This window comes from Parasteatoda tepidariorum, chromosome 2 (assembly GCF_982258835.1).
Source record: "Parasteatoda tepidariorum strain Cologne lab strain chromosome 2, Ptep-v5.0, whole genome shotgun sequence".
NCBI lineage: Eukaryota > Metazoa > Arthropoda > Arachnida > Araneae > Theridiidae > Parasteatoda > Parasteatoda tepidariorum.
Genome location: NC_141756.1, coordinates 28,930,276 through 29,002,364, shown reverse-complemented (window position 1 = coordinate 29,002,364; position 72,089 = coordinate 28,930,276). Strand labels below are relative to the sequence as shown.

The 72,089-nt window shown below is 30.1% G+C and overlaps 4 protein-coding genes across 12 annotated transcripts in view; 2 read left to right on the top strand and 2 right to left on the bottom strand.

Moving 5' to 3' along the window:
• The window catches only part of LOC107455183 (uncharacterized), an 18,547-nt gene extending 10,053 nt beyond the window's left edge, over positions 1 to 8,494 (bottom strand). Inside the window, exons 1-4 of one of the 3 annotated variants that reach the window (XM_016072702.5) lie at positions 8,267 to 8,494; positions 5,526 to 5,627; positions 4,753 to 4,854; positions 285 to 386 (exon numbers count right to left, since the gene is read on the bottom strand). In XM_016072702.5, coding sequence (XP_015928188.1) covers positions 285 to 386; positions 4,753 to 4,854; positions 5,526 to 5,627; positions 8,267 to 8,390 — 430 coding nt within the window. In that variant the 5' untranslated portion in view covers positions 8,391 to 8,494. The remainder of the gene's footprint in view (positions 1 to 284; positions 387 to 4,752; positions 4,855 to 5,525; positions 5,628 to 8,266) is intronic. The other 2 variants (XM_016072773.5, XM_071177333.2) reach the window with 2 other exon arrangements.
• A 3,247-nt stretch (positions 8,495 to 11,741) lies between these two features.
• LOC107454911 (uncharacterized) lies at positions 11,742 to 45,064 on the bottom strand. Of its 6 annotated transcripts, none has more exons than XM_087157092.1 (11): positions 44,736 to 45,042; positions 43,056 to 43,157; positions 37,316 to 37,390; positions 31,869 to 31,973; positions 30,184 to 30,285; positions 23,673 to 23,774; positions 20,758 to 20,868; positions 17,545 to 17,652; positions 16,702 to 16,824; positions 16,134 to 16,230; positions 11,742 to 11,836 (listed from the first exon to the last, which is right to left on the bottom strand). In XM_087157092.1, exons 1-11 carry the CDS (start codon positions 44,899 to 44,901, stop codon positions 11,770 to 11,772), a joined length of 1,158 nt encoding a protein of 385 aa, XP_087013218.1. In that variant the 5' UTR covers positions 44,902 to 45,042; the 3' UTR covers positions 11,742 to 11,769. The 6 variants fall into 6 exon arrangements, with proteins under 6 accessions (XP_087013218.1, XP_087013217.1, XP_087013220.1 ...); XM_087157091.1 differs by having other exon boundaries at positions 37,316 to 37,417; positions 44,736 to 45,041; XM_087157094.1 differs by lacking the exon at positions 11,742 to 11,836 and adding an exon at positions 15,069 to 15,202 and having other exon boundaries at positions 44,736 to 45,064.
• A 4,842-nt stretch (positions 45,065 to 49,906) lies between these two features.
• LOC107456201 (uncharacterized) lies at positions 49,907 to 54,896 on the top strand. The gene is made up of 3 exons (XM_087157099.1): positions 49,907 to 50,170; positions 51,815 to 51,853; positions 53,229 to 54,896. The coding sequence occupies exons 1-3, from the start codon at positions 50,159 to 50,161 to the stop codon at positions 53,712 to 53,714; spliced, it is 537 nt and encodes a 178-aa protein (XP_087013225.1). The 5' UTR covers positions 49,907 to 50,158; the 3' UTR covers positions 53,715 to 54,896.
• Positions 54,897 to 61,966: 7,070 nt separating this feature from the next.
• Positions 61,967 to 64,928, top strand: LOC107455683 (uncharacterized). 2 transcript variants are annotated; one of them, XM_087157090.1, is made up of 4 exons: positions 61,967 to 62,041; positions 63,697 to 63,747; positions 64,244 to 64,586; positions 64,635 to 64,928. In XM_087157090.1, exons 1-4 carry the CDS (start codon positions 62,030 to 62,032, stop codon positions 64,793 to 64,795), a joined length of 567 nt encoding a protein of 188 aa, XP_087013216.1. In that variant the 5' UTR covers positions 61,967 to 62,029; the 3' UTR covers positions 64,796 to 64,928. The 2 variants fall into 2 exon arrangements, with proteins under 2 accessions (XP_087013216.1, XP_015928849.1); XM_016073363.4 differs by having other exon boundaries at positions 61,968 to 62,041; positions 64,244 to 64,911.
• Positions 64,929 to 72,089: the final 7,161 nt, after the last annotated feature.

Below are 72,089 nucleotides of genomic sequence, written 5' to 3'. Positions count from 1 at the left end.
TGAAAGTACTACAGTGCTATCTTCAAATTCAATAATCTTAGCATATCTGGTGAATCTTGGAGAATCTAATATGGGATAGTCAAGGTAGTACCAAAACATATTTAATAAATAAGTTTTAATGATTATAATCTTTGACCATAGCTATTTACAGACTATTTTATGACAAAAATGAGTATAGTTTTGCTGAAAGCATTGGCACGAAAATAGTAAATTGTACCATACTTAGAAGAGTATTTGTCTTCACAAAGCCTGATTTCACTAAAACAATAAAGTAAAGCTTTTACCTTCACAGGTGTCCTTGTGCAGAGCGTAACCTGATCTGCATGTACAATGTTTTTTGCCATTTATATAAGAGCATTCTAAAGATCCTTGTCCACAATTGCACTCTGAAAGAAATATACGTAATTAATCTAATTACTTAAGGCTGGAAGTGCCGATGGGGTCACTTTGATAATTTTTTTGTCTTTTCTTATGTTGTTTTTGAAGATACATGAGACCTGCGAAGCTCATAATTTTGAACTTTTCAATAAATGTTTCAAAGTATCCTGTAACAAAATTTTAAGCTGTTATGTTGATTATTAAAATAAATACAGTGGGTGATCGGTTAACGAACAGATCGGTTAACGAACAAATCGGTTAACGAACACTTTTACGAAAGATTTTTGTGTTCGGATAACGAACGCATATTCGGATAACGAACACTTTCAAGAAGGAATTTTTTGTGTTCGGACAACGAACACATATTCGGATAATGAACAAAACGAATTCTAACGAACACTTCTCGGCCTGAAAAAAAATTTATATTAAACATTTGTTATCATTTTGCATACAAAATAAGATCACTGAAAGGAGAAATGTTTAAAGCATGCTTAGTATTGATAATTACTAAATGAAACTTGAATTGACAATGAATTTAAAGGTCATTCAATAATTATTATTACGACTAAAATCAATACACACTTGAATACTTCAATATGAATATAAAAAACTGAAAATCTGACAATATTATGGGTCCCAAAAAGCATGGAGTGTCAAGGACTGTGCTCACTATAAACACCAAGCGAGAAATGATAGCCAAAGTTGAGAGTGGACAAGAGAAAATGGCTGATGTTGCGAGACAGTATGGCTTGAACAGGTGTACAGTATGCACAATATTAGCTAAGAAAGATATCATCAGGAAGACTCAAGCAGCTGAAGGAGTAACGAAAATCACATCTGCGAAGCAAAGAAGTGCCGTCCATGATAAAATGGAGAGGTTGCTATTAGTTTGGATAAATGAACGGGAAATGAAACGAGATGTAACTAGTATGCCTATCATTCAAGAGAAGACTAGAGAAATTTTTGAGAAATTGAAAGAAAAAACTCCAGGTTCGTCATCCGAGGAGTTAGAATTCAAGGCTACCACTGGCTGGTTTACAAAGTTTAAAAGAAAGTCAGGAATTAAACATGTATCAATGCATGGTGAGTCTGCTAGTGCAGATAAAGAAGCAGCTGAGAAGTACTGTCTCAAATTTCAAGAATTCATTGAAATAGAAGGGTATCGTCCACAACAAATATTTAATTGTAATGAAACTGGTTTGTTTTGGAAGCACATGCCGAACCGTACCTACATCACGAAAGATGAGAAAAGTGTTCCTGGGCATAAATCTATGAAAGACCGATTAACGTTACTTTTGGGAGCTATCGCTAGTAGTGATATGAAACTTAAACCACTTCTCGTTTACCACTCTGAGAATCCCAGAGCATTAAAAAAAATTCCATAATTAAGAGCAAACTGCCAGTAATGTGGAGATCGAATCAGAAGGCATGGGTCACGCAGTATCTTTTCAAAGAATGGCTATTTAAAGTTTGTGCCCCAATGCCGACATCTGCTATTAAAGATCTTTTGAAAAAGTGGGAGGATGTCAGAGCAATGGTCTTAGAATGGCACCCAAACCAAGCTGATGGCAGTAGGGTTGGGGATCTTTACAACGACAATGATATTAATTACTTCCGGAAAATCCTGAAAAAGAGAGAAAAGCAATCGACATTGGACATGTTCTTCACCGCCCCATAAGCAAAAAATTAAAAGGACTGATTAATATGCAAGACTACATGCATGTATTATTTTTTAAAATTTACTGAAAAATCATACATTTTTTAAAACTTAATTTTTAGGGTCTCCAGAACGAATTAATCGATTTCACATAGAAGTTTATGGTGAATCGATGATCGGTTAACGAACAATTCGGAGAGCGAACGTAGTCTTGGAACGGATTATGTTCGTTAACCGATCACCCACTGTAATCATAGAAATACCTAAAACAGTCACAAGAAAAAACACCTAAATTTTAACCCCCGTAAGAAATATGTTAAATTTTAGAAGCTTCGTAATCGTCTTTGATTTTGAAAGACTGCAGTGTGAAAATGAGCCAAAAAATAAAATAAAATAAAATGGACCAACCTGAATAATTTTTTATTCAATAACCGAGACCTCAAATATGCTAATTAATAAGTGCAGACGATATTTTTGGTTACGAAATCAGACGCAAAAACGTACTCTCTTCGACTAAACATACCTCTTATTTGACGGATTCGTATTTCTGACCCCCAAAATATGGGAGGTAGCCGCAGTCTAGGAAATATGGTCCTAATAGTTTGATCGTGAGACCAAATAGTTTGATCCTAATAGTTTGGCCTTAAAGTTAATTTTACTTATTGCGTATTTTTCTACATCTAGAGAACTTTTTAAGCAAATTGAAAAAAATTATGCACTCAATCATAAATTTCGTTCATCCAATTCATTCAAATTTCGTTCATCTTGTAGATAATTTCTTTTCTTTAAAAGAAATGCCGACAGAATCCGGATTTTACGTCTGACTAAGAGAACACTCTTATTTTCTATGTCACCCTTTAAGATTGACATACATATTTTGCACTGAAAAATCAAAACAAAAGACTCAATGTTTTTGTGAAGTAAAATTGTCCCAATTCTGCATATTATTCATGTGATTGAATTTGCAAGCGACAACATAGATTAGACATAATCGAATAAAACGTTAGCACACTAGATGCTAAAAATTATTCTATATTCTAAAACTTGGAGGTGGCTTGCACGCTTTTTTACAACGTTTATGATATTAATGACCTCAATGCTTGAATAGTTTTCAAAGAATCTTTTGACACCTTAATTACGCATTGCGAGTTCATTCTTGAGCTGGTTGAAGAACAACTAAAAAATGTTTTGCGAGTTCATTCTTGAGCTGGTTGAAGAACAACTAAAAAATGTTTTGCGAGTTCATTCTTGAGCTGGTTGAAGAACAACTAAAAATGTTTTGCACATCAGATAAGCCCTAAATCATGAAATTCCTTCTCTAAAATTAAAGAAATACCCTTATAACTTAGTAAAAGACATAATAAAACTTCTGATAGCAATGTGAGATTCTAGAAACAAATTTATCGATATTTTACTACTACTTTATGTCACATTGATATGCTACGATTGGTCTACGCTATTATTTAACCAATGTTGGAGCGACATTTTTAAACATGCATGTTATTGTATTTTGTCTATATTTGTATGTCACGTTCATTTTCGTATGACTTGCTCTCCAGCCAAAGAATAATCTGTTATTCAATAATATACTGTATTATTATATTAACATTGCGAGAATAAAATTAAGTTTTGAATCATCAAAAACTTTATATATTATATTTTTAACAATATCCATTAAGTAAAAAATTTGACACCAAATGGCGTTTTAGGTAAGTTCGTCTGTTCTAGTGTTATATTTATGTTGCAACTGAATGATTGTCAAATTTAGTAAACGAAGCTAAAAAGTTTTATCTGTTGAATAAATTTTCTGGAGGGTATTTTCAATTTTAAATTCATTTGCCGAAACAAAAATCAACGTTACTATTATTTTATGAATGAGACCATGCAGGAGACTTAAGCCTTCTAATCAAAGATCTTTTTCATGTTTGGTTCGAGAATGCTTTGAGTTGCTGTTTTGATAGTAATTGAGCATAGCTTTTCAACTCTTAATTTGATTTTATTCCCACCTGTAGTATTAAAGCCATAATTGATTATTTCGAATCTGTAGCATATAGAATTTCAGTTTAATGTGTAACTTTGTTTTTACGAAATAATGAGTCATACAAAGACAATAAATTATTCCTCTCATAGAATATTTTCTTTCACAAAGAATGGTTTCACTGAAACAACTAAGTTAAGCTCTTAACTTCACAAACGTCCCTGTTTAGAGCATAACCAGATTCGCATATGCAGTTTATTGTGCCATTTACAAAGGAATCTGTGAAGATTAAATCTCTTAAAATTATTATTTGAAAATTATTAATTAATTAAAAAGAAAGAAACTAAATTCCAGCGGAAAATAGAATGGAATAAAATTTTCAGCTGATGTTTACAATTTCGAATTCAGATACCGCAAGCCGTACCGACTTTGTTGTTATTTTACAAGCGAGACCATACGGGACGCTTTTAAATCAAGGGATTCACTAATATTTGTCTCAAGAATGTCTTCCGTTTTGATTGCAATTAAGCTCGGAGTAAGAGCTTTTAGTCTGTACTTTTTCGCAACTGTATAGCATTTTAATTATTACAGTTTTTCTCATAGCTACGGCGCACAAAATTACACCTTATTCGATAGATATGCTAAAATTATGGGTGCAAAAATAGTAAATAATCCCTTTCCTAGAATATTTGTCTTCACAAAGACTGATTTCACTAAATCAATTAAGTAAAGTTCTTACCTTGACAAACGTCCTTGCTTAGAACGTAACCTGATTTGCATGTGCAGAATTTTGCGCCATTTGCAAAAGTACATTCTAAAGTTCCGTGTCCACAATTGCATTCTGGAATGTAAATACATATTTACAAATTTCTTGAAATTATAATATGAATGAAATTATAATATTGTTGATTGCAAAAGCAGAGCTATTTTTGCAACAAGTTTACGAATTGATCAGTAAAAAAGACTACTACATTCTAATTGAGAACATCTCCGGCTTAAAACCCGTAAATCTTAGGGTTTTCTTTCTGACTGCAGTTGAACTACTCTACTGAACTCTAATCTGCTTTCATCCACTGCAATTGCTGTTACATATTGCTTCCAGCCATAACGTTAAAATTATTGATAGTTACTTGCAGCTATAGACAACTACTTTTCGCAGTTTAGTTCTAAGTTACGAGTTAGGATCGTAGTTACAAGCTATAATTTTTCCTGTTAGTGAAATACCATATTTTTGTGATTTTACTACAAAACATTTACGCAATAAACGAAGATATCTTTGATGTTTACCAGTAGAATGTCTAAACATGTTTGTAAATAATAATTGAGCTATTCTTATTGAACTTTTATATTCACTGCCCATTATTTACCTGCAGCTGAAGCATGCAAATTTTCAGGTAATTAGTAGTTTTGCAAAAAATCTTTTGTCCAACCAAAATCAGCAAATCGCACTCTGCATAAGATATTTGTCTTCACAATTCGCCGTTGTAAACAGAAATTTAAGAAAGCTCTTACCTTCACAAATGTCTTTATTTTGAGCATATCCTTCTATGCACTCACAATGCTTTGTACCATTAACATAACAGCATTCTAAACTTCCAGGTCCACAGTCACACTCTGGAATATAAATTCTTGAATGAACATATAAATTTTTTTTAAATAAATTATTAATGGCAAAACTTTATAAAATAAAACAAATTAAGAACAGTCGGATAAAATTTTTTCAGTGTTATCTGCAATTATATACAGTAATAAAATATATAGAATCGCAAACAGTAATTTTATTACTGAGTCCTAACCACTTTAGATATGATGCTTATTTTTCGTAAATGATACATGATAGATATTAAATAATTTCCACCAATTCATAAAATTGAAAGTACCGTATCCATTAAACGCACAAAATTGCTAAATTATATGAAATTGCGAACATTAACTTCCATTACAGAGGCTTAATTAGTACAGATATAATGCATATTTATTATAAATGATACCTGATAGATGTTAAATAATTGCCACCAATTCATAAAATTGAAAGTACCGTATCCGTTAAACGTACAAAATTGCTAAATTATATGAAATTACAAACATTAACTTCCATTACAGAGGCTTAATTAGTGCAGATATAATGCATATTTATTGTAAATGATACATGATAGATGTTAAATAATTGCCACCAATTCATAAAATTGAAAGTACCGTATCCATTAAACAAACAAAATTGCTAAATTATATGAAATTTCAATCATTAACTTCCATTACAGAGACTTAATTAGTACAGATATAATGCATATTTACTGTAAATGATACATGATAGATGTTAAATAATCGACATTGATTCGTGTAACTGAAAGTACCGTATCCATTAAGCATTACAAAATATTAAAATATTTAGAACTGCAAACAATAATTTCTATCAGAGGTTTAAATATTTTAGATATAGTGCGCATTAATTGCAAATGATATACGATAGATATTAAATAATCGCTATCGATCCGTGGAACTGAAAGTTCCCTCATCTTTTGTGCAATGAAATGGGTTTATCTTTGCTATTGGTCAAAAAGTTTTTCACATTAACAATTTTTCGTTCAATATTTTATTCAATAGTTTGATCTATATTTTGAAGAAAATATTGCATTAAGACCTCTACAATAATGATAAAAATTCAATCCAGTTCTTCTCTGACGTTCACATACATCTCCGAGCCTTCATTATATTATCAGAGATCAGTTAAACCTCTTTAAATTGCAACAGGGGTGATTCACAAGGTGTTTCACTTGTGAAGATATCTGAATTATTTTAAATAGTTAGAATTTTTAGTTTGAACATAATATTGATAAAAAAATGGAATGCGGATAATTAAATTATTGATAATGTAAATTTAAGCAAAACAAATTGCAAAAAATAGCAAAACACAATTGTAAATTGTAAAATTGTCGATTTTATTATCGCTTGCGAAAAAATCGCACGCGATAACGAATTCGCTTTTACAGAGCATGAGAGAATCACTTTTTGGTTCTTAAAAATAAATCCTAAATTTCAAACAATTTGTCGTTAGATTTCTAGAGGAAGAAAAAATGTTGCCATAAAAAATACTTGAAATACATTAGTTTAAATCAAATTAAGTTAAAAACATATCATTTTAATAATTGATGTTGATGAAATACAGCATGAAGCACCGGTGTGTTTTTCTGCGTTAAAGGTAAAATCTTCCAGTCATGGCCTTCTTCCAAACAGTAATTTTTAACAATTTGCACTTATCTGCAGTCATTAAATATCTAAGAGAAAGAGATATTCATGATTGAAATTTTTTTAATTTGCAAAATGAAAAATTGAAGATCAATGAAAAATATTTTTTCAAACTACTTTTTTTGGATTTTATATTTTAGGGCAAATATAATTCAGATAATTTAATAGATTTCTTTAGTAACAATTAGAATGCTTTTTTTTATAATTTGAAATTACCAAAATGTATTTTTACTTGTTACACGGATTATTAGTCGTAAAAAACAACTTCAAACAAATCGCCAAGAGTCAAATGCATTCAAATTAATATGCCACTTCAAATTAATATACAAAAGAATCAAATGCATTCAGTAAATAAATGATATCACAAAAAGTTTTTTACTCAAATTTTGTTTTGAAGGGCGGAATTTACCGTCTCCACAAGGCACAGAGTGATTAAATATAACGAATTATGTTTAAACAGTGGCCAACTAGTTTCCACCCAATCACCACTTTTTTGCCACAAGGCACGCAACAACCAAATGTAACGAATAGTGATTAAACAATTGCTGCTAGTTTCCACCCAATCGCCACTTTTTCGCCACAAGCCGCAGAGTGACTAAATATAACGAACGACGATAAGACAGTTACCTGTTAGTTTCCACTCGATCGCCACTTTTTTAGTCAAAAATGCACCCCTTGTGCATTTTAGAATAATTATTTTGGAATTATTAGTAATATTTTATAGAATTTTTATGGAATCAGGAATTCTTATGAACATTTTATAATATTCTGAAAATTACTGTTTGCTTGCTTCTTAAATTTTTCTACATTTTATAAATGAATATTACAGCGTCTGCCAAGAAATGCTTCAAAAGTCATAGCTAATATCAATTGTTTTTTTAATCGTAAATTTTTTTTAAAATTTCTTATTAAGTGGCCAATGTTTAAAATGCTACTACTGACCACAGTAACAAAAATTACTAATTTTGCTTCATGTTTTTTTATGTCACCTGCATAAACTTACTTACCAACTTCACGAGAGCTTTCGGTTACGATTTCTTCGCTGCTGTCACAACCACAATCATTTCCAAACACGGAATTAAGCAGACCTACGCACAAAAATAATATGACGATTCGACACTGGCCTGCCATATTTGAATTTTAGCGAGCTGAACTTGATTTATCTCGCAACTAATAAAATGGAAATATATATTTATAAGGAAATTAATTTTATCTCAATATATATGTGTGGAAAATCAATCTTGATTTTAGGAAATATCCATTAGTTATTTGATAAGAGTATTTTTTTATCAGAGTTATCGTACACGCGAACAATAGTTACATATTTAGAACATTATTTCATTTGCGTTTTTAAAATCATTTTAATATTTTTTGTAAATCAACAAAATGATCGCGCATTCGGAGAAAAAAATAAAACCGTCAGTTTTACAAAGAAAAATTATATCAGTTCATCGTTTGATGTAAGTTGTATTTATATCCCTTCACGCAGCTGTTAAGCAAATTAATACGCATTAATTTAAATTCTAAAACTGTTTGCGTTACTCTGAATTGCAAAAATATACAAAATTTTACGGCTGGCAAGTGACTATTTGCTTTAAAAAAGATTGATAGTTTTAAATCTTTAAGAAAACTGTTGATATAATTATCGTAATTGATTGTTATCATGTATAATTATTCTAAATAGCTGTTGATATAATTATCTTAAGGTGTTTTAAAGAACACCTTACGACATTATTCGGTATTATATATACGATAGCATTTCAGTAAGTATGTTAAACATTACAAGGCTCATATCTAACATGAAGAAACATTTTTAGAAGATTTCTATAAAATAAATTGTAACTGAATTTATTTCAAAATTAATTCAAAAAAGATTCACGCTAATTCCACATTTATTAATTTATTAGAAAAAAATTTGTAACAAAATACACAACGGGTACATTTTCGATGAAAAAAGTGGCGACTGGCAGACAATATTTAAATCAACAATTGTTCCATATTCACTCTCTGGCAGGTGGCGACCGTTTATTTTGTCTAGTACTGCGGACTTAGGGTAAATATACAATTCTTTTCTTCTAAGGGAAAGTACTGAACATGGGGACACTTTCCGCGACTTATATTTTTCATTCAAAAGTTATGGTCACATTTAAAATTTAAAGACACAAACTTCCTCTGTAATTATATTTATTTCAATTCAAATAATTTTGAAGTAAGAAAATAAAATAATTAAAGTAGAAAGTGCAAACTACTGAAACCTGCGCAAAATAAAAATAAAAAACACAACACTCTGAATAACTTTTGTCCCAATGGTCCTAAGGCAAAATACAAAATTTTAGCGAAATCGATCGAGTTGTTACTGAAAAATCAAAATTTGAAAAAGTGGTCCATTTAAAATTTTATTCAAAAAGACAGTCTTAACTTTTAAAATCTCAACTATTCAACCAATTTTGATTAAATTTCTTCATATTTTGCCACTTAAAATAAAACGAAATTTTTTAAATGATGTAAAAATACAAGTCAAAATTTTTCAGACTATTTATATAAAAAAATAATAAATAATTCCTAAAAATTATTTTTGTTTGTTCTCTTTATTATCTTTGTATGTTTATTATCTTTGGGTAAATCAATTTTCTAATCGTGTGCCCCCAAAAGTTTCAATTCGTTTAAAAAGTTCTCACGGCAAAAAGTAATATTAAAATTAAGGGGTTTAGACTTTCTACAGCTCCCATGACCAAACTATTGGGAGACCATACTTCCCAGATTGCGGCAAGTCCCCATATTCTGAGGGTTAGAAAACCGAATCCTTCGGGGAAAAAAGAAGAAAGAAAGAACTTATTCAAAGAAAGGGCGTTTTTGTGTCTGATTTCATAACTTTATATAGTGTCTGCACTAATAACATATCATATTTGAGGTCATTCTCGTAAATCATTAAGATTGAGTCCTAGTACGTAAATAATCCGATTTTAGATCATAAATTATTCAGTCTGTATCATTTCGCACATTGCATGTGAAAAGAGTCAATGAAAAATAACGATAAATGCAGGCGGCATGAACATCTAGATAAGTAGAATTGATAACAGAATTGATAACAACAGTAATGATTCAACAGTGAAATGTTTTTGATTAATGATCAATTTTTACATTATTACTTGTTATTTAATTAACTTGTTTTTTAATGTTTATTACTTGTTATAATTTGATTACGCATTTCAATGTAACAAGGTTATATTTAGAAATACACAATTATAGACAATTATTTAATTCACCATCATTTAAAATACAACAAGATAACCGCCGGTCTTCGACATGTAAGTTTAAACTATTTAAATGTAATTGTTACGTCAAGCGCTCAAGTTGCACTTTTTGATCTAGCTGCGCTTGTATGATCTAGTTGCCCTTTTGATTTATGCTAAGTTATTTTTCAAAAATTTTTATGACTGGCAACAGCATTTTTTATTTTTGTTTCTTTTTAGAATTCGTTCTTTTTTTTTGCCAAAATGTTTTTTAACTTGTAATGTTGTTTAGCAGAATTCTTTGCCAGCTGTTTCTCTGTATATACGAATTAAATAAATTAGATATTTTTAAAATGTTGTGAAAAGAATTTTTAGTTGTACAAAGTACTTCAGTAATGATAGTCAAAAATATCTTAAATAATTTTTTTTATACTGGAATCAAGCATGAATCCACAAATTGTTTTACCACATTAAATATAAAAATAAAATGCTCTGGAAAATCCGGAAGAGTTAGCAGGTATGTAATAGTTGTAATTAAAAAGAATTCTATATTTAAAAAAAATCCTGTCGTTTAACTTTTTATTCTAGACAGAGCTCAAAATGCGTGTTTAAGAAAATGGACACAGCTCAAAATGTACGCTTATGAAACTAAGTAGAACTTAAAATGAGCATTTACGTGAGTGGACAAAGCTGAAAATGCGTGTTTTCAGAAATAGACATATCAAAATACACCTTTTTAAGCATGAACAGAACTCAAAATGCGTATTTACAAGAGTGTGCTCTGCTCAAAATATGTGTTTACAGAAATAGACGCATGAAAATACTCGTTAAAATGAGTCTTTACAACAGTGGACACAGCTGAAAATGCGTGTTTACGAAAATGAAAACAGTTCTAAGTGCGTGTTTAAAGAATATAACATTCCTGTTAACAAAAATGGAAACCACTTAAAATGCGTGTCTAAAAACTTCGGTTTTTTTATTTTTTTTCAAGAATAATAAATCCGTAATGTGATGTTGATCATTTTCATAAATCACTTGGTAATTTTTTTATATTAGTCATCTCTTGAAAAGATTTTTGTGCCTATAATTGGCTAAATTATTATCCTAATCCGGTCTTTATGGTTGACAGAAACAGGTAGGAAAAATCCCTTTAAAGACAATTATCCCGATGAAAAACGGGAGAATCTCTTTTCACGACGGCATCCACTGATAACGCAATGCGAAGATAATTTCAAAAGGCAAAACTTACCTTACAGATATTAATATTCAAGAGTGGATTAAAGAACTGTAGAGGAATCTTGAAGGGGGAAGTAATCCTGATATCCTTTTAGAAAGTGATCGCATCTACAATGCAAATGAAACAGGAGTTGAATACTGCCCTTAAATAGGAAAAATCCTAGGCCCTAAAAATTATAAGGGTTTTTGCTGCCCTTCATAGACGAATCTCTGAGAAAACACTAATGTGGTTTTAGGCCTAGTACAGGGATGGTGAACCAATGGCACGCGTGCCATTTATGGCACGTGACACAATATTCTGGGCACGCCACAGATCACGAAGTTCACTATGAAGCATATTAACAAATAAAATTATAATTCACAAAAAAAAACCAATTACTTACAAAAAATTAATAACTAATATCAAATGAACAATAACCATAAAAAACAAGCTAACAATAAATAACTAGCAAAAAAAATTAACAGTCCCTGCTTAAACTAACATCTTACAACCTAAAGTTGTTTGTCATCTAAGCTGCAACAACAGGAGTCATGTTGCTTTAAGTTGAATTGCGCGTATAACTGAGACATTGCAAAATATAGTCTTTTTTCATAGTGAATAAAGAGTTTGGAGCTGATAGTATCTAAACTGCTGTTTGTAGAAAATGCAACACCATGAAGGAATCATCAGAATCAAATGAAATTCGCAGCAAATGTCAATTATAGGATATTATGCAAATTAATAAAGTTTCAGAGCCATCGCGCGTGCGTGGCGCGCGCAGCGCCCTCTGAATTGATGCTGAAAGCGTATAAATAAAGTGCTGTAGCGGGACGTTGAAAATAGTCTATGATTATTTGTTAGTGGCAAACGTTTAGTGAGACCTGAGTATGCCTCCACGACGGAAGAATAAGAAATTCAAGCAACTTACGGAGTTTGAACGAGGGAGGATAATCGGCCTTCGAGAAGGAGGATTTTCCTATCGCGCAATAGCAGCTCGTATGCAGCGGAACAGTTCCACAGTGATGCGAGTTTGGAAGCAGTGGACCGACGAGCACCGAACAACTCGAAAAACAGGCACTGGACGACAGAAGGTGACGTCAGAGCGCGATGATCGACACCTGCTCCGCATGGCGGTGAATGATCGCACAGCTTCCTCCAGGCAGCTGGCAGCACATTGGTCTACTGCTACAGGTGTACAATTGTCGGCTTCGTCAATTCGTCGTCGTCTGCTGCGCCGTGGATTGCGTGCAAGGGTGCCATTATACAGGATTCCCCTCACGGCGGATCATCGACGGCTGCGTCGGCAGTGGGCTCTTGAGCACAGAGACTGGCGAGCTGATTGGCACCAAGTTGTCTTTTCAGATGAATCACGCTTCAATTTGTAGACCCATGATGGCCGTGTTCGTGTTAGACGTTATGCCAGTCAACGCTGCCTTCCTGAGTGTATTATTGAACGACATAGTGGTCGAACACCCGGAGTTATGGTCTGGGGTGCGATTTCGTATCATGGACGATCCAATTTGATACGAATTGAGGGTAATCTCAATAGCAACAGATACGTCCGTGAAGTGCTACAGCCCGAAGTCGTTCCTTTCCTTCAAGGCATCCCTGGAGCTATCTTTCAGCAGGATAATGCACGCCCACATGTTGCGCGGACTGTTAGAGACTTCTGTTCAGCACAACGCATGCAACTTCTTCCTTGGCCAGCTTATTCGCCGGATATGTCGCCTATTGAGCACGTGTGGGATATGGTTGGTCGGCGTCTCACTCGTGATCCGCGTCCTGCAGTTTCCAAAGACGAACTTTGGTTGCGCATACAAGCGATATGGAATTCTCTTCCTCAAGCAGATATTCAACATCTGTTTGACTCCATGCCACGTCGTATAGCAGCACTTATTGCAGCGCGTGGTGGCTGCACCAAATACTGATTTCGGACGCTTAATTTGTTTCTTTTGTTTTGAAAATTTCATCATTTATTTGTATCAGTACAAGTCGTTTCTGCATTAAATTTCATTTGATTCTGATGATTCTTTCATGGTGTTGCATTTTCTACAAACAGCAGTTTAGTAATACGTATTATTTTCCCAATAATCACGAAGTCAAAATTTTTTTACGGCACGTCTATGACTTCATTAAACAATTTTTTTAAAAAATTGCACGTTGGTGCATAAAGGTTCGCCACCCCTGGCCTAGTAGGTCAAATATTTATCAGATTTCCCTCCCCCCATTAATAAGGAACTGCTGTGAAGTCAACACCAATCTGTGTCATTTGTTTTTAGAGCTAAAACAGGCATTTCCCTCTGCACTAGTGTTTCTTATCATTTATTTTATTTTTTTAACGTCAAGGACCGTTTTCTGAAATTCTCTTTCCCTGTATACTAAACATTGTATTATTGTATTCAATATAGATTTATTCTGTATTTGAAAGGTTTTACCTTTCCCATCCTAATCAGCTGTTATTAATAATAACCGAGGATTATTGATAATAACTAAATAAGCGGACTGAATGTAAAAATTGTTTACTTAAAAAATTTTGATTCATTGAATATCTAAGTTTTCTTTGTTCGTTACTCTTTTCTCCTTCTTTTTCTTTTTATAAAAAAAGAGTTTTTCAGTGATTTACAACAGCAAGACTAAAAAGTTATATTTAGTTACACTCCTTAAATCGTTCAAATCTGGAGGGAATTTTACTTTTCATATCTGCTTTTGTAGGAGTTCACTCTGGAATCGAAATTTTGATTGACTATACACCTAGGTGACACAAATTTTCAAAGGTAAGTACCATTAAATAAGTGATAAATGAATATTTAACGTGCTAAAATTAACTTTTAACTTATATTAATTTTATGCTTATGACAACCAAAGAAATTTAGATCATCTTTGTTAATTATGGAACTTGTCACATGATTAATAACAAGGCCTCGACAACAATGACTGTTTTCGACCATTACCTTTTATGATGTTATTTTTACTTATGTCGGTTGTCAATATCAACAAGTCTTTCTTGAAATCAAGTGACGGATGTGTTTCCTGTTTTTTTTTTTCAAGAATACGAATTCAGCCACACACACGTCACAGCCCGTTTTACAGAGAGGACCCTATCATACTCCATTCCTTCATCTACGGATAATAATTTTGCCCTGTATCAGGGAACAATCAATCTCCAATTCAGCGTCCACAAAGGTATTAATATGTTAGAGGAACTTGGAGTACTTTGTGACCCCAACAGATTCACGGGCACCAGTCATTATTTAATACACTGAGATTTTTCACGGCCTTTCTTACTTCCATTCTCGCAAATACGAGTCCAACGTTTTTATTTTACACACAGAAACAAAATTACAAAAAATTAAAACCATCTTCTATTAAAAACGATTTATTAAATGATAGATACAAAAAGTGAACTCGTTTTATTTTTCACAGAGAGCAAAAAAAAATGATAATAATAATCAAATCAAGATGTCCTTTTCTTCTAAATTGTAACTACTAACGTCCTGAAAAAGATAAGTATAATTTAACTTTGGATCTTTTTATATATATATATATATATATATATATATATATATATATATATATATATATATATATATATATATATATATATATATATATATATATATATATATATATATATATATATATATATATATATATATATATATATATATATATATATATATATATATATATATATATATATATATATATATATATATATATATATTATATATATATGTATATATATATATATTATATATATATGTATATATATATATATTATATATATATGTATATATATTATATATATATATATATATATATATATATATATATATATATATATATATATATATATATATATATATATATATATATATATATATATATATATATATATATATATATATATATATATATATATATATATATATATATATATATATATATATATATATATATATATATATATATATATATATATATATATATATATATATGAGAAGTGTCACACATCTGTAGCAATTCATAGGAAATTATTATAGCTGGGTTGAAAGGTGATGCTGCAATCGACATTTAGCTTCGATATCATATCTTTCGAATTATCATTTATTTAAAAATTTTAAATTATTTCGGTTATTACTTTTACCGCAATTAATTGATTTTTTTGCTAACAATGGTCCATTTTGCTGAAATCAATGGTGAATCATAAAGTAACTAATAAAAATGACTTAATATATAAATGAACAGTATATATTTATTATTAAAATCGGAGATATTTGACTAATTAAAGTTCATTTCTTGTATGAAACAATTTAAACTCTATTTCACGAATTGCTATCATACCAACCCAATATATAGCACCAATTTTAATACCAAAGATATTTTCTCAATATTCCACTATTGAATCATAGATCTTTTGAATACCTTTTTCTGCAAATGAGTACAGCACAGAAGAGAATGATGATTCCAAAAAGTATAGATTCAATGTAGGTGGCTAATCTCCAACCAGAGGGCAGAGGAACTGAAAAATGAAAGTATTACAATTATGTGTTATAATGCTATAAGAGTCTAAAGGAAAATTATTTTGAACTGAGTACGTTTTGCTGAAATGTGTCTGGATTACATACATTACTGTTAGCAGATTGCCCGCTTGTCGTACTGCTTAAAGAATGTTCTAGAATTTTAAATAGATGTCTCAAGGTTAAAAAGGATTTCCCCACCCTCCACACCAATTGCTTTGGAAAACCTTGTTATTTTTCAATGGTAGTACGCTTCTTTAATATATTATAATATATATTATAATATATATATATATATATATATATATATATATATATATATATATATATATATATATATATATATATATATATATATATATATATAAATATATATATATATATATATATATATATATATATATATATATATATATATATATAATTATGCTGCACTTTAAATGTTAACCCAATAAGGCACAAATAACATTTACTTTTGCAATATTCATTCATTTCCCATTTGTTTCTCTCAGCAACATAACCAGAATAACATTTGCATCTAGTATACTTGTCAGGGGTGAGTTCACAAAAAGTTGCCATCATCCCGCAATCACATTCTAGAAAAAAATATTTAATTACTTAATTAAAATTAATTACTACACATTTTGACAAATTTTACAAATTTGACAATTGACAAATTTTACGAAAACATTCTTTGCTTTCTAAATATATTTTTTAAAAATATTTTTCGCTTAATCAAATAATTTTTTCCTTTAAAATTAGTTAGAAATAATAATAATTCGAACAATTATGTAGTCTTAAAAACATTAATAAATGAGAAGCAAGCATTGAAATTAGTGAGCAATATCACATATTCACAAATGTAAAATATTTACTATACTAAATATAAGTTGGAATTAGAACTACATTATTAAATTTTTTTTCCGAAAAAATCCTTTGCTTTCTAAATATATATTTTTAAATTATTTTCTTGCTTGACCAAATAATTATTTTTAATTATCAAAAATTTATTTGTCTTCTTTAAAAATTAGTTAGAAACAATAATATTTTGAACAATAATATAGTCTTAAAAACATTAATAAAAGCAAAGCAAGCACTGAAATTAGAGAGCAGAGCCTTTATGCTGTTTCAAAAATGTTGCACTATTTTTTCTTTTTCAAACCTATTGAAAGATTTAAAAGAGAATTAAGGCATGTAAAAAAATTACAGTTTATGTTGTTCTTGGGACCATAAATTTACAACAAAAAAAATCCTTAGATTTTACTAAAAGAATAACTTATGGATTATTTACATTCAATCCAGCTTTTTCAACTTACTTTCGCATTTGCCGCTTGAAGCGAAATATATGTATTTATCTTCACAAATGCACTTCTTTACAGAACCTTCAAACTCACAACTTTTGGAATTATATCCACAATCACACTCTGAAAGAAAAATTAAGTTTATAACAAAAAATTTTGGCAAAGAAATAAAGTAAATTTCAACAGTAATATTTCTTGAATGTAAACATTGAAAAACAAATTCATTAAAATTTATTAGTTCATTGTAAATTTAATTTCATGAATAAAATGTAAATGTGTGCAAAAAAGAATGTGCGGAATACCATGAGAATCTTTTGATCTAATGATCAGATTTTCATGTACTAGAACTTAATCTTAAAGGTTCACGAGGAGACCTCAATTATGCTAATTAGTTGCGAAGGATTTATTTTAAGTTCAGAAATCAGATAGAAAAATATTCTTTTCTGAAAAAAATTTTTTTTTATGGACTGATTTGAATTCGAAGTAAAGCACAGAGGTAAAAACTACGCGGGAGCCACCAATAAAAACAGATAAAAAGTTCAAGTGTTCAACTCTAAAAGTTTGAAAAATCATAATAAATAATTTATAAATAGATTCAAATTTTCTGTTCGAAAGAGATTAAAAAGTAAACAATATTTGCCTTTTGGTGAGAAATCAGCTCAAAGTAAGCATATTGCCTAGAAACTTCGAGACATTTTTCTATAAACCATTAATAAACAAACCTTATCGGACAATCACATTACTTTATTTCATTTTTTTAAATTGTCTGAGCCTGGTTGCTTAGCAAGGGAATAAAATTTGGTATTTCACTCCTGAATAATCTATGATTATCTTAAATTACTCGTTTGCAAAGGAGATATAGCTTGGGCGTCTTTTGAGCTTGTTGCCAAATATATATGGCTTTCTAGATATAACCTTCCCAATAAGATATAACCAATGTTTCCAAAATTGTGTCTACTCCCCCTAATTTGAGGGCCAAGAATCGAAATTTAGAAAAATATATATGTCTATTTAAAGAGAGTGCATTTTTTATCTGATTTCATAACTTAATTAATAGTTAGGACAAATAAATTATCATAGTTAAAGTCAACCCAGGAATCATTTGGATTGACATTTAGTACGTGAAAATCCAATCATTAGAACGAAAGTGATTCAGGGTGTTTTTATTTGTGCACTCTACATTCATAATTTACATTTATTTGTGCATTCTACATACATTCAGGGTGATAACGTTTTTAATTTGCCTCGGTAGATATAGCATACTAGATAAATACAATTTATTAAGTTAATAGCAAAGCTAGGATGTTGATGATAAATGAATTATTTTGTATTTTTTCTGCATATTTGGTTAGTTTTTCTTTCATATGGCATTATTGATATTTATGTGTCTTAGGTAATTTTTTTATAATCTATATTTTTTCACTTTTATGTTAAAAAACATTTTTATGAAGTTTGAAATATACATATATTTTTAATGGCATTTTGCTCGTGAGAAAAACCTCTTTTTTTCCTTATAATTTAATGTAAATTTTGCATTGAATCTTGTTACTTTAAATTTTCTTCAATTACAAATTATGAAAGTTGATCGGTGTTTTTTATAGCAAGAATTTCCTTTCGGGCTATAGGCGAGCTTTTAATTTCTTAGAAAATATTCGATGAAACAATGCAATTCGTATGTTTTCTGTATCGGAAATTTGAAAAATTCTAATTTATTTTTATCTATTATTTATTTAAATTTTATTTTATTCATAAATCACACATTTATTTTTATTATTATCTTATTTCTCTAAATTTATAATTGCAAGTTAAGATTGATAATTTTATTTATAAGAAAAAATTAAAGATAACACATGTTTTTGAATTATGTTAAGACGTTATTTTTCATTATAAAATCCTTTTTAATGGCTTTTTTTGCATTCTTATAAGCCTTTTTCTGATTTTTAATGCAGTAACGTTCAACCTCTAGTCACAACAGAAAACTTAGTTGAAAGTTAGCAATTGACACCTATGAAGCTATGATAGCTGAACAAGGTCACACTCACGAAGAGTTTAATTGTTAGGACCTCACACCAAGTTTTCTTCTGAATCAGTTAAGTGGGATAATCTAATTATTGTATGTTTCCAAGTGGACATGGTTACATATACGTAGGTTATTATCGGAAATCATTGCCTGTTGAATGTTAGAAGGTGGAAACTTAGTAGTCATGAGCCATGTGGTCATTTGCCACTTACATGACAAAATGAAAAGATGGTTGAAGGGAGGACTTAGCATAGCAAAAGAGTCTTCCACGGGATTTATTGCAGATTGAGTTGGCTCGAAAACTTTGTACCCATTTATATATACTTCATTCACTGACCCCTGTCAAAACTTATACAAATAGAAACTCCTCATCAAAAATTCCTTTACGAAGGTTAGCTCTAGCTCGTCTTCTGGCTTGCTTGTCCACATGCTTGATCCAATAATTCCTTTGCCTTCTTCGTTAGGTTAAAAATTACAAGACTACGGAGTTGAACATTGAGAGTTGTAAACTTAAAAATGGGTAGGATGTTTAACGCTGGTAAGAAAGGGAAATGAAACATTTATGATGCATCCTGTCCATGAACTCTACTTCCCAAAGTTAGAAAACTTTATTTTGCTATTTAGAAAACTATTTTATGCTATTTCGGAAACAGTCGTTTTAGAACAATTTTCCTTTTGCGTTGAAATCAGTAGTTTTGACGGTAAAAAAGAATGAAATAAGCAAGCCAAAAGTTACATCGCAATGGTGCAACACAAAAAGCTATTGGCTATGGTATTAGAAACATCCATAAATGTGACCAAAAGACATGCCACCACAACTTTGATCCTCTGCACTCGTCTTCAAAAGGTGTATATAGAGCAATGCAAAAAGAAATGGCAGAAAAGGTTTAATAATGAGCACATAAAATGTCTTTTATTCAGCTTGAAAAAAAGTAATGAATATTGCAGATTTATCAGAATTTTAAAACTAAGAGTTTCGATTAAAAAGAAAAGGAAAGAATTAGAGCGTTCGCTGTTATCCTCATCTTTACTAAATGGAGCTATCATCTGGTAAACTAAATAACTTTAAGTTGCCAAAAAAAGAATAGTAAAGTTAATATAAATGATTTTGAGGGTCAGTCTCAAAAACACACCAAATAAAGCTGGAAATAAGACTTCGACATTGTTTTTGGTTTGAATAAATTTGTTACAGTAATATCTTGACTTACCTTCACATTCACCATAATGGTTTTGCTTATAATTCTCAGAACAAGAACATACTTTTTTGTTTGTTTGAGAATCAAAATAGCAATTTTTGCCATTCCGTCCACAGTTGCATTCTGCAATAAAAGATTTATTTGTATTGAAATAACTACTTACAATAGTTTTAAATTTTAATAACCCAAAATAAGCTTTTTGAAATCAACAAAAATTTTCAGTAAGAATTTTTTAAAAAATTGGTGAAACTTTTGATACTAAAGCAACCACTGAAAGCCAGTTAAAAATATCTACGATTCCCGCTTTTTTGTACTAATTAAAGAATTAAATTCATAAAAATCTTATTCTTTTTCTATTTTACTGCAAATAAGAAAATTTTTCACATTTGTAATGGAATAATAATTGGAATTATGAATAAACAAATTTGAAAAAAGTATTATACCTCTGCAACAGCCTGTCGTAGGCTAGGAGAGGTCCCGACGGTTAAGGCTCCACAATATTCTGATCAATGGCATGATGGATCTTAAGACTCTTAGATTTCTTAGACTCTTTAGACTCTTAGATAGCATGATCTTAAGACTCTTAGATTTCTTAGACTCTTTAGACTCTTAGATAGCATGATCTTAAGACTCTTAGATTTCTTAGACTCTTCACACTCTTAGATAGCATGATCTTAAGACTCTTAGATTTCTTAGACTCTTTAGACTCTTAGATAGCATGATCTTAAGACACTTAGATTTCTTATTTGTATAATTTAATCTTAAATACATTACAGTGAAGTGTAACTTGTTACATATTAAACATTTAACCACTATAATTCAATATTTCTGGATGAATGACCTTTCCTCCCCCCGTAATGTTTTAAAATGTATGTCTAACTTTTTATCTACATCAAATTGTTTTATCTGATAAAAATTTTGTGAATTGTGATTGCTTTTATAACACCAAATACAGCTCTTAGTTTCTTTTCTGTCTTTCATGCATGAAAGCTGCAGTTCTTAGTTTTCCCTCTCTCAAAATATTCATAACTTCTACTTATCACTTTCAAAATAGGTACGTGAGATATACAAACGCTCTTACCCCGCAATTAATTTAAAAAAGAAAACTGAGAAGAGGTGTTAAATTATCGTTATTGGGAAATAGTTCTCCTTCTGAATGTCTTAACGCATTTTGGCTAAAAGGGCGTGAATACACCATTCCAATTATATATTTTTTATTAACATTGACGTTATTTTTTCTTGCTATTGTCAAAGGGTTTGAAGAAATTTATGAAATATCAAAAATTTCAATTGAAGTAAACACTTAATGTTGAGAATTTTTTTAACTACGCTAGTTTTTCTTTTTAACTTGAAACTGTTATTGGATTCTTTGATTTTTTGAAAATATATAATTATTACATTTCAGATTAAACATATGCTTTTATGATGGATTAATGATGGATAAAAACTTACGTTAAACTAAATGATTTGTCCATTGAGTTGGCCGATAGTTCATGTACGCAACATTTTATCTCTTAAATAAAATATTATTTTTTATACACTTTTATATTTTAATGGATGTAATTTAAGCATAATTCAATGAAGATAACTACACTTTATAAAATTTCTATGTCCGGCATAAAATTGGTTAATCTCAACCATGCTTGCAAAATTTCATCAGGAAGAGCAAATTCTACCACAGGGCGGCATATTTATCACTGGTTACTCTTAACGTTTCAAGTAAAAATGTAAATTTACAGTCTCAATGCAAAAAATAACAGTCACAATTTCAAAATAACAGTTAAAATGTAAATTTGTTATTTTCAGTTTTGGATAATACTAAATTCAAAAGTTCTCTTAAAACTTATATGCTGTACACCCCTACCTTTTTTTAAATATTTTTTTAAATTTAAATAGTCAAAAAAATGTGCAATTAGTTTAATTTTTTTCCTCAAACTCTTTTGTTCTGTTTCCCCTTTCCCCACAGTTTGGCGTCACATCACCGAAAGCCATCAAAGTAACAATAGAAATTTGTTTCTGGCTAGTTTAATAACTTTAATAAGTACCTGTATTGATTGGTATATTTATAAATTAGTTTTCAAAACTTTTTCCTTCTAGTTTCGCATGATCAAAATTTCGATTGAAAATAAAAATTGTAAAAATTTGTTTCCTCGCAATTCTTAAGAAACAATTGTAACTTATATTAGCATAGAGCTTAAATTGAAATTTAAGATATTTATTTTAAAATTGACCGATACTATAGATTTGCGACTATAGCTTATGTTTGGTAATGAATTCTCACTCTCATGAACAGAAAACCATTGAAATTTGCATCGTCATCGGATACAGAGTATCTGTAAAATTTTAATCACTCTAGCTGGTCGAAATTTTTAGTGGCGATAAGGTGGATTTGGCGATATGACAATTCGGCTTTCAGTGATCAGGAAACGAACTCATCGAAGTAGTTGACTCATGGGAGCAGTTGGAATTTTTGATAACAATAATTTTTTTCGAGTGGTAATATTTGGAAAAATTCTGTTCCTAGGGATTAGAAAATATTGGTGACGAATATTGAGATCTAGAAGGAAACTTTTTTTAAATTTTAAGTGCTCTAGCTAGTTTTTAGGTGCTTGAAATTATATAACGATATTATTATAGATAAACTCGAAGTATAAAAACAAGAAGTATTTTGCTTGTCGTTATTAAGCTTGTCGTTATTTTAGTTACTAAGCACGGAGCTTCAGTTGAAATTTTAGTATACTAACTAGTTGCTAAATAGGCCTGCCATTTGTATTGTAAAACACAAACAACGAAAAACGAAAGCGGATTAATTAAAGTGTGGAAATGAAAATGGATTAGATACGTTAATATAAAGTCAACTTTTTATATCTTTTTAAGCTAAATGTATCAAAAAGAATAATAATAAGGAGTTCTTGAATTCCTCTTACCTTCACATTTGTCACCTTTTTGAGCAGTCCCCGCGTCGCAGTGACATTTTTTTCCAAAACTCATAAAAGTGCACCCTATATTTTCATTACCACAATCACATTCTGAAACAATAATAAATCAATTATTCAAACTATCGCCAGTAATCTATTTATTACAGTTAAAATAGCTCAAAAAATTATCAAAACCTTGACATCTAGCATTAAACCTTGCGTTGCGGATGTACTGTTACCCTTCAAACTTTGGTTAGGCTGTAATCGCTAAATTTAACTTTGGTAACAGTTACCAAGGTTCAACAATAGACAAATAACAAAGGAATTACTGGAAACACTTAACATTTAAAACAAATTTTATTACAACTCTAAATTCTCAACAAACAGAACTCCAATCATTTCCAAATGCTAACATGTGCACCAATATCTCCAAATTATACACTATTTCAAGTTCCAAAATTTTATACACAAGATTAACCTTTTAGATAAAATGCAATTTCAAAGTTCTAAGGCATAATATTCCATTAACCCCTATCAAAAAGACAATTAAGAAACAAAATGCACTCTCATTCTAACTCTACTAAAATTACTTAAAATTTAGATTATGATATCTCTATAACATGTCATCATGCTTAAATATCAATGGCTCTCCTTAAAATATGTATCTAAAAACACAGTAGAAACAGTTTAAAATTTAGGGTAAATTATTCTTCTAAAATGGTACCCAAATCAAAATTAAAGTTTTATAAGTACAAAATAAATTTAGGGATCACCTTCTGAAACGCCCACCGGAATTGCGGCTAAACTCGTGGACAAAGCAAATTCCTTATTTCTGATAGCTAGTACTCTAACTATTCCAATTTCATTAGGCTTTCTCCTAGGAAGGCAGCAGGCACACGGGGAACACCGGACTTTCAGTATGGGTACACTTGTGTTTGGCCCATAGTCTCGAACATAGCGGCCTTCAGCTTATCACTATTGATCATCAACCCAGAGACTTCAGCTTAGCTTTTCCTCAAGACCACGATCCATCCTCTCAGCGGTGCTGTCTCAGATCAACCTTCTAGCGGGCAAGCTCCGTCCTCTCCGTGGTACTACCTCAGTACTCATACTCATATGTGATGGTTATCTCATCAGCCCCGCTAGGGGCTCTAACTAATTCATCTGAGTGGAAATAAATAATAAATCGCCGAAGCGCAACTGAAAGGCGAAAGTTGGGGTTCAGTACCTTTTACTGAGAGAAAATTAAAATGAAGTAGTGAGATATTGAACAAACAAGTTTAAGAGAGAGAAGAGGTTTTGTGGCAGACTGCCTCGCCACCCCTGGAGGTATTACCCCCGAGCTTCTCAGGTGCACAGTAGCCACATAGCCTCAGAGAAAAGGAGAAATACATAATAAATGCGCAAAATTATTTACAAGTATTTACAGCTATTTACAAAATTTATCTGATAAAAAACTGCGTCGGATAGGAAAAAGGCGGTTGCCGGGCTATATTTTATGTTGTCTTTGATGAGCTCAAAATCAAAATTTTTAAAGTAATTGCACGTATTACAAGAGAGTGCATCTCTGAAGAAACTTGCATATAGTTCAGCTATGTGCTCATCTATTTTGTTGATTTTTAAATCTCGTCTTAGATCCTTCATTCTCATGGATCTGGGGGCTCCAGTGATATATCTGATGAATTTATTTTGAGTAATCTCCACTTTCTTTTTTTGAGTAACAGTGGTTGTGCTCCATGCAGGGGCTGCGTAGCTGATGATTGGTTGAATGCATTGGAGGTATAGCTCTCGTTTTGTTTTGAGTGATAGTTTTGAATTATAGTTTAATATTGGTTTCAGAGATCTATAGGCTCCTTGCGCTTTGCTAAAAATATTATCAATATGGGTATTCCAGTTTAAAGTACAAGTAAGAGTGACGCTTAGGTAGGTGGCCTTTCGAACTAGTGGTATTGTATCATTGAAAAGAGTAATATTTGGATAAATGACTTTCTTTTTATTTGATTTCCTAATAATTAGTAGTGAGGATTTAGTGGTGTTGATGGCTACCTTCCATTTTGTGCACCAGTCTTCGATATGAGGTATGATATTACTGAGATTAGTAACTGACTTCTTAGGATTTATTGATCTGCTCATAAGTGCTGTATCATCTGCGTAGAAGGCTAAGGTGATGTTTCTCATATTATTAAAATTTGGAAAGTCCGCTGAATAAATTAGGTAGAGCACAGGGCCGAGAATTGAACCTTGCGGAACTCCTACTTTAATGTTTCTAGCGGAAGAAAATGCTGTATTGATGTTAATAGTACTACCTCAGTCACTCTTCACGTATCTTTTATTCTCCTCTCAACTAGGCGAAAGAATCTAGACTGACCTGTTTACTCACACACGGGCCGCCACGCAACCAATGGACGTCAGAACAGAAAGAAAGATCCACGAGAAAAAACAGTCACAAACCCACTAATACACTACAAAAGTGATAATATAATCCTCCTTAAATATTAATAAACTTAACTACATATAATTCACCCCAAAAATCCCATTTTAAAAGTATAACTCAAAATGTCTAAAAAATATCATGATTGTGATTGAATTTAAGCTTTATCATAGTTTAGCCATTGATTGAAAAATAACCCATCTTTAAAAGTATTGATAAAAAAAACTACAATAAATTTCTATTTATTACACGAAAAACTGTTAAATACTCTCGTCATAGAACTTGATTAAACGTTACATAACCTGAAGATTCGAGGTTTAGACAGTGAAACTGGTAAAAAGAGGGGAGAGACTGAATCATTGCTATTTCGACAAATGAGGTACTCTTTCTGATATTTTTATTAACGCTTAGTTGCATAAGACTGAATCCAAATCGACGGGACGAATGTATGTTATCGGAACAAAAGTATCTAGACCCGGAATATTATTAACTCGGCAACTTCTGAGTCTATATTTACATGATGTTGTTCCCCTTTTCTACGGACTACCAGTTTTTTTGTTAGTGATGACCATAAGAATCGACTTCCAGGTGTCCGTCACAACTAAAGTAAAGGATAAAAGAGATGATTTTTGGTTGCCTGGCTATACATAATCTGCCTTCTAATTCATCCCAGAGTTGTTCTATGAGATTTATTTAGATCAGTCAAGTATAACTAGTTCCAATTTTTGTACTCTCCTTTCGTCAAACTATGACTGCGCTAATCTCAATGTGTAAATGGAGCTGTTTTTTCTGAAAGAGTGGTAATTCCTGAATATTGCCGTAGAGATGGTAGAGTAGCATTACCTAGCATATCGACGTACGTCTCAGAATTCATATTTAAGAAAAAAACCTGAAATATATGACCCTGGCCAAACTATGAAAAATTCACCAAAACCATAATCCTCCACCAACCATATCCACTTATTTAGCCGGGTGTTGGAATAGTATTGTTGGGGATAGTGTTTAACATTTTTGTACTACCCTCTTAGTAAGTAGTAGAAAAAAATGTTTATCAACTTTCCGTCGGGATTTGATGAGAGAGAAGAGGACAAAAAGGGAGAAACTTATAAGTAATTCCCTCAATTTATGTCTCATATGTGTTTTAGCGTTCTTCGAAAAGTTTGAGTGCTACATACAAATTTTAAAATAGGTTAATTTTGAACACAAAACCCTATTTAATATTAATTAAGAAAGACTTTGGATATTAAAAATCAATAAAAAGAGAAGAATCGGTCAATGAGAATTGAAAAAATAGCTACAGGATATACAAAAAATGCTACAATTTTCATAACGTATAAGCAAAAAAACAACCCGCTTATAGGGAAAGCTGTAAAAGTTTTATATATATATAAATTTTAGAATGTAGTTTACAATAACCACCTACAGACAGCTCTGCAAGGCATGGATGATCAATTCTAGTATTAAAATGGGACAGCAGATTGTCGTACCGGGTTAGGAGGTTTAAACTACGTGGTTTATAAGACATTGTGTGTTTCTGGTCATGGAACATCTCAGGTAAGATTACAGTACTATCAAGTTTTTATTCTTTGAGAATTCTGTACTAAGCACAGCGACATCTTTGGGCATCTTTTGAAAATCTCTGCGTAAATTTTTTATAGTTTTCATAATGGAACTGTATTATTCCTTTATGCTTTTATTCCCTTTATTGAGCAATAAATGATAAATAATTATTTGCTCCCTGTAATAAATAGGAATTTATTGGAGTTTTTTTTTTTTTTTGTATCAATACTTTTCAAAGAAGGGTTATTTTTCAATGGATGGCACCACTATGATAAAATTTAAATGCAGTCAAAATTATGATACTTCATGAGAAATTTTTATTTATCCTTTTAAAATGGGATTTTTGGGGGTAGATTGTGGATATAAATTGTATTAACATTTAAGAAGGATTGGATTATCGCTTTTATGGCGTATTAGTGGGTTTGTAGCTGGTTTTTCTTGTGGATCTTTTTTTTGTTCTGATGCGGGATGACCCCTGGATGCGGGATGAGTTTGAGCGAGTTAACAGGTCAGTATGGATTATTTCGCCTTGGTGAAAAAAGTATAAGAGGCGTGAAGAGTGGCTGAAAAAGCAGTACGACGGTAGTGCGGATCGTGCCCGATGGAATGTTGGGTGGAAACATCACCGCTGACAGGATCTATCATGGCTGCTAGAAGTGTGTTCTGAGCCGGTATCATCGAGAATGAGTTTGGATATTGCTGGAGTCTCGGAGTGAGTTGATCTAGGCTGAAATGCTGAAAGGTTGATGTTTGGAAAGAGTCTCTGGATGCCGCGACTAAGTACGCAACATTGGTCGGATGAGCTGTTGTCTGGAAGAAAGTTGATCTAAAGCCTCAGAATAGTTGACGGGAAGTGATCGATTGAATGTCGCTAAGTTCAAGACGGTTGGCAAGAATTGAGCGTTCCTCGGCAGAAAATCGAATGTTTCTAAAGAACTGAATGGCGGTCAGAAAGTCGAAGTTCTCCTAGTCCACAAGTCTAGCTGCAAGCCCGGTGGGCGTTCCAGAAGGTCATCTGCAAGTTCCTTTTGTATTTATAAACTCTAATTTCTTACCTTTTCAGTAACTTTTCAGAAGAGCATTTTATTCTGTATTTTAAATTATTTCTATCAGGTGTTAAGATTCCTATTTTAAGATGAGCCTTGGATATTTAATTTTAATTATCTGTTGTAGGAATATAATGACCTAAAGTTTAAATGTTTTTTGTAAATTTGAATGAGCTAGGATTTTTATTTCATAAATGTCTCTTTTAGTGTGAATTAATTGAATGTGGTGCATATGAAATTTAAAAGTGCTTTTTATCGAAAAGTTTTATCTTGAGTATAACCATTTGGAAATTTAAAAGTGTATAAATAGGAAATTTTAGTGCACATGAAGGAATCTGGAGATGATTGGGGTTGTGTTTGTTGAAAATTTATAGTTATAATAAAATTTAATTTTTATTGTTAAATGTTTCATGTAATTCATTAGTTATTTGTCTATTTTTGAACCTGGGTAACTGTTACCAAAATTCAATTAAAAGATCACAGCCTTGCCAAAGTTTGAAGGGTAATGGTACATCCCAAATGATAGATAAAATATTTGTTCCCAAAATTCTTAAGTCCTCTGCTGGACACCTAGATAATTTGAAGAAAAAGATCGAATTAGACACTGAAGAACGGTGAGAAGAGTTGACCAGTTTGACAGAACGAGAAAATATCCACATTTATTCTTCAAAAGTTTGGCTATGGATAATTCCGTTCAAGAAAATATTACAGAGATATCGGTCTAGGTTTTATCTTCTGTTTAACTTCTTTTGCCCTCAGTGGAAAGTTTTAATTTTCTTTTTCTTTATCGTAGATAGCTCATGTATCTAGATGGGGTATGCATCAAAAACCAAATACAATTCAAGGCTTAATTAGTAATTGTTAATTAGTCACTTAAATTGGTCATTTTTTGAAGAGTAGTATTGCCACTTTTTCATCTCTCCTACATCACTTGTTCTTTTTAAAAGGTTAGGGTCTTAACCAGTATTTCCCACGCCTGCTGTTTTAAGAACTAAATTTCCTCGCATTCACAGAGAGTACAGCATTTTTTTTTTTTTTTGTATTTTTGCTTGTTTTCTTACTCGGTTACTACTAATAATGGGATTATTAATATTGTCTAAATACAGTCAAATAAAAATTTGTGATAATTTATCACATTAATTCACTGATTTCTACCACAGAATCGTCTGCAAGCATGAAGATTGCAACTAAGCACGAAAAAATCCATTCATTGGTTCATTAGAATTGGTTTATTGAATCAGTGGTTTTAAACTTATACCAAATGAAGCTATTTTTCTTTTCCTTTTTCACATGACATGTAATATTAATTGGCTTTGAGAATTAAATGCTGCGTATAAATTATGAACCGTTTGAACAGCCATGTCTTAGCAGAAAACACAGCTCATGACTAAGATTTTATGCGTACATTTTGCTTTGAAATTTATCACATCAATGCTTAGCCTAGTGATTCTATGATAGATCTATGATTAACAGGTTTACTTACTTTTACACGTGCCATCTTTGTTACCGTAACCGATTGTGCAATTACAAATTTTTCGCTGGTTTTCAAAACTGCATCCTGTAGAGTCGAATCCACAGTAACATTCTAGAACAAAATATACCGGAATATAATCATTAAATTCTGTACAAAACACTTCTCAAATGCTATTTGTTTATATCACCAAACTTAACACTTAACAGTTCTGCTGCTCAAATTAAAAAAACAATCTCAGGTCTTTATAATCTTCTGGAGATCTAAGCTTTAAATATTAGAAAAAATAAATTTTTTTCTTGTGAATATGTAGATTTTTAAGAAGTTTGCTGTTACATACGTCACTTGCCAATATGTGCAAGCCTGCTTGAAATCAAACAAATTTTTAGGCAGGGAGTGCCCTTCATGTTTTATTTAGTGGCGCCACCTATGATCAAGAATAGGATTTTGCCACATAAATACGTCACAACCAGTTTCCCAGGAGGACTCATTCATACACCTTTCCATCCGCGGATCGTGATTTTCACTTGAACCAGAGAATAATCAATCTCCAATCCAGTACCCCAAGAGGTAATTTGTTAAGAAAACATGGAGGACTTTGTAACCGGATAAATTTATCGTGCACCAGTCACCAATTTAATGCATGGGGATTCTTCGGCTGGCTAAATTTGAACTGCCGTTTTAATGAACACGAGTCCAACGTCCTACCAACCCGGCTATCACAGCAATAGAAGAAAGTAAATTCATGTATCTGAAAAAAATTCCTAATAAAAAAATTCAGTTTTTTAATTTTATAAATATTTTTAATGATTTTCAAATATTAATTTGAAAGTGATAACCATTTAGTAAGTTTTTCATATTGTAGACTATTTTAAGAGTGTAAAGTTTCACATTTTGATCATAAAACAAAGTCTACTAGATTTAAATAATGAAACATAAAATTGTTCAAAAGTTTACTTCAATAAAATTTCTAACCCAATTTGCAACTTCCCATTGTACTCATAAATTCTGATAAACGAGGCTAAATCCAATTATATTTTATACGATTATTTTGTGAAGACGTGCAAACAGGAGAAGAAGCCTTAAAGTAATATTTAAGAGATAAAATTGTGTTAAATGTTGTGTAATATTCTGGACGTTGAGTCTCAAGTGGTAAATATAGACACTTCGAGTAATTTCATCAGCCGACTCAATTCTGAGTTTGTGACTATGAATCTTGAATGCCGCAGCTTCGTAATTTTGAACCCAACTCAGAAGATAAGGGAACTCCTGAATCAGGCATAGGGACAAAGTACACTTCGTGGAGGACTTATTAATGGAACTAACCCGCATTTGCATTACATGATGTTACCCTTTTGTATGGACTATGTAACGATGGTAGAAATTATGTAACGGTATTATTATCAATAAATTGATAAAAACAAGATGTATCTTGCTTGTCGATTAGGAAAGCCTTATTATTAAGCACGAAGCTTCAGTTAAACTTTTAGCATACTAACTAGTTGTTAAATAGGTCTACATGCGTGCCATTTGTATTGTGAAACACAAACAGAGTGATACGAAAAACGTAAGCGGGTTAACTGAAGTGTGGAATTGATAATAGATTATGTACGTTAATGTAAGATCAACTTTTAATATCTCTTTAAGCTAAATGTGTCAAAAAAAAGAAAAATAAGGAGTTCTTGAATTCTTCTTACCTTCACATTTGCCGAATTTTTGAGCAGTCCCCGAGTAACAGTGACAAGTTTTTTCAAATATATTAATAAAAGTGCACCCTATATATTCACTGCCACAATCACATTCTGAAACAATAATTATTCAAGAATAAATCAGTTATTCAAACAATCGCCAGTAGTCTATTTATTACAGTTAAAATAGCTAAAGAAATTATCAAAACCTGGACATCTAACATTAAGCCTTGCTGAAAACTGTTAAATACTCTCGTCATATAACCGGATTAAACGTTACATAACCTGAAGATTCGAGGTTTAGACAGCGAACCTGGCAATAAAAGGGGAGAGACTTAAACATTGCTATTTCGACAATGAGGTATTGTTTCTAATTTGTTTATTAACGCTTTATTGCATAAGACTGAATCCAAATCGACGGGACGAATATATATAGCGGGTAAAATTTATCTCGACGTATAATACAGTCAAACCCCGCTATAGTGAACACGGCTTATAGTGAACTCCCGGATATAGTGAACTTTTTTCTGCCTTCGACTGATTCCCCCCCCCCCCCCATTTTCATAGTAATAATTTTGAAATTTCTACTTCAAAATAAATACATATACCGATTCTTAAAACCATCTATAGAAAGTACTTTTATGTGCTCAAATGGCAGGTTAGACAGGTTTAAAAAGCGGAATAACAGAAATTCAGGAAAATTATCTGAGAGTCGGGAAGTGTTTTCATATCTGATGTTGAGGATTGCTCATCAGCTAATTTTTATTTGTACGCAAGACGAAGAGTGATGAAAAATAACACATTTTTTGCAACTACATAATATTTTTTAGTCATTTATATGAATATAATGTAATAAAAGGGAGGAGTTTGGGAAGCATTAGTGAAATTGCCTGTGTAACGGATATAGTGAACTCCCGGTTATAGTGAACCTAAATTTTGGTCCCTTGAAGGTTAACTATAGCGGGGTTTGACTGTAGTATGAACTTGGCAACTTCTAAAAGCATATATTTACATTATGGTGTTCCCCTTTTGTGTGAAGTACCAGTTTTTAGAAGGTGATGACCATAAGAATCGACTCAGCTCCGTCACAGCTAAAGTAAGGGCTGAAAGAGAGGATTTTTCGTTGCCTGACTATAAATAATCTGCGTTCTAATTCATCCCCGAGTTGTTCTAAGGCGCCGTTTCTAAACCTCGCAGCCCAGTATTCGCGACCCAGTTTTGAATCATAATTTTCATCGCACTCCCCGCTTACAATAAAATGCATACAACAATAATGTGCATGAAGTATTTTGAACTCTGTTTTTAAATTATTTTTAACTAACCGCTAAAACAAAAGTAAAAGCGAGCCAACGTTGGCGAGAAATCACATCTGGCATTTTGCCAAGCTGGATTTTTTGCCAACAGATAAAGAGAATGAAAGTGGGGAAAATTTAAATATCATATTTGAAATAAAAGCCAAACAGGGTGATAACGTTAAAAGAGTATGAAAGTAGAAAAATTCGTTAATGAAAGTTAACCTAGACGGGGTGAGCTAAACAGGGTATAAATTTTTTCGAAAAATAAAAGAAATTAAACAGAAGTATAACTAAACAAAAGAGAAAAAAAATAAGTATTGTTTGTGGAAGGGTATCCACATGACCGATGCCGTCTCGAGCATGTACAGAGCAAATGTTTTTCCATAGGAAGAAGGAAAATGTTCGATGACGCAAGTTTCAATTCCAGCCTGTCTCTTACGAGTCGATCCTTCTATCACTATCGAATTTATCGTGAATGTGCATGTTATATATGTTTTCGGGTTAATTGCAATTCACCATATTAAATATTCACAGCAGCAGATTTGTGCAGACACATGGATACATTTTTAAGCGGAAAGTAAACGAGCATTAGGCGATAATCAAGCATCAACAAGTACACAGATGAGCGTGGTTCCGAAAATTAAATCAAGAAAATATTCTCAAGAATACTTAAATTCTGGGTTTACTAGTACTGAAGTAAATGAAGAAGAAAGTGCACTTGTCTGTCAACATTTGGAAAAGCTTCATAGTAGGTACGTCAACAAACTCAGAGAAATCATCGAATTAAAATTAAAATCATATGAAAAGCAAAAATCATTTCTCAAAGAAACTTTGAGATTAAAAAAGCTTTAATTACATCTTACAAAGTTTCATATAATATAGCCAGATGTAAAACACCTCAAACCATTGGTGAAGAGCTTATTCTGCCAGCAGCAATTGAGATTGTAAAAACTATGATTGGAGATAATGTTTCAAAACAAGTGCAGTCCATACCTCTTTCAAATGATACTGTTGCTCGTCGAATTGGTGAAATAGCTGAAGATGTACAATGTCAGCTTTTCGCGAAGTTGCGTGACAAATTGTTTTCAATATAGCTTGATGAAGCTACAGATAGTAATAAAGATGATCATTTAATTACCTGTGTTCGATTTTATGATAATGTGTCAGTAGTAGAGCTACTTTTCTGCAAACCAAAAGAACACAAAACAACAGCACTCGCATTATTTGGTATTTTATATGATTTTATGAACTAGGCAAACATAGAATGAAAAAATTGCATCGTAATGTGCACCGATGGTGATCTTTCAATGTCCGAAAGATTCCAAAGTATACAAGCACTTGAAAAACAAAAATCGCTTCAGTGCGTTTGGACACAATGTATGTTCCGCAGAGAAGCTTTGGCTTCGAAACAAATGAGTCCTGGTCTGAATATTGTGTTAACTACGGTCATAATCGTAGTAAATTATGTAAAAATGAGAACCCTGAATTTGAGAATCTTTTCCTCACTTTGTAAAGACATGGGTTCAGTTCATTCAACGTTACTATTTTATTGCGAGGCAAGATTGTTACCACCTTGGGAAATTTTTGCAACGTGTTTTTGAATTCAGAGAAGAAATTACCATTTTCCTAGAAGAAGGAAACAGTCCTGAAACCGAGAATTTTCGGGATGGTTTATTTGTGATGAAATTGAGCTACTTGGTCGACTTATTCGAGAAATTAAATAACTTGAATCTTCAACTCTAAGGAGCAAATACATTTATGTTGGATACGAGTGATAAAGTTAATGCTTTTTGTAGAAAATTGAAATTGTAGAGCAGAAATTTAAAGCAAAAAAATAAATAAATAAAAACCTAACAATGTTTACAATGTTGATAATTATGTTAAAAGTTACAAGAAGAACGTGTAAAAGTTGTTTTTATAACCATTAAAAATCATTTAGCCAAACCAAATTACAATTTAGTAATAAATAACTATATGAATTTCGGGCAGGAGTAGAGGATAATTTTTCTGCACTAAAAACAAGGACATTTCGCATTCTTTTTCCATTTTCAACATCCTACCTTTGTGAAACTGGATTTTCTGCTATGGCTTCTGTGAAGACAAAATATAGATCTCTGCTAAACATGGAAACAGAACTGAGAGTGGCTATTTCTAATACTAAGCCTTTATTCGAAAAACTTTGCTCTGCAAGACGGGTCCAAGGAGGTCACTAATAATTATTAAACTTGTTTTTAATTTAGTATGTTTTGATTAAGTAAGGTGGGTGAGCCAAAGGTGGCCAGTCTTCTTAATGTAGCCCACCCCCAAAAGTAGAATTAATTTCATTTTTAATCACAAGATAGCCCTGCTGCATTGCAAATCTTGTATCTGAAGAGCACATGGCAGAATTGGAAGAGATTTTCTTGAATAACCTTCATTGTATGAATTGATTTAATTTTCTGCAGTTGTCGTTCCAATTTTCAGGAAAGAAGATTGCGTAATTTATATGTGGTTAAATTCTTAAAACTTTGAATTATGAAATGTTTTCTGAAAGTTTATTTCTTTTTCTTTAACCACATTACTTCAATTCAAATTAATTCATCAGATTAATAGTTTTAAGTTGTGTAAATGTTGACCATATGCATACCAAGGTTGGCCCATCACCTATGCTATGAGACTTAAGGGACACTTGGGCCACCTTCGGAAACAAAAGTGAAATCTATTAAAGAGTTAATTATAAATCAGTACGTAGTATATATTTCTTAAGAAGGAATGATTTAATTGAATATTAATTGATTTCTTTCATTTTAAGAGAATGTGGAGCTTCGATATTTTTTCAATTTTTATAATATTTTGACGTTCGTAGTAGTAATAGTAGATTTTGAGAAATTTTGTTTCAAGTTTTTGTTCTGTTTGCATTTCAAATTATTTTTTCATGTATTTTTGTAGTAGTTATGGGTGTTTTTGTGGTAGATTCTGGTAAATTTGGGTATTTTTGAGTTTTTTTGTACTAGTTATGGGTTAGATTAGTTAACTCTAGTATGGTCAGTTAAATCTTGCCTACGTATGGTTACCTAGTTATGGTTAGTTAACTCAGTAATTCTTGATTTATTCTACTGAGTTAATTCAAAAGAATCACTAGTGACGTCACACAAGAACTTTCAATAATGATATATATATCAAAAAAACTATACACTCCAAAAACAAATATCTTTTTTAAAGTCGGGAAACTTTTCCCCACCATCAAGACACTTAAAAGCCTTTTAAAAAAACACTTGCCAGTCCAAGTGTCTTTTCTAAAGATGATTTCAGTAAGCGAAAAATTTATATCAATATATGGCCAACTTTGGAATCTCTGGGCCACCTTAGGAGCAAAAGCTACAATTTTGAACTTGTATAAAATAAATGAAATCTTATTCTACAATTAAAACTATACGTGATTTATATTAGAGATAGGTGTAAGATTTTCCAAGAACAATTTCATAACATAACCATAACCAGAAAATTAGGAAAAATCCTCAAAGCTTAGCTATGGCCATATTTGGCTCATCTACCTTAAGTTTTGATTTAGTAAATTGTTTTACTTTAACAAGTTATTAAATGTGTCGAAATGTATTTTGTTTTCCATGTGTATGAGTGCTTTCCTTTCAGCCAGTTAATCAACATTTTTTAAATTATATTTTCTCTTCGATATTCTCGTGCTTCCCCTTTAGTGTGCTAGTGCCCCACTAGGGGGCACACCCCGCAGGTTGAGAATCGCTGTTCTATGGGATTTATTTAGATCTGTCAAGTTTAACTAGTTCCAATTTTTGTACTCTCCTTTCGTCAAACTATGACTGCATTAATCTCAATGTGTAAATGAAGCTGTTTTTTTTCTGAAATAGTGGTAATTCCTGAATATTGCGGTAGATATGGTAGAGCAGCATTATCTAGCATATCGACCTACGTCTCAGTATTCATGTTTAAGAAAAAACCTGAAATACATGACCCAGGCCTAACCATACCATGGAAAACTCACCAACACCGTAATCCACCACCGACCATATCCACTTCTTTAACCGTTTTAAATGCCATGTCTTAGCGGAAAACACAGCTCATGAGTGAGATTTCATGTTTACGTTGCTTTGAAATTTATTGCATCAGTGATTCTATGATAGATCTATGATTAACATGTTTACTTACTTAGACATGTGCCTCCTAGGTAACTGTAACCGATTCTGCAATTACAAATTCTTTCACCTCCTTCAAAACTGCATCCTATAGAGGTGAACCCACAGTTACATTCTAGAACAAAATATACGGGAATATAATCATCAAATTCTGTATAAAGCACTTGTCGAATGCTATTTGTTTATATCACCTAACTTAACACTTAATATCTCTGTTCAAATTAAAAAAACATTCTCTGATCTCTATAATCTTCTTGATATCTGAACTTTAAAAAATAGAAAAAATAATTTATTTTTTTTGAATATGTAGATCAGTGATTCTCAATCTTTTTTTTTGTTGAGGCAAACTTTTAACGATTTTGAAATTTGACGGCACGCAATGAAAAAAATTAGATTAAAAGTTGTTTAATTACCCATTTTACAATGTGTTAAATAGTTTGTGATAATAATTATGAATGTGAAATAAAATAATATGTACTACAAAAGCACATTTATTAAGGGATTAATTATTTCTTTAGAACAATTTTTTATTAATTAGTAAAAGTTATTTATTTGTTTGCTAGTTATTAATTGTTAGCTTGTTTTCTATAGCTATTAACTCTTAGTTTTTTTTACATTAACTGTTATTTTTTGTGATTTCTTGTTAACTAGTTTTTTTGCTAATTATTAATTGTTAGCTTAATTTTTGTCAGTTATCCTCTGCTCATTTGTTTTTAATATATTTGTTTTTTTAGTTATCCTTTGTTAATTTGTTTATTAATTGTATAGCTTACTTTAATGATTAGCTCTTGCAACATTTTTTAAAATTGTGTGTCATATGCTATTTAAACACTTCCATCTTATTTTAAGATTGTCAGAGACAAGACAATCGCCGACAAAGATGTTCACTCGGTCAAAGCGTGGAAAAATTATAAAAAGTATCTATATATATATATATATATATATATATATATATATATATATATATATATATATATATATATATATATATATATATATATATATATAGATTAATATATATATATAGATATTAATCTATATATATATATATATATATATATATATATATATATATATATATATATATATATATATATATATATATATATATATATATATATATATATATATATATATATATATATATATATATATATATATATATATATACATATATATATATATATATATATATATATATATATATATATATATATATATATATACACTATATATACACACTTTTCTTAAATTTAAACTTTACTACTAATAAAAAAAAGCATTATAATTTTTATTGTATCATTTCTAATAATATTTGGCGGGACATTTTAAGAATTTGGTGGCACACAAAAGTGCCGTGGCACAGTGGTTGAGAATCACTGATGTAGAATTTTAAGAAATTAGTTGTTACACGCAGTCCCTGGCCAAATTATTAGACGCACTGTAAGATTCTATGCAAAATCTTAATTATCAGGTAATACTATACAGCTTTATTGTTTTTACGTGACTGAAACTGGTTTGAACTTGTTTATGTTAGAGTATCAGTTGGTTAAATTAGACGATATATAATATAAATTTGACAATAGGATAAATTAAATGATATAATATAATAATGTAGAATATTTTTTATATCAAGCATTATATTTGCATATTATAATAATTAGATCAAATTATTAGAAGCACTGTAGTTTTTAAAAAATTACACGATTTGCACGAGTTTATATACAAAACTTTTATATTTAAACATACAATGTGTGGCGTAACTACCACTACGAAAATTAAACATCAATGCACTGTTATATAAAGCATGCTAACTTGAATTTAACACGAAGTACCTTTTGATAGATGACGTTAGTATTGTCAATTCTCCGGACGTGATTTGAACGCACAGTAACGCCCACTTCGCAAAATTCCTAACAGTAACGCCTACTTCGATGAATCTATATATATAAAGGTGAATGTGTGTCTGTCCTCTATAGACTCCTAAACCATCCGACAGAAAGCTATGAAACTTGGCATACAGATAGTTCAAAGCACGAGGAAGGTTTCTGTCGACATTAGAACATTCTGCGATAAACCGTTCCAGCGATATCAGTGAAAGTCGAAATGGAATTTTCTGATTGGTTAAAAGCTAGCCATTGTTTTAAATTTTGCTATAAACGATTCAATTTTCAAATATCTTGAAGATAACAACAGTGATATTTTCTATCTTATAACTCTATTCATTTAGAAAAGTAAATTAAAGTAAATTGCATATACTTTAATTTTTAATTCGCGCGTTTCTTTATGTCAGGTGAGCACAATCAAGTAAAATCAACGAGAATAGATTTCTTAATTGTTGGTCGTATCACGGATTCAGTACTGTGAAAACTGTTTAATAAATATAAAGACAAAAGCAAATGTCATTCAAATTGCACGTTTTCAGAAATATTTATATTTAGTACGTAATTTTAGGTTAGCACAATTAAATATAGTTTTCGAAGATTTCAGCTGTGACAGTTGTCATTTGAAAACTATTAGTTTGTTTGTTTATTTATGCAAAGTTTTCGAATTCATCCATTTTATTTCTTTCATTTATAAAATTGATTTTTGTTTTAAATCTTATAATTTTCATATTTCTTATTCATCTCATTTTTATTGCTCTTTTTATTATTTAAAATATGTATGTGATATTTCGATTTAGCAAATTTGCGACCACTGTCAACTTTTACATTTCTTTTTCTTTGTCAGAAAGAATATTTGCAAAAATATGCCGCCTAAGCAAATCGCTCTTAGTCGGTCGACATCTCAAGCGCGCAAAAAGAGAATTACCCGTGTTTCAGAAACATCGGAGCAACGGGAAAAAGACTTGAAACTAATCGAGAACAGAATGCTTTTGCCCGTTCCTTAGAAACGTCTGAGCAACAGGAAAGATGACTGTCAACAAATCAATTACGAACTACACAAGCCCGTTCGTCGGAAACATCAGAGCAACGGGAAGCAAGAATGAAAACCGACCGAGAACGCATTTCGCTATTCAGACGCTGCCAATACTCTGATTTGAATTTCAGTGCATTTCACTATGATCCGACAACAAACTATAGTCTTCCCCCAAGTGTCATCATCGGAGAAATATATCAATTATGTATGTTTTGTAATGCTCTCAAATTTAAAAATGAAACAGCTGAAATTTGCTGTTCTAGAGGCATACTGAAACTACAAGATTTTACGTCGCCTGCCGAGACATTATCAACCTTCGTATCAGGTCAAACAAACCAATCGAAACATTTTTTGGCGCATATACGCTGGTACAATTCGTGTTTCTAAATTACTTTATTCGGTGCTGCACGTATCGTGAACGAGAATTACATCCCAACATTCAAAGTGCAAGGCCAAATTTATCATCGTGCAGGATCACTTCTTTCAATGCCTAACGCAGATCATAAATTTCTACAAATTTATTTCATGGATAACACAAATGATTAAGTCAATCAACGTTGTCAGGTAAACAATGGCACTAAACGAAAAATTGTTACCGTATTACAAAAATTTTTCGATCAACATAATCAGTTAATTAGGCTGTTCACAATTGCCCTTGACTAAATGTCATCCGATATTTACAAAGTTGTTATTAGAGCTGAAAAAACACCTGTAGGCCACCACAAAGAAAAATACAATGCGCCAATATTGGATGAAGTGGCTATTGTTATAGTTGGTGAAGAATTTACCTCCCGCGATACAGTTCTTCATCGCAGAAATCGTGACGTTCAAAGAGTTCTCAGAAACTTATCGATCATATGATGCATTGCAATATCCTATTTTATTTTGGTGAGGAGAGGAGGGATATTATTTTAACATGAAATTAAGAAGTCCGCAAACAGGCGAGAAAACCAATAAGAAAGCAAGTGCAATAAGTTTTTATGCATATAGATTAATGATTGCCAAAACGCTGATAATCATACTTTAAAATGTCGACAATTAGTTCATTAATACATTATCGATATGTATGCGAAAATTGAAACTGAACGCCTACTGTATATTAAATTAAATCAAACCAAATTACGTTCAGAAGAATGCATTCATTTACGGGATGCAATAATTAATGATGGTAACGTTAATCCTAATGATGTGGGGAAAATGATTATATTGCCGACTACATTTGCAGGGAGAAAAACTTGGACTCCCTGCAAATGTAGTATTCATACATGTCTGAGTATTCATACATGTGCCTTGGACTCCAAGGCACACGTATGAATACTCACAGGATGCAATGACATATGTTCTCGCATATGGGCTCCTAGATTTATTTATTACATTTACGTGCAATTCTGCTTGGGTTGAAATTAGAGATATTTTGTTACCAGGACAATCATCATCGGATCGTCATGATATTACAGCACGTGTATTCAAACAAAAATTATAATCTTTACTTGATTTCATTGTGAAGCGTCATGTTTTTAGAGAGACACGGTGTTGGGTGTACTCTATTGAATGGCAAAAACGAGGATTGCCTCAGGCACACATTCTGATTTGGCTTATTGAAAAAAAACCACCTTGCCAAACTGATCAGATATCAGCAGAAATTCTTGATGTCACCATAGATCCAGTCTTATTTCAGATCATTGTCCAAAATATGTTTCATGCTCCATGTGCATCACCATACATGTCTGTTTGAAAATGCACTAATGATATCCTAGAGAATTAACTGCTGAGACTATCACTGGTTTTTTTCACCATTAAATAAAATTTGCATTTCAAATCATAATCGCAAATGTCATTTACACACTTAAATACAAAATTCAAATTCAAATTGAAAGCGTTGCAACGCACGCAGGGTACAGCTAGTAGTCCATATTGAAAGTTGACTAGCTATTTGTGACAGCATCCTCCTGCGCTGTTGCTACTCAGACTCGTCTCGAACATACACGACGTCATACACTCTCAACGCCTCCATACTCTCCACTGCTAATGTCAACACAGGAGTGACTTCTACTGTGAAGTTAATACACCTCTCACATTCAGCACTCAAAACTCCGGTGACCGCTCTCCCGGTCTGTCACAAGTACAGCAACTAGTGGTAACTATACAACGAATTCTATCCCTGATAGAATTCTGGTGGGGGAGTAATGTGGCGTAACTACCACTACGAAAATTAAACATCAATGCACTGGTATATAAAGCATGCTAACTTGAATATAACACGAGGTACCTTTTGATAGATGGCGGTTGGTATGGTTGATAACTCCTCCCCCACACATGTGAATGGGTTTTTATTCAGGAGATTTTTTTATATACTTATATACTTCCTTTTTGTATTTATTTTTAACGTATCGCATAACAATGTTAACCAATTGATGCAGGAGCGAAAACAAATGCAAACCGGTTTTATCCGAGTAAAAAGAATACAGCTGTATAATATCACATGATAACTATAATTTTACATAGAATCTTATCGTACGTCTAATAATATAGCCAAGGACTGTAGAAACATCTTTTATGTCTTTGCTTGAATAATAATCACATTTACAGAAACAAGTTTCATGTAAGTTATTTTTTGTAGAAAGAAACTAGTTAAACTCATGGCACATAAAATACAATAGAGTTTTTGCACATACTGAAACTATTACTTTCGCGTTTGTCTCTATTTTGAGAATAACTCAATTTATCGAAGCAAATTTCGTACAAGTTAAAATCGTAACAAGTTTTTAATGAGTTAGAAGAAATAAATTAATATTATGATAGGTAGAGATTTGTAAGCAAGCAAAAATCCTTACTTTCACATTCGTCTTTGTTTTGAGCAGAACCTGGTTCGCAGAAACATATTTTTTCACCATTATTACGAACGCAATCATAAGAGCCATATCCACAATAACAAGCTATTACAAATACAAAGAGTATACATACACATGAGCAATTGATACATGTAAATAATCTCGATACAAATAAATATCTAATATACACTACCCCATACGTTTGGAAGAGACCCTTTTAGTTTTTGACGTTTTTTTTAAATTTCTCACGAAATAGTTGGAAGGTTATGTTGTAATTTCAGAGGCATTTAATTCATGCGCTTTTTCATTCTTAACAATAAGGTTTAAAACTCTCAGATATTTGCGGGGACCAACCATATATTACAAAAAGAAAATAAGTATTTATGACCATCCATGCCAAAAAATTTAACAGTAAACTTATAACTTGTATTGTTTACTTTGATTGTTATTTGAAATAATTGCATGAAGTTTCATAATCTTAGCTTAAATATTTATGGATATATGACCATTTTTTATTTAAAAAAAAACTATTTATTTACTTATTTATTGCTATTATCATATATCTCAAGTTCCTCTGTCCCTACCGAATAACAAAAGTAAAAGTCTAGATACGATGTATTAAAAATTGGGAATCATGAAGGACCTAATAACACTTCATTTTCAGCTGACCGCATGGAACAGAGGTCAATAAATTAAAAAAAAATTTTTTACTTTTAATACTTTGTTTTCTAGTTTTTCTTTTTTTGTTTTTTTTTCTGGTAAATTTCTCTCAGGCTTAATCTTTGAAATGGAATCAATCATTTTCACCTCAGGATGGCCGAAATGTAGTAGTTGTTATTGCCAATCATTCATCATCCTCGAAACCATCAACTTCCTGGTTGAACGGTGCCAGTCTGTCTACAAGGGAAAAGTCCCGGAATCCATGTTGCCAGAGTGTCTGAACGGGAAGAAAATTCACGAAATATTTAATGCTCTTATTCTTTTCTCAAAAACTATTTAAATTTAGTCGTCAGTCTTTGTTCTTAAATGCTGCGTGTCTTCTTAAATGCTGCTCTCTGCTATCAATGTCACTGTTATAGTTATTTTCCTTCCTTATTAAATTTGTTAAGTTTAATTATTAAACTAATTATTGTCTCTTTTCCTCCCTTTGCTCCTCAAATCACTACATACATATTATATAAACGCAATAACAGAAATACAAAATAAAATAAAACGAAAATATCCTTAATATTCTTTATAATCTATATATGTATCACTAAAAAATAAAAAAGCAATTGAAAATGAATTTGAGATCAAAGAAGAAGAAAAAAACAGAAAACAAACTTACCGATAAAAAAAATGCCTTAAAAAGAGATATATTAATCAAACAGTCAACAGAAATTTACTAAGAAGAAAAATATATGATTTAAATTTGCTTATAGCTGATATCGAATAAAATAATTGTTAAAAATATAAATATTTGGTAAAAATATGAAGTTAATTATATTTTAGTGCTGCCATCTATTAAATATGCATTTCAATAATAAAATATTTGGAAAATTTAAATAACAAAACCTATATATATATATATATATATATATAGTATGTATTCAAATATGACTAAAATTTAAAAAAAATTTACATTTTTTTTAATTTCTATTATTTAAGATTTTTTTAAATTTTTACACCATTTCCTATACTTACAGAAATCTTGAGCGTGTTGAATGTTTCCGGAGTTGTTCGCGATTGTGGTCTGTACTTTTTTATTCGGCTCATCAGAAAAATCAAAACCATTCTCAGCTCGGACAGGAACAGAGAAATTAAAGTTAACACACAAAAGCAAAACCCAACATAACCAACAGTATTCCATTCTTCAGCCACCTGTTATTGTTAATTTCACATTTATAAGGAATTTAACATGAATAAATTGTTTCAAGAAAATACATTTCACGGGTTTCACATTTGTTTTAGGAAATGTGCAGACGATAAATGAAACGGGAAATAAACCGAATTGATTAAGGTGTATCCTTATCAAAATTATCACATTGCGACCACTCTTTGTCTTAAATCACAAAAAAAAAAATGATAACAAATTTTTAAAGATATATTTACATGCAAACTAACTTCTCCAACGAGCAGCTGATCCGCTTTTATAATTATGTTGAATTTCGAATACTTCTAGATTTAAACTCATTTACTCAAAAATCAAGATAATATGTAAGTATTAAGTCATATTTCTCAAGTTAAATTAGATTTCTTGTTCGTGTGTGTTCGTATTCTCTTCATGTTCGTGTGGTATCGTGTTGTATTTTTTATTAAAGTGTTCAGTACAGCCTATTTCACATTTAAATAAAATACAAATATGCAAATTACCCCAATGACCCCAATTTGATGAATTATGTTATCATGTTAAAATCACCTTGTACACTTATTTGGTATTACTAATAATAAGAGTCAATGAATTTATGATGAATGAATTTATGAATGAATGAATTTATGAATGAATGAATTTATGAATGAATGTAAAGGTTTTAAGCCAAAGCGTAACGAGCTGCAACTGTTATAAATTGCTTTAAGTTAAAAGAATACACGGATCTAAAACGGTAAATAACATATTTTATAACAAAAAATAAATTTAAATAAAAAATAATTTAGCTTAATGATGCTATTCAAGAACTAAAAGGTGGCCAAACCTTGTAAAAGATTATTTACGTTAAAAAGAGGAAATCAGTCATTACTTTCATATGACTTGTTTAATTGGTAATTAAAAGGGAATTTTGATTGCCAATTAGTTTTATTTATCTTTTTGAGTTCAACCGAAATTTTTTTTTGCTGTTGAAATTTTTTCTTCTGTAGAAGCAGGGTTTTAGGCTTAACTGATTTAGACCTTAAATGTGAGTGCACAGACAGGTAATTTTAAGTTTAATTTATCTACCGCTTTAGGTGCCCGACCTTTAGCTATTAATAATTTAGATTCTTTTTATAAGTTTTATGATATTTCCATTAAAAGGATAGCAATATGCAGTTAGAGAAATAAATATTAGTGTATAAAAAAAAAGAAACCAAAATTATCATTATTATTAATATGTGGTCGCAAATTAGTGGTTCAGTAAATTTAAACGTCTCGAAATTGAAATGCCATTTGGACAAATAAGAATAAGCATTTTTATATTTAAAAATTTTATATATATATATATGGGTCATTCTCACAAAAACAGTCATTTTCATGTCCCCAGTATATTTTATGTTTGTTTTACAGCTTACGAAAAAAAAAATTTAGGGAAAGTGTCCTTCAGAATGCAAGCTAACAAAAGAATAAATATAAAATTATCAATTTTTATTTTTTATTTATTTTAGGTAATTAAAATATACCAATATGTCATTCCCTCACTTGTCCCCAATGCTGATTTAAAAAAAAAAAAAAATTGTTTTTGAAATAAAAATTTTTTTTTTACAAATTCGTGTTTTTTATTTCAGAATACTGAAATATAGAATTCAGAAGATCAATTTTAAATTTAATTTCTGATAAAAATATTAACACAGCACTATTTTAAACTTTGTCCCCAGTGTTTCGCGTCATTCCCTCACAACAATGTTCTTATCACCTGCAATCTTCTTAGAATAAAAATATTTTAATAAAAACTTCAGAAGTTAACAACTGGCATCATAGAACAAAATTGCAGTATGTTTCCATCTTCAACTTAAAGAAGCTTTGCTGTGGAATAAATTTGAATGAATCAAACCAGGTAAAACTTTTTACATTTGTCATTCCCTCATGTCATTTTTTTAAGTAAAATAAAATACAACTTCATCGAGAAAGTGAATAATTATATGTTGCTTTCTTGTATGAATATAATTGTATGTGATTGACTTCAGAAATTAATTAGGCCTAACTGTTATTTTTAAATTTTATTGAATTCGTCATTCCCTCACTAGTGTATAAAGTGAGGGAATGACGCTGAAGTGAGGGAATGATTCAAGATGAGTATAATATTAAATTTTTTTTTGTTCAATCGTGCCAGCCAATTTTATTTCCCTAACCTGTAAAAACTGTTAAATATATAAGACTAAATTATAATAAATATTAGATATACTTAGTATGTTATCATTTTCAAACTTTAGGTAGATGTAACTTAGATAAAAACATGTATTAAAATAAAATATCATTCCCTCACTATTAGTGTCATTCCCTCACTTTTTAAATAGTGAAAATAATTAATTCATTTATTAATTAATTTGAAAAATAAATTAAAAATTAATTAATTAATTTATTAAATTAATTAATTTATTTATTAAATTAATTAATTAATTATTAATTATTATAAATTAATTAATTATAAATTAATTATTTAAAAATTAATCAATTTAAATATTAAGTATAATTTATAGGATATATACTTTCTTTATAATGCCATTACATATTTCTATTAATATAGAAAGTTTCAGTGCTTTTTATTCACTTTACTTTTTTGGGATTTTATGAACTAAAAAATGACAGTTTTCGTGAGAATGACCCATATATATATATATATATATATATATATATATATATATATATATATATATATATATATATATATATATATATATATATATATATATATATATATATATATATATATATATATATATATATATATATATATATATATATATATATATATATATATATATATATATATAGCATAATACTGACAATGAGGATGAAAAGAAAAAAGAGAAAAACGAGGAAAATAAAGAAAATTAATTAGTTTTATTTACTGCGCATAAGCTGCAAGTATATAGAAATCGTAGAATAAGTTAAGTTCAAAATATTGAGAAGACATGGAAAATATTAAAGATTAGTGGAGAAAAAGGAAGAAAAATTAAATATTTTTTAAAAAATATTTTAAAAATATTTTTAAAAAAATATAAAAGAATATAAAAAAATATAAAAAAATATGTTTATTAAAAAGCCGAAAAACAAATAATAAAAGGCTATTATCAGTTCATCAGCTCACTTGATTATATACGCATAATGGAGTGCTTTCATATAGCCAAAGCAAAATATATTAATACAATAATGTGCACTAAAAAACTGAAGCAAAATAGAGCACATTAAGCAAAAATAATATATATCACGCATAGAACAGAAAATAAAATATAAAGAAGAAACAGGACAAAACACAAAACAAAATCTATAAAGCGAGTAGCGAATTGAAACGAACTTACATGTACGGGAAACTTTTAAGAATGATTTAAAAGACTTTCGTAATAAGAGTGCCAGATTACGAAATATGAAAACAGAAGCGCAAATGGAGTTAATAGCTTAAATAGTGGTATTTTGTTTTATGGTGCGTTCTTACTGCAGTACTGAACGTTTGGTTTGTTAGTTATCAAGGATTGGTCCGAAAATAGATGTGCGCAAGGTAATAATATTATACCGGATAATTTAAAGAAATTTATAATTAATAAGGTTGATATTTAATTACATAATTTTAATGATTTTAGAAAATTAACATTTATTTTTAAAAAAAGAGAGAGAGAGGGAGAGAGTAAAGTGATTTTCCCATTTTGCACAAAGTTTTAGCACTAATTTGCCCGAATGGATTTACACATGGCAAAAATATTAATTAACAAAGAAGTTTAGAGAAAATTTATTAATAATTACATAAAATTAACTCAATGATTTTATATATAATTTTTTAACTTTAGTTGGGTAGCCATTGTTTTTTTTTTATCAAACATTGAAAGAGTTTGTCGATTTGCTTTTTGTATAAATAAAGGTTACTACATATTCTTTTTTTTTTCTTTTGATTAAAAATTGTATTTAAACAGATGTTTTTAGAATTCCAAATAATTAGTTTACTTTATATTAAAATTAAAATCATTTCTTTTATCGTAGAACTCAACAAAGTAGATATTTTATTCTTTTTTAATATCTACAACCAAAAAAATTAAAATTTACATTATCATCATCATTACGGAGCAAGATTAATTCGTCGGAGTAAATAATATTTAATAAAATTGTATAACCTTGAAAATTAAAGATAATTAAATCATCAATAAATCTAGGAGCAAATTTAATATTAAGAGCATAATTTTTTTTCTCTTAATAGTTTAAAATAAATTAGCTAAGAGAGTATTCCAGCAATTTAAATAAAAATATAGTTTCCATTGTAACTATAATTATTAAAAAGGCAAAAATAAAGTAGAATTTACCAATAATCAAAATCGGAATTTTATTAATTGATATATTGTAAATGGGTTAAAATTTTGTGACTTTTTCATGTTTTTTTTTCTATTTTATTTTCTATTTTTTGCGTGATATGTTTTTTACTTGCGTGTTCTATTTTGTTTCAATTTTTCAGTGCTCCTCACACTATTATATTGATATATTTTGCATTGTCTATATTGATACAATATTAGTAATAACTGTTTTTCTGCAGAGGCTTCAAAAAGTATATTTTTGAAACAGTATCTGTATAATTACTTCAAATTTACAGCAGTACAACCATGCCTTTAGCATTTCATTATTTTTTAAATTTGTGATTTTAAAGTGACTTTATATAAACTACATTATTTTTTTGAGACAGTGGCTAGAAATATTTTTTGAAACTAATTATCGAGAACATACTGCTCATTAGCTGTTAAATAAAAGTAAAGTATTTTTATAGTTAGTATTGCACTACAGAAAATTTATATTTGACTGTAGAATAACTTCAAAACTACTTCAATTCTGTTGAAAAACTACAGTTTATTTTTATCTAAGTAAAACGATAACAAGTAAATAGTTTTAATTCCATTTAATTTTGTAATGATGCATCTATGAATTACGTTGATTCATAGCTATTCAACCAAACTGAATTCATAACCATTATATTTCAATCTTTCAGGTTATCAGAATTTCTATCTGCATATTAATGTTGGTTAATGTCTATCTCTCCTGACCTTGACACTTTCTCTATCAAATGATAGAAATAATGATAGATTCGAGCATTTTTGTCTGACTAAATTCACTTCGGAAGCTTAGAATCAATCACCTGTAAAAATTACTCTAAATATTTGAAATGCATTTCTTTGGTGATTGCTATAAAAGAAAATATTTTTGATGCAGCATAAGCAGTAACCATTCAGCTTTGTTAAACATGATCTCCAAGGTAAGAGAATTATTTATTTACTACTGAAATTAAAATTATTATTTTTCCATTAATTATTTTCAAACAAAAAGAATGTTATGATCATTCATTTCCTTAATTTTTATATTGACCTCTTCTTTCTCGACCCCTCAAAACTACCGGGTATCACGCCCATGATATTTCCGGACTGGAGTATATGAAAGTAACGCACAAAAAAATTAAAATTACACCTGTAATCATGTTTATTTCTCAGTTGGATGGCTGTTATAGTCGATTTGTAATGTGTTTAGAGATAGTATAATGTGTTTAGAGATAGTTAGTTTAGAGTTAAATTATAATTAATTAGTTTTTCATTTCAAGCTAAAAATTTACCCAAAAGTTAAAAATTTATATTTATCATAAATTGCACATACAATTAGATTTACATAATTTTCTTGAATAAAAAATAGGCACTTATGCAACTATTTTCTTCACAATTGTGCGACCATTAAGGGGTTTTCTTTGTTAAATTGTTGTATTTTTCACATTAACTATCACATTAACTATTTTCTTATTTCTTTGAAATTAAAACTTTGTTTATTTTAAGATTATTTCACATTGTTATTATTTATCTAAAGATATGTGTAGCATCATTGTAGTTGTATTGATCTAAAAGTAGTGTTCAAGAAAAAAAAATTATTAAAGTTTTAACAACAAACTTATGTTGTTACTAGATAAAGAAAAGGTAAGACCGATAACGAATAGACAATTAGACAAAAAAATCAGACTATCAACACGAAATATTTTTATTGTAAATAGGAAAAGTTAATATTGATAAATTTATTAATACAATTTTTCATAAATTTATTTAAATTAAGATAAATTTATTAATCTATTCAGTCAACTTTTAAATTAATATTCCCTTATAAATATCAAATTATAGAGATTTAGTCCACATAGAAAGATTAACAAATTAATCTGTTGACAAGTCTTTCGCTAATAGCCAGCACTATGTAAACTATCAGATGTAAACATTGAATAGTCACATAAATAATCGCATTATGAATAATATCATTAATAAAATGCGTAATACTACCATAAATCAGAAGATAAATTTTCCTGAAAATAAATGATAATAAATATAATATAATAGTAAATATAAATATAATAATGAAAAGTAATAAATATAATAATAAGTATAAAAATTATAATATAAAAATAATAAATATATAAATAAATATATTATAATAGTAAATATAAATATAATAATGAAAAGTAATAAATATAATAATAAGTATAAAAATTATAATATAAAAATAATAAATATATAAATAAATATATTATAATAGCAAATATAACATAAAATTATATAATAACATATATAATATAAATATATATAATAATAAAAATAACTTCTGAAAATAAATAATAATAAAATAGAAATAATTATTTATAATAAATATGACTGAAATCGAAAAATAAGAAAACCTAAATTTTTTAAGGTTAAAGTAAATTTTACATTTCATGATATTTCAAATTTCCTTGATCAAAATGATATTTTTTCCTCAATTTTTCTCTAACAAAAAAACTTGGTTGCTGGCCAATAATTTAAAGTAAAGCAAATTCATTTACAAACTACATATTTAATCCATAGAATAATTTGATGAAATTGTTTATTTTTTTCAGTTCATTTTGGTTCTTGTCTTCAGCGTCATCTCTATGACGGTGAGTGTTATAAATGAAAAATCAAAGAATATAAATAATGCAATGATTGTTGCAAACTAATATAGAAATAATGATGCTGTCGCATTGTTTATTAGTTAATAATGGATTGATTGATTGTATGATTGATTGAGGATTTAATGATGGTTTTGGAATTTATACTAGGTAATGAGATATATGTGTATATTGAAATATTAATATTATATATAATAATATTATATATTGAAATAATAAACTTAATATAAGAATAACAATAATATTATATATTGAAATAGAACGAAATTGTATTTGGATATTGTCTTTGGAACGAAATAGTATTTGGATAAAATATTCAGTCATTAAATAGAGGACAACCATTACTAAGCGGAATCATCAGTTTGCGTAGGGACCGGTATTGGTCCTCGTTAAACTGTTCGACCGGTAAAGTGCTGAATTTTGCATACGTCGTCAGGCTTACGAAGTCGGAGTTTCATCCCCTCTGCAGAGGATAAAAATTGTGATGATCCTCCTCTTCGGATCATCCTCAGGGATGTTTCCCAGACCGTCGCCAATTGTCCATTGAACAGCTCTAGTGCTGACTTAAATGAACTACAGCAACATTTTAGAGATGAGACTATTGATGCTATATTTTTTTTTAATGGCGGGCACTTGGAACTATTGTCCATTGACCTCAGAAAGTGCCAGAACTGCTACCCTCTTCTCGTTACCCAGTGGGCACCTGTGGCGAAGCCACGGCGGTGGAGCAGCGTCGCCCACGTCACACAACCACAAACCCGTTTATAGGGCGGGTCACATTCACACAATAACACACAAAGGAGAAAGGACATAGAACACAAAGAGAGAGAAAGAAACATCCATGCCCAGAGCGGGATTCGAACGCGCAGCCATTGGCTTCGCAGTCAGGCATGCTAACCGCTCGGCCACCTGGCCGACATTGATGCTATATTGTAGGATTGATATTTATTAATTTGACACTAAATAACTAGTGAAGCTGATTTCCCATTAAATATTTAAGAAGTTTGCTAGTTTGAATGCTGTGCACTTAAGCCTTTAAGTGATATTAATAAAGCATTATTTGTTTTTAAACCTATAGATTATTAAACCAGACAACTAAAAAACTATTTCTTATAAAGTTATGGTTGAATAAGGCTACAGTTAATAAATATACTATAATCTATTGTATTGATTTTATAAATTAAAATTTCCATATAAAATTATTAGCTATCTGAAAGCACAGAATAATATAAAATGAGCTATAGTATCGTTATTCGAATAATGTCCTTAAAAAAAATACAATTACACTTCAAAAATTTAAATCTATCTTTGAAAGTTAAATAATTGAATTATTCGATCTGAAACATGCGTTTGTTTATTTCAGTTGGGTCATGGTCATTTCCCAGTAGAAGAGCACCACGCATCCAAGCCTTACAAATTTGGATACAGCATTAAAGACAAGCATGGTGAACAACACAGGGAAGAATCGGGAACAGGAGGGCACGTGACTGGTAGCTACGGATTCACCGATGCTCGAGGTGTTAAAAGACAAGTGAACTACGTTGCCGACAAAGCTGGATTCAGAGCCCAAGTCAAGACTAACGAACCCGGAACCGCAAACCAAAACCCAGCCGCAGTACTCCTCGTCTCCGATGCTCCTTACACCGGTGGTGAAGGATATTTGGGTGTACCTGCAGCTGCTGCTGGATATGGAGGTTTAGGATATGGTGGTGGATATGGAGGAGCTTATGGAGGTCTTAGTTATGGTGGAGCTTATGGAGGTCTTGGTTATGGTGGAGCTTATGGAGGATATGGAGGACTCGGTTTAGGTATTTTAGGTGGTTTGGGATATGCTAGATATGGATATTAACTAAATTTATTTTTATGTTTGTAACATAATTTATTTTTATGTTTGTAACATAACTTATTTTTATGTTTGTAACATAATTTATTTTTATGTTTGTAACATAATTTATTTTTATGTTTGTAACATAATTTCTTTTTATGTTTGTAACTATTTTGTTCCACTACTATATAACAAATTATGCATCTTCTGAAAAATTTAGTTTTTACTGTCTTGCATTATCATATGTTTGTGATTTTTCTCTAGTTCTAAAGCCATTTTTAGAGCTTCCTGCCTTCTTCACTTTCGCCTCCTTTTTTAAATATTGCGTTATTTCACTTTTATTTATGTGCTTTAAACCTTTGCTTGCTTTACTTATTTGGGTATTGTATTTTCCTTTCAAAATTTGCTTCTATTGCATTCATTTCTAATTCGATGGAATTAAATTACTTAAGATTACCCTTGTTTTTCTATTTATTTTTGTTGTGTTCATTTATTATGTTATTTTGCATGTATTTACTCTTTGAATGTTCTTTTTTTTTTCTCTTTAAATTCTTAAAATGCTTTTTTTTTCTTCCATTTATTTATTTTTTTATATCTTCGATATTTAATACTATTTTATGCGCAATTTTATTTCCTACCTTCATTTTTGCGATTCATATTTTTGGTGATATCTGGTTTCCTTATTCTTTAGTTTATTCTTCAATAAAGAGTTTCCTTTTTTTGCATGCAGTATTTATATCTTTTACTTGTCTTAAGCTTTAGTCTCTCTGCTCTTTTATGCATGCCCAAGATTTTTTCCTATTTTTAACCATATTTTTAGGTTTTCTAGTATTTTTCAATATTTTATTTCTTTGCATGTATTTGTGGAATATTATAGCTATTTCCTATTTTTTTTCCTCACATCATTTCAATTTTTCTTTGCAAACAAACTCATTACAATTTATAAAATTTTCTCCTGTTATCTCTCTATGCAAGATAGTAAATCCGTTGTCATGCTTTTGTGTTGAATTACTTTGTTATTCTCAGCTATGAATTTCATTTGCTTCAAATTTAGTTTTATATATCTTTAAATCTGTAGCAGCTTAGTTGCCTTCCTTGTATTTAAATTCACAATGCTTTAAATATTTCCCATTTTATGTAACTTATGTGCAATATGTCTATAAATGTTTGCAAATTTGAATAAAAAGTAACCAAGCAATAGAAAAATTTACTTGAAACATTTTTTACTCATCCCTACACTTTCTTAAAGTTGGAATTCATTTCGTGTTTTTAATTATATCATTAGTTTGTTTCTTCGCAAATACAAGGGGGAGGCTTTATCTCCATTTCAACCCCCTCCCTCCTCACAGACAATTATTTCATGATATTTTTTGCCAAATTTAAAAAATTTTCAATCAAAAGATCAAAATGTTTTTTCTTTATTAGCTATAATGGTTCGTTATATTTAGTTACAAATTCTAATGAAGTAAAACTTAATCATAATACTTTTAAGTGATTGCCATTGTAGCCTCGTTGACAAATTTGTTATTTCTTTCTTTCATTTTTTAAAATTCTTACTTAATATTTAGTTACATTAAAAGTTTTTGAATATTTTCCACCAAAAAGGTTATTTAATTTGATTAATTAGTTTAATACTTTTCAATATTGCTTTAGAGTTTCAAATTGTTTTGTATTAAGTATATTAATTACTTACGTCCACTGAAAAAAATTACATAACATTTTCATTGAAGTAAATATGATTTACTTATAAGTGACTTAATAACTATAAAATGGTGAAAAATATCTTGGTCAATACCATGTGCCCCAAATAGATGAAGCCACTTTGAGTTTTTGTCATAATTAGACGCAAAGAAAACAACTAAAAACCAAACATACACATTACCAAAGTCTGTATCTAAGCACATGGAGTAATCCACCTTTTGATTAACTGGACACAAAGAAATCAAATGTGAGGCAATCAAAGCTATTACCAAAGCCTATATCTAAACACATATTTACATGTATTAATCCCCAATTTGATAAATTGGACGCACACAAAAAAAAATGAGAACCAAACATACATATTACTAAAGTCTATATCTTAACATATATTTACAAAGAATAATTCAACTAAACAGGAAAAAAATATCGAACAAGTAAAAATAAGAGGAAAAAAGTCCCCCGTCGAGATAAAATCTTCTCAGGTTATAGTTTATATAACTGCCATGTTTACGTATATCTTGAAATATATGATGATGCGTACCATTTACTAAACCCTGGATGACTTTAGAATCATAATTATCCCTGGTTTCTATGATGACTGCTTTCAATTTGAATACAAACTGAAACTCCTACTTTTTCGTATATACTGTCCTACTGAAAAAAAACCTCACGTTTTCTTGGGGATATAGATCAGATAAAAGGGCAGGCAATTCATGGTATACACCGTATTACTCAAAAGCCAAAGCTGTAAAAATTTTGTAACGTAAATGAAGGTATTGTCCGGCTAATTGTCAAAAGCCTTCATACAGTCTTGAGAAGAGGCTAGAACTATCACATCTTAAGCCTTCTCAAGGAATTATTGAGCCTCCATCTTGCCGCATAATGGAGAATAATGCCTTTTTTCTCATGTCATTAAAATAGCACATAACACTTTCTGCGTTTTACATATTTTGTTTATTTTCTACTATCCTTTGCTCAATAGATATCTCAAATTTTTTAAATCGCAGATTTCTCGTAGGATGCATAAAACGAAACTGTAGATGATAATAAACGAGTAAACATTTTTTAAAAAAACTCGGCTCGCACCGACCACAGTGCTGATGTAACATATCCTCAGTGGTAGACGGATTAGGGTTAGAGTCCCCAACAAAGGACAGCAAAAACAATAAGTGATTAGCATGTGACACATAATCGTACATGTTTAAGAATATCTGAATAAAAAATTTTTTGATGAAGGAAAGAGTATCGATTATCAGATTGAAATACTAAAATCTATATCATGCGAGTGAGCAGTCATGGGCAGGAAAAACAATATTTAAAGTGCTTTGACAAACTGCGATACATTTTTGCTTTTGTTATATGCGCATATTTAATAATAATTTAAGACTTTTTATAAGAAGAACCTGATTTATGCTGTTTAATATTATAATTCACAACTAATGTTTCAGTTTTATTGTTGTTTAAACTTCATGGGCAAAAATCACGGCCACCCCCCTTCTATGGGTTATTTGATGACGTTTAAAAAATTGCCTGCTACAGCCACTTTTTTTGCCGAAAAGGCATTTTATGATTCTTTTTTTTAATGATTATTTCTTTTTTATAAGTATGGAATTATGAATATTTATAATACAGTGAATATTACTTTGTTTAAGCTTGTTTCTTAAAATATTAATTCATTTTTGTAAACAATCTTGTTATGTCTATCATATTTTGAGAAATGTTTCAAGAGAAATGACATTATAAATATCAATAGTTTGAAAATTTTAATTTTTGTAAATGTAATAACATGATTTAGAAAGTGGCCACTGTAAAAAATGCTACAAAAATGCTGCAAGAAAAGCTACAACTGATGGCTACTGCCCAGCAGCTAAATTTCCTTATTTTACCTTTAGGCTTAAACTTCATAGAAATTTTAAACACGTAAGCAAGTTTTTGATTTAATTATATTATTATCCCTTTTAGAACGACTGATGCGAGTTGAAAGTATTTATTTCTTTTTTTATAAATAGTTCAAAATGCTAAAAAAGTGCTAAGAAAGTAATTTTGTCATAAATATTATTCAAATAAATTAATGATAGTCCATATTTACTTAAATAAGTTATTAAATTTAAGAGTAAACTCAATATTTGTTACAATGCAGCAAAGATATTTTTAATTTCAAAATGGTAGCTAAGCGAAGAAGAAAGACTTTTACTAAAATCAAACGTGATTTAAAATTATTATCTTACCACTATTCAGTTATTTGTTAATATTTACCTCGCACAGTTGTGCAAGCTTGGTTTTTAAAGGTTAATACGTAGGTTCAATAGTTTAGGGCTATATTTATCTTTTATGCTTCCTAATTTCTACAGAGGAGAGTAGCGTTTTAATCAACGACGATGGGCCAGCCATTCTTTTTTTTTTCTTTCTACTTTCTTACTTCTCCCTTTGGTTTTCTTCAATTTAAAGAGTTTATATTACAATAATTGAGTAGAGGGATTATGTGATATTAAATTATATGCTGCATCCCTAAATATTGAAATTTATAATTTAGCCTAAATTAAAACTCTAACTTATATAAATTAGATAAAATGTTTATGAATCAAAGGTTTCATGTAATAGCTTTGTCTCATATTTTTAGAATTCCATGTTGAAAAAAGTGACAGCATACATACAAGGCTAGACGAAAATATAATGACCAAAAATGACCATAAGATTTTAATTTATTATAAGAAAATAGTAAAAATATCCTTCTAAGAAATATATTGAATGTAGTTACACAACCTAAACTGCAATTAATAGCAAATATTTTTCTTAAATCGTCTGCTTGCAGCTGTTTCAAACTAATTAGGTATAGAAAATAAAATTCTTATTGGAAATTTTATTACATCATTTTACAATACGATTTTCTTTAATTTATCTTCATATATTTCCTACTATTTTCTTACCGTTTACTCCTCTCTTTTGTCATAAATTAATTTTTTATCGGTAAAAGAAAACTTTTTCCTTCCTGTCCGATGTGAAATTCTCTGAAAAAATATATTTTACATAAGCCATATAAAACTGGAATCTGGATGGTCTGTTAAAAAGTAATTGTGATGCTGCTACATCACACTTGCACCGCATCGTTTTAATCTTAACTGCTTTTACTCAGTTTTGTTGTTTATTATTCGTAATGCAAATCCTTTAAACATAAGAGTTCAGTTATTTTAGTTTTAGTTGTCTTAACCGCGGTGGCATTTCAACCTTTAAATTGGCCGATTAATTTTTAGCATGAATTTTTTCTTCCGTTATGGATGGTTGACTGAATATAAACAATAACAAGCTTCCTGAAACAGGAAGAAATTTAGAAAACTTCCGGTGTATACCTCCGCCTATGTTATGCTTACGAGGCGATGTGTGAACAGACTTAACATTTTTGTAAGTTTTATTATTGTAATTTGTGTTTAAATTTAAGTTTAATTTTACCATTCAAAATAGCTTTCTGAAATTTACAAATTTTAACAGGCTGTGAGCCTTTGACAGATTTTAAAATATTAATAAGAAAACATAAATAAAGTGTAAAGTTTGCCATTTTCCTGTTATTGTCCCTTAACTTGGCTATATTTGCGTAAAATATCTCCTTCTGTTATTTTTTGGGTTGCATCATAGCATGCTTGCGGAATCTTCATGTATTGTTTGTTTCGTTGAATTTTTAATTGAAAGAGCGTGTTATATTATAAGCACTACAAGTATAATTATATTGTATGGTGTGATTTTTCAAGTTTAGGCATGAAAATCAATCGGTAGCATTAACCCGGAATTATTTTTTATTTCTAATGGCAATGCAATACAAAAGGAACAACAGCAAAGCTAACTAGGTAAGAAAGTACAATGAAGTAGAACATGAAAGTCAACCGAAGTCATTGCCTCATCAAAAGTTCTCTTGCTTGGCTATACAGTGTCGTCTCAGAATCGCTATGGAGCGATGAAAAGCAGCGGAGGTGAGTTCGATTCATTGGCTCTGCCAAATTACAAAGGAACAGCTTGGATGGTTAAAAATCTTAATACGATGGAGACGTTCTCCTAAACAGTCATGACCAGTCAAAAGACAGAATTTTACAACAGCTTCGCGACGTGGAGAGTTGGGGCTAGACAGAAGATCGTCAATCATCCACAGCTTTGTCTGCAAATGGTCAAGTACTTAACCCGGAAGTCTTACGTTGAAATTTAACCCGTAGCACCAACTGTGCTCAGCTTTACACGGTCAACCATCAAATGTTGGCTTTTTCTGCAATTCATATCTTTTCCTTCTTGTTTTATTTATTTATTTTTCTTTGTAAAGTTTTTCTTTTGACATGTCATGCCGAAAGATAAGCACCTGATAAACGTAACCTTCAAACGCTTGAATATATCTCTAAAAGTGGTGATCTGGGGAAACAAATGGCAGATGATTTGTTATCTCTCTCATTTTGACTATTCCTCTTTTCGTTCGGAAAGAGATAATTAAAAAAAAACAAAAAAAGAAAGCAGACATAATAACCTATAAGTACATTTTGCTGGTCCATTTATAGTTCTTTTAAAACTGAATCATGTCCAAATAAAGAGTTTAGAATCTTAAAAAAAGAAAAGATTAAATATTACCACAACTTGTCGCTTCAGAAGAATTAAAAGCAGGTTCATTTAGTCCATGCTATTTGGTTTTTACAAGGAATGACAAGACAGAAGAATTCAACATTATTTTATTTTCTAACTTTTAAATTATTGACACATTTAAAATATCCCTGCCAAATTTTGGAGTATTAAATTATCTACATCTATCAACACAGTTAAGAAAAAAGAGGATAAAAAGCTTACCGTGTTTCTGACTCTTTGGAAACACCAAGAAATTTGGTAAATTTTACCGATGCAATGGTAAAATTAGCAATAAAATTTGGTTTAAGTTTGATTAAAATTTAATAAATGTGGTAAAATTTGGTAATTTTATCTTGATACATTAAAGCAAGGCACAAGAAACCTTTTTTTCAGTTAAATTTACTTTTCAGTTTTAAATTCTGTGCAAAATGTGCGGTAATAAGAACAAAAAATTTTGAAAACCAGAATTTCGCGTATACCGTTTCTATAAAAACGGAAATAATATTAAATAAATGGATTAGATACCTTTTTTTGTTGCTTTTATTGGGCAGCTTTTTTTTCTTTACTGGAAATGTCATTACTCTGCAGTACAGTAATTTTGCCAGAATTACCGTATATATCACAAAAACCAAGTTGAATTTTTTCAAATGTCTTTCCGTACATATTGACATTTTTCATTCGGGCAGAGGCACCATACTACGTGGTCTAACGTTGTGTCCAAGGTAAAAGAACAGATAGTACTGAGACGGAAAGAACACCCTTGCGTCTGATAGAGATTCGAACTCCGGACCGGACTTTTTTGAGATGCGCGGACTACCATACTGGAAAACCATACTGCCCGAACTGCTCCAACTTGAAATAGGATGAATAATTTCTAAATTGTCAATTAGTCTATGTCAAAAAATAAGGTTTTCCGAAAACGCAAATAGACCTTGCACATCTGCATTACTTTGTATTAGTCGAAATTCTTCAAAAAAGTTTCACATTTCATAAGAATCATTTAAGCAAGTTTATTTGACACAATGTTAACAGTGATAAAGTAAAAAAAAATATATATATAAAAGTTGCATTTCTGAGAACTTTTACGGTACTATGCCTCCAAAAAAAATTTTGTTCAAAAATTTTCTCCTCTTGGTTACGTTTATTTTCACTTTAAAAAAAGTTAATACCATTCGCTGTATATAGGAAAATCATTGTATAAAAATTGAAACTGTAATGTGAAAACAAATGCAAAAGTGACATTTTATAACATTGTATTGAAGCTACATGTTAAAAAGAGGTTATCGTAAATAAAACAATTGAGATATTTGAAGCCCTTAATATAGTTCTCCAGGTAATATTGTCTCTAACGTTGTAGGAAAATCCATATCTGATATGAAAATATTTAATTAATTAATAATTAAGCATAAAACAGCATAAAATAGCATGAATATCAAGAGAAAATAGAATTCATTGTCAAAATGATTGATACCTAATTAAATTTTTTATGGAAATTGAAATTGATCCATCTTCCTTTGGACGATTAATAACTATTAAACTTTAAAGTTGTCTTTTTTAATTATCTTATAGGAAATGAGAATCTCGCATTCCTTATTTTATTGTATAAACTCTGTTGATAAAGTTATTATATTATTCTAAGATAATACTTTGATTGAAAAGACAAAATAAGTTTCAAATTCTACAGTTTTTGTTGTGAAAGAATTAATTAATAAAGCCTATTCTGGTTTCACAACGAGAAAAAATTCCGATTTGATAATCATCAATTTTTCGTTCTTAATTTAATCCCAAATCATTTAAACTTTAAATAAAACCGTCATATTTTAATCGGTAGTGAAACTATTCAGATTCTGACCTTCAGCCATGTCTTGATTTCCAAAATTGGAAAATTCCTTAGATTATTCCGAACGGTGAAAGTTACATCTGGAATGAAAAATTAATCATGCGTAAAATTTATTCTAAATACTTTCCGGCATTTTTGTGTTATTACTATTTATAAAAACAGATGATTTTATCCACAATCACAAAAAACACAAGCGAAATAAAACATGTTATCCCAGGTAAGATTTTCTTGTTTTAAAATTAATTTTAATAATTACAAATAAGTATTGAATGCTAACAGAACAGCTTCATAAATCTTTTTCGGTAGGCTAAATATAAAATTAATCAAATCAATTAGTAACAAATTGAAATATATGTTGTTGTTTTTATTTCTTCTTACGGTAAATCAGATGATTTCAGATGATTTTCAGACGGTTTCTTATGACGAATGAGCAATAATTTGATTGGCGAATTGCATGATTCTTTATTTAATCTGAATATTTTCAAATAATTAAATCAGATAAACTACGAAATAAAATTTTAAACCTTAAAGAACAATATTCAGTTACGATTTTCAGAAACTTAAGGAACATTCTCAATAGATCTGGTCCGAACATTTTAGTTTAGATTCCGTGTTAGAGAACTAATCCATTGTAATATACCAAAGAGTTACTAAAAACTGTTAATAGACTACTCACTGCACTTCGACTGCAGATTTCAAGTCTTTTATATAATCTACATCTAAATCATTAATAGGTTTTTTCTCTTAAATTTTCCATAAAATAAATCTACATTATGTAGTTACTTATATTTTCTTAACTTTAATCTTGCTTTTGCAATGTGCAAATTATTTATGGAAATATTACTCTGGATTAAACTGTTCCAATTTTTAACTAACTAAGTTCTGTTAAATAGCACAGATAATAAAATTGCAATGTAAGTAGGTAACTGAATTGAAATAAATGAGAAAAAACCATATTTATTTTTCAAAAAGATTCATTCCATTTTTCAACTGAATTTAAATGTGTTATTGCATTAGAGTAATTTACTATAATAGTAATTTCAAAACTTTAACATATTTTTGACGCCATAAAATTATTTTGTATACACCGATATAAAAGACTGAAGTATGCGTATTTCAACAATCTTACTGCCTTTTCTAACGATTTTGAAAGGAACCAAAATGCATTAGAGTAGAGTTCATTTTTTTTAAAAAAGTAAGATATAAAATTTAAACTATGAAACTTCAATTGTAAAATAAGAAGTAATTGTTTTATTTTTATAATGCTTAGAAGAAAATTTAATTATACAAGTGATTTTTATTGCTCTCGTGATGTTTAGAGATATTTTCATTACCACTAATATAATTCCATCACTATTTTTTTCTACATAACGACATTTTTTAAAATCTTAAACATCATTCAGCTGTTGTAAAGGGCTTAAAGACCAGTAAAATATTTGTTGTAACGTCACTGCCCATTCAAGAACTGGAGGTGATCCAATTTTCCAGTGGCGACATTTATGACCAAGAATTCATCTTTTACCACACTCATACATCACACCCATATATAAGGTGGAACCATTAATACATTCATACTTTCATCCGCAGATCGTAATTTAGACCTAAACCAAACGATTAATCTCCAATCCAGTGCCCTCAGAGGTACAGTTTGTTAAGGGAACGTAGAGGACTTTGTGACTTATGACAACGTACATCAGTCAATGTCGAACCCCCATTCTCAGAAACGTGAGTCCAGAGCCCTAACAACCAGCTATCTCAGCCCCAGTAAAATGTTTACATAAACAATTTAGAAAACAAAAACTTCACACAGATCATTAGCTTTAGAAAAAATTGTTTCGAACATAATAACGTAATTTCTTTTCTATTTTACAGTACGTTCTTCTTCTCGCTTTCTGCGGCATGTCCCTAGCCCACTTGGGTTACGTAAGTATTGAAGTATTGTATTTAGACTTTTAAAATAATATATCTCAGTGTTTAACAGTGAACTTGTAAGCCTGTCTCAACTTACAAGTACTAGTCTAAAGTAAACTTTATTTTAACATTTACTGATTACATTAAATCGTAAGTAATATAAAATGTTGCTAATCATCAAAATAATAGTATTATTAAGCTATATTCTATCACCAACTAGGCCATGCTGCTTATATCTATAATACAGAAGTTTGAAATAATGAAATCAATAATCTCCTGTCCAAGCATTTTTAAAGAATGTAACATTTATTTTATGAATCAATTTTATTGTATTGATATGAGGATTACCCCATGCAATAAGTGATTTTATTTTTTTTCTATTTATGACTTTAGTTTTAAAAAGTCCCGGAACTTTAAAATCGAAAAAAAAATCTAAATATTACTTCCTTGAAATAACTATTTTGCAATGCACGTGTGTTGAGTTATTGGTATAAATTATTATTTACAGATGGGCGAAAGCCACTATCCAGTCTATGAGCACCATGCTCCCAAGCCTTACAAATTCGGATACAGCATCAAGGATAAACATGGTGAACAACACAGAGAAGAATCCGGAACAGGAGGACACGTAACTGGTAGCTACGGATTTACTGATGCCCGAGGTATCAAAAGACAAGTGAACTACATCGCTGACAAAGCCGGATTCAGAGCCAAGGTCAAGACCAATGAACCCGGAACCGCTAATCAAAACCCAGCTGCCGTTCAACTTATCTCTGATGCCCCTTACACCGGTGGTGAAGGATATTTGGGAGTCCCTGCAGCAGCAGCCGGTTATGGTCTTGGTGGTCTAGGTTACGGAAATGGAGGCATCGGTGCAGAATACGGTCTTGGTGGCTTAGGTTACGGTTATGGAGGTCTTGGAGCAGGTTACGGTGGCCTCGGATACAGTGGAGCTTATGGTGGATATGGAAATCTTGGATATGGAGGAGCTTATGGTGGATATGGTGGTTATGGTTTGGGCATCTTAGGAGGCTTGGGCTATGCCAGATACGGATATTAAATTTTGTAAAAAAAGAAATAGCATAAAAATAAATTATTTTGCAAAAAAATCTTTAGTTGTTTTCAATTTTATCCTCTGCAATCAAAAAAGCTGAAAATACCAACTGGAACTAAATAAAAACATAATAAAAATTATTTAACAGAAAGAAGAAAGCAATACCCCTGACTTCCGATACTCCATACGTTGGAGGTGAAGGATACTTGGGTGTACCAGTAGCATCTGCAGGAAACAGTCTTGCATATGGATATGGTTGAGCTTACTGAGGATATGGACGACTCGGATTAGGAATCTTTAGGTACCTTGGGATGCGCTAGATGCTGATATTAGTAGAAAATATATTTATTATTCCATGAAATCGTTAAGCACTTTTCTTGAAATAAAATCTTACTGCAGTAAATTCTGCAGTTAATTGAATTCTCTTAATGTCTTATAAGGAATCTATTTCTAATTGTTAATTAACCATTTATTAAGATTATAAAGACAGTTTTTTTTCTACATGACTATAAAAATTTGTACATATTTTGCTCATAAAATAATTGACTTATGTTTCAGATATTGTTGTTTTGTGACAAAATCGTAAAAGATTGAGAAGTCACAAATATTCCATTGTTTTTTTTTTTAATTTATCGTCTTTTGTTTCAATAAAAGTTATTTTTCGATTGTGTGAATCATAAAAATATTGTAAAAAAAAGCTCTTGTACTTTTCCATTCAGTGTTAATGTAATATACTTAAAATATTAAGTATCTTATAGAGTAAAATCAATTTAAAAAACTGAATGGACAATAACTGTTATTTAGCTTCAATACAGATATAAACCTAAACCCCCAATGAAATACAAATTTAAATACAAAAGTAAAATAAAAAGTTCTAAAGCTCTTTTTATAGTTTTTTGAGTGTAAACAGTAGTTCAGTCTCGTTCATAATTAAGGAAGCTCTTTACGGATTGGTAAATCATTTTGAAAATACAAAACAGTGTCGTCTATATCACAGAATTGGAAATCATAAAATATTTGATATTATTACAAGTTATAAAAGGTACTAAATATTAAGCTAAAACAAGTATTTCCAAATTAATTATATTCTAGCTGAATACCCGTTCTTCGTATTGAATCTAAGAGAAAGGAAAGAAATATAAATTTATATTCATTACGCAATACGCGATACAAATTCTAATCTAATACGCGAGAAGCCCAAATCTAAAATAATAAATAAGCTAAATAAACGGCTATCAAATTCTTAGGGGAGATGAACTAATGCGCACAGGGTGATTATACTTGTTAAAAAACGTTGCCGACGTAGGATGTTTTCAGTAAACAAATGGTTAAAATAATATATTTAAATTTAGCACAAAGCTATTTTTAGCTATACAATTAAATTAAAAACGATAAAGCAGCTCTCCGGTCATATTAAAGATTACACATATAAGTACAGTGACAGAATTTCAAGCTTTCAAGATGCCAACATTTTCAATCTTTTGGGGTTTTCATATTTCGTTAACTCTTACAGCAATTGACTTGTGAAAGATTATACGAAGCTTTTAGTATTGAAATCGGCGCTAAACAGAGGAGTGTGGGGAAGAAGGAGAGTATTTTATGTATTTTCAACAAGACGTTCAGCTAGACTGCATGGAATAAAGAAGATACCTTTGAAATTTATATGCTGCTTCTTGCCATCTTATCCCTGAGTAGCAACATAATTATTCGTACTGAAAATACTATTCCAGCACCACTGAAAGATTTTAAGAATTACGTTTTGATGTGAAAAAGTATGTGCTGTCATTCTTAAAAAAAATTTAAATTCAGCCTCTGTAACTGTAACCGTGAAACTGTAGTACTGAACTCCATATTTGTAACCAACGGTCTTAGAAAATACTATTCTAACACCATTGAAAGATTTTTACCGTGAGAATTACGTTTTGATGTGAAAAAGTATGTTTCGTCATTTTAAAAAAAAATATTTAAATTTAGCCTCTGTAACTGTAACCGTGGAAGGTGAAGAATCATTTTATCACTATGTTTGAGCGTACGCTTTATAATACCTTTCAAAATATTAAATTAATAATCCGAAGAAACTGAAGTGGCAAAATACTACCCAATCGAAAACTTCATTTACTTCAAATACATACAAATGATAAAAGACAGCTGGCATAACACTAGACCCAAATGCTCCTCTTCTTCTAATCCTTAGAGAAAACATGTTACGTTACCGTTTTTTTTTCTTCTCCCGTTTGTTATAAAATTGCTAATATCCTCTCCTGTTTTGTTTTAAAATCAGGGCTGTTGACAAAATGAAATTTAAGTGTTTTTAAGCCCAGAAATTATCAAAGCTAATAGGATTTATTAGCTTTGATAATCACTGGGCCACTTACCACATTCCTTGTCAGAGCGACGTTTGCTATTTCGGGTAAACTAAACACACTTTAAAATTTAGACAGTAAGATAGACACGTCCGTTATCAAGGATTCAAGAAATCTTCAGTGGCTCACGTTGTTGAAGTCTTGAGCATAAATTCAATTTCAACACTGCTAAAACTATTTCCACCCTAATTACATCAACCCATCTTGATGCCTTGGAATATTGCTTTATTCATTTGAGTGTTGACTCTCTTGTAAACGACATTAGTTCCTCCTAACCTCTCCATACCACTTGGAAATACATTTTACTCTGATTTTGCTTCGCGGCCACCCTGATTTTTCTTGTTCCGTTTGTTATTTAAATCTATTTTTCTCTTCGGAATCTGTTGGTTTTCTAGTTTTGCTTCTAACCTGTATTTTTTTCATTTTTCATTGGTAACTTTAAGTTTTTTCTTTCAAACCATTTTTATTTCTTTACATTCACGTCTGACAAGTCTTGAAAATGTTCTCTTATTTTTGAAGAGCTTGACATTTATCTAGCGGTTTTTCATATTTGTATATCTTTGAAGCGAATGGAGTTTTCAATCAGGTCATACCTTTCAAAATAGTTCTCTGGATAGTTTTTATCAAGTAATTAATTCTAACATTTCTCATATATAATAAAAATTTGAAATAAATTATGGCGTTTAGGACTGTTGTAAGGCCTGCCTCCAATCCATAACTTTTTTTTCATTTTTTCTTTACGGATAAAACTGAGTAAACATATTACATAGAATTATATTTTATAAGTTAATAATAGAAAATCCATCTCCATCTCACTCTATTTTTTGATAAAATGAAAAAAGCAACCAATTTAACAAATGAACCAAATTGAATAATAGTGTTCAAATACGTTGATTTGCATACAAAATGTCTTTCTAGGTATAGTGAAATACTCTATTACAAATGGGTATTTTAATTATTAAAAGACAATATTCACTCTCCAATAAAGCTTCGGTTGAAATTATTTACATTTTGGCTTTAGACAAACCTTTCTAAGCGGAAATGAATGACTACATAACAAGTTAATAAGAATACAAGGGGCTTGTGAGGACAAAAACCTTTTTTTTTAAAAATATTACAAAAAAATTAACATTTTAAAACTAAATATAAACCAGAAAGCCGTAAAACGATCAAAATTATTGTTGAAAAATACCTCACTGATTAAAAAAATAATATATAATTAGGTTTTTTTGACAAATTTGTAAGAAAAAAAAATTCTATATTAGGCCTCTCTTCCCTATTTCTGTGAATGCATACCAAAAAGAAGTACATAAAAAATCAACTCATGTGTGGTGTACATTTGGAGTGACATTAAAGCAATAGAAAAAGATCAAAATTTATAATTTTGAAATATGATAGAAAAAAACCGGATGTCGCAGCGTATCCTTACAATATATAGCAAAATTTGACAGTCGCGCGCAAAAAAATGCTTTATAGTTATGTAATTAATTAATAAAAAAAAAAAAAAAAAAACAAGGTTTCAGCCTTAAAAAAAAGAAAACTTTTTAACATTACTAGTAGGAAAATATTGAGAAGGATAAATATAAAATTATTGACATTTTTTAAATATCCTTTCATTATTATTTTTATTAGACTTCATTATTATTTTTATTAGACTGTCGACTGCCTTTAATTTCTGTAGCAGGCTGAAATATTCAGGAAAAGATTGGTTCATATTTTTGTCAGTTAAAGTCCTGATATTCTAATCCAGTTAAGAAAAGGTATATTTATTTAGAGAAAGTATGTTTTTGTGTCTGATTCTATAGCTAATATCGTTTGCACTAATTTATTGGGATAACTGAAGTTACCCACGAAGCCTCGAACATTCGGTGAACATGAAGTTACCCCGCGAACATCAAGATTGAGGCCTAAAAGATGAAGAATCGATCATTAGATCAAAAATTATTCAGAGACATCCTTTTTCTTTTTTTTAAATTTTTATTTTGGTGCACTGTACATTTGCCTGAAAAGTGCGTTTGCTAGACAGGTCCTGGCTTGTATGGGAAATGAGTATAAAATCATCTCATGTGCCCCTTTATTGTCTAGCTTATCAAATGTATTTGATAAGCTAGACGATAAAGGGGCAGAAACTGCTTTACCTTTGAAATAAGGTTGGGCTACTAATAACAAGAAAGTGCAAGTGATATTTAATGATTGTGTTTATAGTAACTGTTTATGTTGTAAACCTTTCCCTCTGCTTTTTAAAGGACTTGGGACCTTCCAGAACTTTTAGTTAGTTCTGGGTAGCATTAAAAGGTTGTTTTTTATTGTTCTTTCCGCTTTTTTTTTGCCTTTATTTATTTATTTATTTATTTTGAATTGGGTTTTTTTGTATTGTAAATGGGTAAAAAATTTTTTTAATTCATTAAAATGTTTCTCCAAAAATGGCAAAATATTAAAGGAACTAAAATTAGTATTAAGGGGTAACCCAGCCAAACGACTGGTACCACATTTCCCAGACTGCGGCTACCATTGTTAAATGGTCAGAAATCCGAATCCGTCGTAAAAAAACGTATATTTATCCAGAGAAAGTACATTTTTGTACTTGATTTCTTATTTTGAATTTGATTAAATAGCTTATTTTAAGTCAACCCCCCGAAATATTAAGATTGAGACCTAGTATGTGAAGATCCGATGATTAGATTAAAATTTAAGGGTTTTTCTTTTTGCACAATATCACGAATGAATAATAAAACTAAGGAGAAACAAAAACGTTATCGAAAACTAACGATTCCCAACTATAACATACTAAGGAAGATGGTAATGAAAAAGTCACAACCTGTTTGAGTGCCAGAAGAAAGAGGGAGAAGCGGCAAAACTAAATTTTGAAATAATTCGAACACTCATCCAGCAAACTGTTTTTATTGATTTCAGCGCGCCATCTATTGCGTAGAAATGCAATAAATTTTGGTAGAAATTTTGTATCTTTTTTTCAGTTTTTCGAGATCACTGATGTACCAATTTATTTAACATCTTTCTTTGGCAAATATTTTAAAAATATATAAATCCGGTGATTAGAGAACACCCTTTGCACATTTCCGAAAAGGAAAAATGACATTTTAAAAAACAGTTTATTGTAAATAAACAAAAATTTAAATTTCAGAAATTTATAAATCTTTTCAGATTACGTTTCAAAGAACTTAATACGAAAATTAATAAATATTGAAAATTACAAAAACTTGAAAAATATTTTAAAAATATTTCTAGCCTTTAAAACTACCTTTCTAAATATAGATCAAATTTTAAAATGAACTTTTTGAGATTTTGAAGATGCTGAATGGGAGAAAATATATATTTTATATCCATCTATAAATGAAATATATTCATGCAAAAATAATTTTAAAACTAAATAAATTAATTCTTTTTTTTTTAAACAAAGATGCATATATTTATCGTAATTTTTTGCATTGTTATTTAACATTTATTATCATGGATATTTCTATACGTTGATATGAATTAAGATATGTTGAATTTCGTAAAAAATTGTTTTTGTTTATAATGAATCTTTTACAAAGTACTAAGTTTTACAAAAGTTTAAAAAAAAGTCTATTCGAAGAATTAAAAACAAATTTTAAATACCTCATTTTTTATCTCCGATTTATCATTGGAGGCATTTTCTTCCATCAAATGTGAAGAACAACGGCCATCCACTTTCACATAACCAGAGTCACGTTCTTCATCATTTTCCTCAACATTAAACATTTCATTCATATCTTCCGCTAATGACTCGTATGATGATCATCTATAGAGTCGTTTCATACGTTTGTATTCCCGAAAAATATAATCGGTGTTTGTTAGTTTATAAATCAACTGTTCGTCATAACTTCTATCACTCATTTGAACAACAGATTCACATTTGGAATCCGAATCCCCTTCGTTAGACAGAATCTTTTGTGGGAGATGTTCAAGTTCCGTCATCATTTCAGAAGATGCAAATGAAATATGCATATTTGGAAGACTGTGAGATCTTATATATTCACCAGGCTTCCACTCATAAGAAAGTTCATCTTCCAACTTTTCATCAATTTTACAACCTTCCTCAACAATATACTTGTTGGCAAGACGACGGAGTCTAGAATACCATTCGTCATAATCAATTGGGACCATTCGATCTTGCCGTGCAAGAAACGAATCACAATTATCACACTTGGCGATTGTCGCATTTCTATTTTTTTTCCTGACTGCAAAACAATATAACCGATATTTACCTCATAAGGCATATTATATAATAGTAATGAAATTGCGTATAATTTGAATTTCTAATACATTTATGAAAATGTTTCAAGTAATAGAATCGAAATAAACGGGGGACGGGGGAATTTTAACATTTTTGAATAAAAATTCTAATAATTAATTATTTCCCTTAAAATGACTGAAGTAAGGCAACATTTTTCTTTCTTTTGCAATTTTTGTTTATTAACAAGTAATCTAAATCATCCTTTTTTCAAAAAAAAAGAAAATTAAGAGAAATTTGAAAAATAAATTTTAAAGACATTTGATTGTAGGCACATTATTTTAGCGAATCACAATATAATTACTATAGGGTGCATAATATTAAAGCTGAATTTTATGAGTTTTACTAATAAGTAATTAATTTAAATCAGACTTTATGATAATTGAAAAGCATGCATATATATAGTTCCAAGCTAACAATTATTTAGTTAAAATAAAAAAAATAAAAAATTAGAGCTTGTATTCTACTATAATGGAAAACTTTTGATAAATTTTGGTACGTCCTTTTTATGAAATTACACAAATTTCTAAATAGAAAAGAATTTACTTGTGGAAAAATAACTACATAATGAGAATTGAATATTCTATTTTCAACGAACAAATATTACTGTACCTGCGCAATCGAAGTAATTTTAAAAGTAACTGTAATGAAGTTAACAGCATGT

Bases quoted from the DNA above. Each gene is read 5' to 3' on its own strand.
- LOC107456201 (XM_087157099.1), top strand. The intron at 51,854-53,228 runs GTGAGTGTTATA...TGTTTATTTCAG, and splicing joins TCAGCGTCATCTCTATGACG to TTGGGTCATGGTCATTTCCC.
- LOC107455683 (XM_016073363.4), top strand. The intron at 63,748-64,243 runs GTAAGTATTGAA...TATTATTTACAG, and splicing joins CCCTAGCCCACTTGGGTTAC to ATGGGCGAAAGCCACTATCC.
- LOC107454911 (XM_087157091.1), bottom strand. From the start codon at position 44,901: ATGGAATACTGTTGGTTATGTTGGGTTTTGCTTTTGTGTGTTAACTTT. The intron at 37,418-43,055 runs GTAAGGATTTTT...ATTTTGTTCTAG, and splicing joins AAACAAAGACGAATGTGAAA to AATGTAACTGTGGGTTCACC. The intron at 30,286-31,868 runs GTAAGAAGAATT...ATTTTGTTCTAG, and splicing joins AAAATTCGGCAAATGTGAAG to AATGTTACTGTGGATTCGAC.